This window comes from Mytilus trossulus, chromosome 6 (assembly GCF_036588685.1).
Source record: "Mytilus trossulus isolate FHL-02 chromosome 6, PNRI_Mtr1.1.1.hap1, whole genome shotgun sequence".
Classification (NCBI taxonomy): Eukaryota; Metazoa; Mollusca; class Bivalvia; order Mytilida; family Mytilidae; genus Mytilus; species Mytilus trossulus.
In genome coordinates, this window is record NC_086378.1 from 31,691,154 (window position 1) to 31,763,242 (window position 72,089).

A 72,089-nucleotide genomic window follows, 5' to 3' on the forward strand; every position below is an offset into this window, starting at 1 on the left:
GTCAAGTCATTAAAGATTGCATATTTTGGCGTTAATATTGAGTCACTGATAAGGTCTTTGCGTCGGAACTAAACACATTTATTCTAAAAACAGTTGTTGGCATGACACAGGTTATGTTCTTCTCATATATGTTATGATGGTATGATACTAAACCCCTAACGGGAAGGATTGTGCCTGATGTTCATATGATGAAATCATAATCTTTCAGTCAGTTTAATTGAAGTCTGGAGCTGGCATGTCAGTTAACTGCTAGTAGTCTGTTGTTATTTATGTATTATTGTCATTTTGTTTATTTTCTTTAGTTACATCTTCTGACATCAGACTCGGACTTCTCTTGAACTGAATTTTAATGTGCGTATTGTTATGCGTTTACTTTTCTACATTGGTTAGAGGTATAGGGGGAGGGTTGAGATCTCACAAACATGTTTAACCCCGCGGCATTTTTGCGCCTGTCCCAAGTCAGGAGCCTCTGGCCTTTGTTAGTCTTGTATTATTTTAATTTTAGTTTCTTGTGTACAATTTAGAAATTAGTATGGCGTTCATTATCACTGAACTAGTATATATTTGTTTAGGTGCCAGCTGAAGGACGCCTCCGGGTGCGGGAATTTCTCGCTACATTGAAGACCTGTTGGTGACCTTCTGCTGTTGTTTGTTTTTTATTTGGTCGGGTTGTTGTCTCTTTGACTCATTCCCCATTTCCATTCTCAATTTTATATATATATTAGTTATTAAAGACTACGCAGGATGTGGCAAATGTGTATGTAGAATTGATAGCATTTTATTATGCAGTTTATATCGATGGGTAAACAAAAAAATCATTTCACTTGTTTTATAAATAAAGTCAGAAGAACTACATATGAAGAAAAAACAAAATTTAATGTTTGCATTTTCGTAAAAATTCTTTTTCGAATTTCTTTTTCACGAATATTATGTTTACTTATTTGTTTTTGCAATCGAAATTTATGTTTTACTGAAGTTAAAGTGGGTTTATTCTTTTTTTTAGTTAAATTATTGAATCTTCTGCTTGTTTTCAATATTTTTGTGCAGCATTATCATTTGTAATATGCCAGTTCCAGGAAACGGTTTTCAGACGAATCTGTCATGTGATTTCCATCACCACATTACACAAATAAAATTGAGAATGGAAATGGGGAATGTATCAAAGAGACAACAACCCGACAATAGAATAAACAACAGCAGAAGGTCAACAACAGGTCTTCAATGAAACGAGAAATTCCCGCACCGGGAGGAGTCCTTGAGCTGGCCCCTCAACAAATATATACTAGTTCAGTGATAATGAACGCCATACTAATTTCCATAGTATACATAAGAAACTAAAATTAAAATAATGCAAGACTAACAAAGACAAGAGGCTCCTGACTTGGGACAGGCGCAATCATGCGGCGGGGTTAAACATGTTTATGAGATCTCAACCCTCCCCCTCTAGCTAATGTAGAAAAGTCAACGCATAACAATACGTACATACGTACGTAAATTCTATTCAAGAGAAATTCAACAATTGTTGAGCAAACGGGTGAAAAAGTTAAAAAAAAATAAGATTGTCACCCTCCCTCAGTTAATCAAGATAATATATTTACGGAACAAAAATTATTTCTATACCACTGTATAAAATGACGATTATGAAAGTGCTGGGGTCTTTAAATAGAGCAGGTATACAAGCGCGCCTTCTATCTGGTAAACTTCGTCTGCGATCGAATATTCAATTTCTTCTTTTTTGAAAGACTCAATTATTTTCGGGAGTTCTTTTGATGAAACACATTATAAGCTTAAAAAATCGGAATCAATGGAAAATTGCTACTTTGGTTTGAAAACTATTTTACCTGAAGAAGGCAACAGGTGCAATTTGCAGAGACATGGCCAACAACGAGAATGTCTCAGCTCAAACCCAAACAAAACAGAAAAATAGACCATTTAAAAAAAATCACCATATACCTCATCACTCACCATTGTGTATGAATAATAACATCATGAACGAAGTTGAGTCGCACAAGCATCTAGGGATTGTTATAAATGAAAAGGGTAGCTGGAATAATCATGTAAAATGTTTATTGATAAAGCTATTCGAAGATTAGCATTATTCCGAAAGGTAAAGTTTAAACTTAAAAGGAAAAATTTAGAAACTATTCATTTATCTTTTATACGCCGTCTTAGAGTATGGGGACATTGTCTGGGATAACACACCTGAATATCTAAAAACATCTCTGGTAAACTTACAACTAGAAGCAGCAAGAGTCGTTACAGGTGATACTAAGATAACATCGAGATAGTTGCTGCACGATGAACCGGTTGAGAATACTCACCAGTCTCGGCGGAATAAACATAAGTTATAAAAATTTCACCAAATCTTTCAGAGATTGTCCTGATTATCTTTCTGTATTACTTCAAAATCATAGGCTACATCTACACGACCACTTAACTAGGGGGTCTTCAAATTTACAAAATATATTATACATAACAAACTTTTACCAAAAATCATTTCTACCAGCCGTTCTAAACCCTTCGAATAATATTGTATTTTTACTTAGACTGTAGAAGAGAACAGCTATGTATAGCAAGACGCAGACTCCAGAGTAGTGAAATAAAGAAGGATACACAGTTTTGTGATGTTTCTGATGAAATAAAGTTCAGTAAAGCACTGATCTAGGTGGCAGATTGGTATAAGTATTGACATCATTGGTCTTTCAACATAGATGCTTTGAATTTGAATTCCACTTTTCCAAGTGAGTTCGGTCTTTATTGACCTCAAACTTCGAAACAGCGGTTACGTCCTCTTTACTACGCTACGTTGACTTTAATGATAGTTTAGCAAAGCAACGTCACCACTGTTTCGGTGTTTGTATTGACCTATGATTACCAGTTATGCCGAATGTCGATGGTTCTCTTCCGGGCTTTCTCGGCTAACAAAAACTGACCTCCGTGTTTTAACCGAGTGTGCTGAAAGAATTGTTTTAAAACTATTTGTCATTTCGTATTAGATTGGTCTTCTATTTTGATTATAATGGCACTGTGGTGAAGTCAAAACTAATGCTGACTTAATGACACATAAGTTCGACAAATAAGCAAATGCACTGCACTAGCAGCAACCATGCGACATAAATTTGTAAATGTTGACACATAAATTATTTTGATCTTTATTTCGTTTTGATAGTATATTAGTTATGCAAATGTTGAAATTTGAATAATAACACGCAGCTATGCGACTTTTAAAATAATTCATGATGATAAAAGACCCAAAATAACAATACCTGCATGCCAAAAAAAGGAACCTATCGTGTAGGGTCAATCTTAATGTTTCCTTTAGACTGAAATAATCACATAAACTAAACATTAAACTATGCAAACGTGTCATGATGTTTATAGACTATAACTGAGTCAGCGGAACCAATCACTTTCCAACAAATTATTGACTCCGCTAGATAACTGACATAAAATCAGGAAACAGAACGTTTCTGCGAAGAGAGACAAAATAAACAAATCATTTAAAAATGGTTTAAAGACTAAGACCTTTTATGAACATCAAAAAGAACATGTTGATTTTTGATTTTTTTTATGGATTATGAAAACAAATGTCATACATATTGAACTGCTTGAAGATACAAATTTGATTCGCTACTCTCTATACTCTCGTTTAACTCATGTTTATTTCCTTTCGTTGTCACTGATGAAAATTTGTCATTCAATTCGTCAATATATGTTTGAAATCTCTTGTCAGTGTGTTGATATGGTGGGTTGAATTGCTTTTTTTCTTCATCTTGTTTTCTGCTCCATATTGTTGTGTGTTGTTGTGGTAAGTTTGGTGCACTACTAGTTTTAGTTGTGTGATTGTGATTTATGACAGAACCGACCTGTCTTTGTAAACGTACAGATCCTTGAAATGGTAAATCAGGGGAGATAACTGGTTGACTTTTAACATGGTTACTGCCTAACGATTGTCTTTCTGGTTCCACAAAAGTAGGTGGAGATCGAGGTATTGTATTACTATGGAGATTGTGCATTAATGGATTCTGTGAGGTATGACTAAAGGATCCTTTGAAATCTCTTGCTAGATTTTCAAAACTTGGAAATCTTTGAGGCAATGAAAACTCTGTTTTTCCAATAGTTGACGAGTCGCTTTGGCGACGATAACTCGATGATCTCTTACCACTGCGTGTGTAAACGGTTGGACCTCTTGATAAGATAAATCCTGATGACTCGTCATGACTGTTAGAAGTATCTAATTGATTAGATAGAGTTGGTTGAAATGAGTGTTTATTTGTTGGTTGGTTTATGTTTTTAGAACGAAGAGGTATTTCAGGTCTTGGAGTGTCATAATCAGCTACTTCAGTATCTAGTTGCTTATCGAAAAGTGTATGGTCTATATCTAAGAAAGGATCCCTACAAAATTAAAGTTATTATTTTGATCAATGCATCTTTTAGAATTGAGAAAAAAATTTAGTAAAGCAAGAAACTTGATTGTTTGAGATATCAACTTATCTTTTCTAATAGCTACATACCTAAATAACTTTTATTTAATGTAAACAGTCTGAAATATCGTGTTATATATTATGAATTCTTGTAAGCGCAGTTTACTTCGCATATAAGTAATAATGCAATAGTAGGTGACAAGTTAAAGTTGAAAATGAGTATACTAACTAAAACATTGAGGCAAATTTAATTATATATTTGATTTTGATATATATTTTCCTTGTTTACCATGTATTAATTTATGGCGTCTTTTTATCAGAGTTTTAAATTATCAGAAACAAAATTGTAATCAAGTTATGAATATAAGAAGAATTGGAGTACACCAACCTCACAGCACAACAATATTACAAATAACCATTTTCATTTACTTACCCCATTTGGCGTGATATTATATTTTTAAGCCACAGGGCAGATGGTCTCTGTGTTCTATCCCGATCCCAACACTTAAGTAATATTCCATATAACCAATCAGGGCATAGTTTGGGTCTTGGTGGCACTGCTCCATTATATAAAACATCTAGAAGCTGGAATGAAAATTAAAAAAATGAAAATATTTGTAATCATGCTACTCTTACTAACAGAATGATTTGAATAATGTTATAACTAAATAAAAATTCTTTTGTTTTATGTTAATAATGATTCTTACTTTGATATTTATTTTATTACGAAGTGTATCATCTAAGCAGTAACATTACAAGAATTCTGAACTCAGAGGAATATTCAAAAAGGAAAGAGTATAATCAAATGGCACTAGCAAAAGCATAAACACATCAAACTAATGGAAAACAATTGTCCCTGTCTTGGAACATGCATTTTCTTATGTAGAAAATGGTAGATTAAACCTGGTTTTATAGCTAGCTTAACATCTCGCTTGTGGAACGGTTACATCCAAATTCATTATATTGAAAACGATGAGTGAACATAACAAACAGACACAATAGGTAAAAATGCCTAAAATAGGAAACAGTAGTCAACATTGGGTTATCCGCTAATTTATAGATAATAAATTATGTTTGAAATCTGTTTAGTTAAAAAAAAAAAAAAAAATTTTCAAGTAAAAATAGTAGATGTATTAAAAAAACGCCATAGATTAAATGACTATGCTTCTTAATTTAATTTTTTTACGACGTACAAAAACATGTATCTCTGATCTTTTCTGGAAATTATTAAGCCCACAGCGTTTCTATGTGTTGATAACATTTCGGGTTTTTTTTTCGCTTTTAAAATTTCCTGCACATTGAAGTATTGACAACCGTTAAATAGTTTGCTGCTGTATTGATGGTATTGTTTTATATATTATCATAAATATATCGCGTCCTTTTTATATGGGATAGATATGCGGAGAAAAATAGTATACTAACTAACATAATACATAATCAGTCCAGTTTGTGAGGGGAATGGACCTGTCAGTCATTTATATATTTAAGTATACAGTTATTTATCATCAACTGTTTTTTTGCTTCTCCAAGACTGTTTTTTCTTAATTGTACATCAGTTTTTACTGAGTTTATAATTCAATGTAACTTCAATCATAATTGATACTAGGCTTCCTGAATGTATTTGTAATATTTTTGATTTATCTTTTACTGACAGAAATATAAATCTAAATAAATGAATAGTTGTGTTTTATTCAACTATTTTTAGTAAAACTAACCACATCACTTTCAACGTAAGCAAATGGAGCACAGTTAAGTTGATCAGCCATCGGGTCCTGGCTATGTATATTTAATGCAGTGTAGAACTCATATACAGTCATAGCAAAACGATAGACATCACTTTCGTATGAATATTGTCCATGCTGAAGAACCTCAATTGGATTCCTATGCATCATAAATTACATTTCATCACATGATAGTTTAGCATATTATGGCATATCAATTGTTCAACATATGCAGACAACTAAATAATCGATTAAATGGTTAAGTTTGCATATTTTGCATAACAGAATCAAGTGCATATTTTCTGTGATTTACAAGTAAACTGGAAGATGTCTTAATAAGTTCAGGTAATTTCTCACGGTCTTAGATATAGACAATAGAATAATTATCTAATATGTCTGATTACGAAGTTTGTCCTATTCAACATTGCAAAATGTAACCAAGTGAGGATTTGCATGGAGGATGCTGCCTGCATAGCAGTTTACACAAACTGGAGGCTCGAAAGAGCCTGTGTCGCTCACCTTGGTCTATGTGAATATTAAACAAAGGACACAGATGGATTCATAACAAAATTGTGTTTTGGTTATAGTGATGTGTTTGTACATCTTACTTTACTGAACATTCTTGCTACTTACAATAATCTCTATCTATAATGAACTTGGCCCAGTAGTTTTAGTGGAAAATGTTAGTAAAAATTGAATATAAAGGACATTAACTCATTAGGGGGTCAATTGACCATTTTGGTCATGTTGACTTATTTCAAGGTCTTACTTAGCTGTACATTATTGTTGTATACAGTTTATCTCTATCAATAACAATATTGAAAAAAATAACAAAAAACGGCAAAATTTCCTTAAAATTACCAAATCAGGGGCAGCAACCCAACAACGGGTTGTCTGATCAATCTGAAAATAGCAGGGCAGATAAATCTTGACCTGATAAACAGTCAGTCAGATTTGCTCTAAATACTTTGGGTTTTGAGTTATAAGTCAAAAACTGCATTTTACCCCTATGTTCTATTTTTGAGATGATTATGGCCAAGTTTGGATTAATTTGGCCCTGTCGTTTCAGAGGAGAAGATTTTTGTAAAAGTTAACAGACGACGCCGGACGACGGACGCAAAGTGATGAGATAAGCTCACTTGGCCCTTCGGGCCAGGTGAGCTAAAAATGTAGTAGGTACACGAACCCGTTATCACTCGTTAAAGAGTTCATGCAATTTGAAAAATTTTGGTGTGTTGTCTTGTTTACTATCTTTTTGTCGATTTCTCATATTTGAACATCACAAAACTACTGTTGCCTCAAATTCATGATAAATGATTTTACAGTTATTGGTGAAAACACATATCTTTGAAGATATGATTTATTTTGTTTTGCTTTCTATGATATCCATGTAAATCTGATATTAAATATTTCAAAAATTAAAATATTTAAGAACAATATAATTTGGAATACACAGCAGAAATATAACCATATTTTTTCATATATTTAGAGTTCTAAATTATTAACTTCTTGATACGTTTTGCAATAATTGTTATTCAAATATGTACTAACTTATTTAAAAAGCTAACACATCACTCACCATCTTTTCCTGTCTTGATACATAGACCCAAGTAAACAATCCTCAATTCCATCGGATTCATCAAAATGTAATACTCTTCCAATCCTTGGCAAAAATACCTTTGATGATAAAGAAATAACTTATTATATACTTATGTTTTAAAACAAAATTTAGGTGATTTATTTTGATATTTTGATATATTGTCTGAATTGGGGCCTTGAACTGTTCACATTTTAATAGGCTTTTCTATTTAGTGCCGATATGGTCTGAAACAGCTCTTCAATTATGCAGGTATACGTATTCTTGAATTCTAATATTTGTGAGGAAAAATCATGAAAAACACTTCGTTATTTAAAAATGTTTTTTTTCATAGATATATGCACTTGAAAAATCAAATGAGATAACAAAAAGAGTAACACTAAACCAGCTATGAATATTGGTTCAACACCAACAAAACTCTTGCTATAAGTAGAATTAGTAAAGAAACTTTTTTTTGTTTCTGTCTTTTGCACCTTCCAAACAAATGAAAAAGTAAGATAACAAAACAAACGAACTCGGAGATAAATTTAGCACGGTAAGTCCTAAACCAAATGCCAAAACTAACCCTTCAATCCCATCAACCGAATGGATATCAACAATCAAATTCCTAACTTGGTACAAGCATTTCCTCATGTAGAAAACGGTGGATAAAACCTGGGCTTATAAGGAGATAAACATCTCACTTTTATACAGTTGTATAAAATTCCATTATATTGACAACGATGTATGAACCAAATAAACCGACATAGTAGGTAAACATTTCAGAAATAGTTGAACAACAGTCAACATTGTGTAATAATCTTAACCTTTATAGAATTAACAAAATATGTAACAAGGAACATAAAAAGGCATAAAGGCAAAACAAAATAGTTAAAATGAACATAAGAATTCAAAAATATACCATGGCACAATCACACAATGACGGGATGTATAAGTATGGAAACACGTCATATGTGACAAAGAAACACAAAAAGTCATATAGACGAAGCACATTAGCAAAAATGAAAGTCAAGAAAAACAAATTTATCATTGCACAAAATCTAAATCTACATCGGAAAATACGTATACAATGTAGTTACCTGTTTTGTGTCGTCAGAAACAAATAAATTTTCCGCACAAAGATCTCCTAAAATGAAATGTCGGCGATGCATTCCGGAAATAAAATGTGCAATTTTGACAACTATGTGAATGAAATCGTCTTTGGTTGATGCTGGATTTCCATGGCGATGTTTGAAAGGATGTGTAAACGCAAATTCTAATAGGTTACTTCCTCTGATTGTCCTGTATTTCTGCAAGATTCATGAGTAAATGTTATTATTTAAGACTTGCTCGTGAATACTCAGTAAAACCGCTACTGTTTTTGATAAACAGGTACGTACAATTACTTTTACATAACAATAAGTATATGTTTTTTTCGCAAAACTTATCTTCTTAAATTAAAACTATTTCATTTTCGATAAACTCATTGAAACATTAACATTTTCATAATGCTATTAGAACTGTTGCCCCATGGTTTGTTGTTTCTTTCTGTGTTTTAGAAAATTTGTTATCTATTTTTAAAACAAACTTAAGATTGACTATCTTTCCTAAATAAATAGTTATCACACAGATAAAAAAAAAAAAAAAAACGTAAAATAACTTACCAAATAAAATGGAAAATTCTGTTCCTGCATTCTCTGGCCTGTTTGTGATAAATGCCTTTCTGGAGAATCGTATAAACACATTACTTCTTTATATGTTTCCTCGTCAATATTTGGTAAAATTCGAAGAAATTTCAATGTAACTGGTTCTCGTATGTCTAGAAATCCAAACTAGAAGAAAGTAAAATATTGCCAGTTTATCATTTGCATCCAATCAGCATTTTTTCTCTCGAAAAATCGCTAATTTTATGCTTTACCACGCAAAATGAATGTATTGAAAGTCGGATTTGCATGTTGTATGTATATTTGTTAAGATTATAATCAAAACTTCAAACAAACTGCTATGTATTTATCCTTTTACTTATCATTTGCGTTTTGAATATAAAAGATAGGCTTCTACTGTCACTGTTCCTCTCCCTCCTCCGCTTCTTCCCACCCAAGTTATTTTCTTTTAATTAGTGTCTTGATTCTTTTTTATTATAACTACATTGTTTATTGATTATAAAAAATTTCAGAAAGAATTTGTACACCATTGTGACACCAAAAAGTCGGACAGCAGCACATATATTTACTAATAACTATTATTTTCTACTCACTAGGTAAGCAACGATATTTGGTTAAAATTAATTTTCGTTAAGACCTATAACATTTGATGCGACTGTCATACAAGTGAGAGGTTTAGCTATCTATAAAATCAGGTTCAATCCACCATTTCTACATAAGTAAATGCCTGTACCAAGTCAGGAATATGACAGTTGTTATCCTCTCGTTTAATGTGTTTGAACTTCTGATTTTGCCATTTGATTGGGGACTTTCCTTTTTGAATTTTCCTTGGAGTTCAGTATTTTTGTGGTTTTACTATTTATAACTGTTTTAAAATTATCACTAAATGTTAAATTCAATGTTTAAATTGTTAATACTGTCATTTACTGTAATTATAATGAAAAAACAAATATCATACATAACAAAAATTACCCTTTTGAGGATTCTAGGTTTATCTTGTGCTGTCAAATCGAGAGGACTGATAGCAAGGCTGTTACTATGCAATCTCTGACTAAGTCGGGTATTCACATACGTATGTCCTGATATTTTCGTAGCATCTAATATAAGGAAATTGAAAATGAAATTTGTTGAGAAATTATGTACATGGATTTCTCTATATGCAAAAAGGAGTATATAAACAAAAAAAAGCAATAAGGTAAAATTTTAGAGGGAGAAAACGGTTTATGTACAGTTAAAAAAATGTTTGATTAAATTGTTCAAATATTATCGTTCTTTTTTTGTACATAAGTTAGGCCGTTAGAATTCTCGTTTTAATTGTTTTAACTTTGTCATTTTGTGGTCTTCTTTTATAGCTCGGTATGGGCTTTTATCATTCTTGAAGGTCGTACGGTGACCAATAGTTGTTAATTTCTGTGTCATTTAGTTTCTTAATGAGAGTTATCTCATTGGCAATCATACCACATTTTCTTTTTATATATAATCTGTTGCAATCGGTTAGATGGGATACGTGTTGCCAAGGCTTTAGTTTTCTTAGTTGTGTATTTTATATAGTAACTGTTAGTTGTCTTTTGTGTTGTTTTTCTTTTTACAATGGCGTTGTCAGTACATTTTAGATTTGAGATTTTTAATGACCCTTTGGTATCATCCGCCTCTCTCTTGAAAGAGGATAAGCTCGAAAAGATCGACACAAGGCATAAAAAACAACTAAAATGAAGGCAATAGACACAAAGTACCGCTATAAGTGTTCTCGCAGTAATTGAAAGCTATTTCAAAGATAAAAAAACCCACGTGTATGAACATTTCACAAACTGTCCGACCGTGCAATACCCTCATGGATAGTCCAGATATTTAAAAACCACCATCATCAACAAACCGAAGATTTCATTTTATTTTCCGTTGGTCGCAATCGAGTTATTTATAAGTTTTTTTGATAAATAAAAGGTCTTGCTTTGCAGCAGTAATGATTTATGGATGACTTGGACAACTATTTCTATACTTACTAGTTGATCCACCGTGGATACCTTTTAGCTGATAAATCAGTTTTGGAACTTCCTAAGGAAAAAGATACCCTCTCTTAATTTGAGGTATTTGATGCAGCATAAATGTAATAATGTAACAGTAATACACGTACTAACAAGATACCATTGAGATGGGAGCCATCTCTGTGGGCCCCGCTGTCAATAACGTGGGGGTAAATAAGTTGTATGGATAATCTGATATGAAGCATTATTTGAAGTTATTACATAGTCTCATGTGTGATTTTATTCTAAGATTTTAAGTTAAAACTGATAAATATTCTCAACTTACTTTCATAGTATAATAGTGATATGACTGCCTGATGTGAACTCATTGTTGACTACTCTAAGGTGACTTCTGGATATATGGATTGATGTTTGAACAATATGTTTAAAGGTGCTGCCCAATTGATATTTGTCACATATTTTTAGAATTATGCCTTCAATATATTATGACCCACCAAAAAAGAATGCCAATTAAATGTTAAAAAAGAAAAATTGCTGAGGGGCTTCAACTTTTTGAAAAATATGGATTTTACTTTAAGAAAAATATAACACAAAGAGCGGACACGATCTTCACCACAGGACACGGGGTTGTCAACTGAAACCAAAGTTTTTTTTACCTTGACCTTTGACCTAGGAAGTTGTACATACATCATGACACGCCCTCTGGTGGTGGTTAAAATGGTTGTCAAGTATAAACTTTGAAATCATAACGGTTATTTAGATATGGAGCGGACACGATCTTCACCACAGGACACGGGGTTGTCAACTGAAACCAAAGTTTTTGACCTTGACCTTTGACCTAGGACGTTGAACATACATCATGACACACCCTCTGGTGTTGGTTAATAAATATGTTAAGTATTAAATATAAAATCATAACGGTTATCTAGATATGGAGCGGACTCGATCTTCACCACAGGACATGGGGTTGTCAACTGAAACCAAAGTGTTTGACCTTCACTTTTGACCTAGGAAGTTGTACATACATCATGACACACCCTCTGGTGTTGTTTAAAATGGATGTCAAGTATAAACTTTGAAATCATAACGGTTCTCGAGATATAGAGCGGACACGATCTTCACCACAGGACACAGGGTTGTCAACTGAAACCAAAGGTTTTTTTACTTGACCTTTGACCTAGGAAGTTGTACATACATCATGACACGCCCTCTGGTGGTGGTTAATAAACATGTAAAATATAAAGTATGAAATCATAATGGTTCTCTAGATATGGAGCCGACACAAAGTTAAAGTGTTACCGACGGACGGACGGACAGACTGATCACTATAGGGCGACCCGCGGGGCCCTAATAAAAAATGTTGTGAAAAATTTCCTATCAAACATATTATCTTAGCTGTATTTGGCAGACGTTACAAATGTAACAGAAGAACTTTCTACTATATTATAAAACATCGAAAAAGTATGTTCTATATATATATAATATAAAACAATATTGTTGAAATTGGATTATCTTGAAGGCTGAACACTTCATAAGTCGAAACCTGAAGCCATGACGTTGTTCATAACAGATATATATTTAAAATCAAACAAGTGCCACGTTGATATAATAGCAAATAAGATAACATGAGGTAAAAATCCGCTGATAAAATTTGACAGTAGCCAACATTTTTTCAAGAGAAGTTCCCATGTAGAACTTTTTAAAACCCCGAATCTACTATTTGCACTACAACATAAATCAATGATTTTAAATTCTTATGTTATATCCCAAATGAAGGTTTTATCTGTATTTATACAGTAATATCATGATAATGGCTATTCGACCTTTCAATACTTTTGATTCAATTTCTTTTCAGTCAAGTGCATCACAGACCAGAAATGTGCAAATAATGCAGACTATTTATCTATGTATCTTGTTAATTTATAAAATAGCTTAAGCTTTATTTTCATATCAATATTAGAAATGAAACAGTTTTTCACAGATTAATTATCTTACTATTAAAAACTTACAATTTCAGGATTTCCTTGATTCAAATCCAGTTGTGGCAATTCTTGACTTTGTTTTGTGTCGAGTGGAACACTGATTTTGGAACCTGAAGAATTGCATTGAGACTTAATAATAGTAGTCAACTACCGGTATTATTTATTTTGTGTTTAATTAAAATTAATGATATTATCCTCACCAGAAACTCGGAAAATTCGTAGTATGAACTAAAAGGCTTAAGGAGACTACACACATACAAGATCAACTTGTAGGAGTGAAAAAAAATATCATCTTTTACAAAAGAATTAAAATATAAAATATGAAACATAGAAGTACACTAAATTTGTATTACTAGTATACAAATACCTTAAACATGAGTAATAATTTGTTCCACATTGCAGAGGTATTGTAACTTTTGTCATATAGCGACGTGTTAGGCGCCTTTAAATTTGTACCACGAGTGTACCCTATGAATATTATTCCAGATACACATGTTTGTTTCATGCTATGTACCAAGTAGTTATTATACGTTTGTTGCACTCAACTTGTGAGCAAAGGCTAGTTCGGAAGAATTTTTCCTGCTACAACTACAAACCGATATCTTAAAGAGTTAGGGAATATAAATGAAAATAACACTTAATGGAATTCCTGCATCTGAATCAGCATGAACGCTTTTAAACCTTGGGATGTTTGATAACGTACATATATAAATGTAAGGAGCTGTAAGTGTACATATATGACCAAATTAGGCCTAAAATGAATAGCAAAATTCATTAAAGATAAACTTCGCCTGGTAGAATATTATTTAGAATAGCAGTCGAATCCCATCGCAACCTACAAAAGATAGTGCCATGTTTTAAAAAACAGACGTAAGCAGGTATATTGGATATCGGACATGGAGTCTTCACATGATTACAACCAGGCATCAGATACTTGAAAAACCAAACATAAGATGTTCTTAGAAGTAGCTTGCATATGATCTTACCTTGATCCTTGAATTTTTCGTCGTTCAAGAACAATCCAATTTTTGTTTTTATCGCTGAAATTTTCGATCTATCGCTTGGTTGTGTTTGTGTTAACCCTAGTATTGCATTGTGTACTTCGTTCGGGATACATGGCCACTTGTACAACTTCAGACGACTGAACAATATCTTTACATAAAAGAGGTTACATGTTACTTGTGCTATCATAATCTTGAAATACAATAGTATACCCAGAGCAACATATGATAGTTTTGTTTAGTGCTCATCTTCAAAATTAGATGTTTATGTTCATTTCAATTTTGTTCTGTCATTTTCTACATACATTTATCAATATTATCTTGTAAGCATCTATGGTTTGAACCCAAATCATCCCAAAATAAAGCCTCATATTTTCCGTGCACAATATGTTGAAAAATGTAATACTGAGATAATTTTGTATCGAATGGAATGTTAGTGTATTTGATGGTATTGTAATGTAGTTCCCTCGTTCGGCGCTTTACACTGCATTTCTTACCAATGTTTTATACCTCATGTTATTAGAATCATTAATAAAACATATATAACTTCTATGTAAATTACTATAAAAAGCGGATTTTGCATTGAATGTATGAGTAGAATCTTCTCATTCAGTCTTATTTTCTAACCAATGCGCTAAAATATTAAATTTTTTCAGAAAATTTAGAGCAAAACTATTTTTTTTCAAATACATATTTATATTTTATTACAAAAAAAAATATGAATATCATGTTATGCTTACGTATTCTAGTATTTGATCGGTTGGAGTATTATAAACCTCTGTGTAGGGATGACATCCACGAGTAAAAACTTCATACACGATATTACCAAGCATCCAAGCGTCCGTCCGTTTGTCAAATCTATCTTCTAAAATACTTTCTGGAGCTGACCAAAGGACTGGAATTCCTACAACTTCTACAGTATAAATTTATTCATTTTTATCTTTTTGAATTTTTAAAATTAGTCAGGTTGTTTTTAATCCATAATTAATTGTATTCTGGTGGTTACAGTAAGTAGAGATAACGATTGCTGAAGGTTTTTTTTTTATTAATACAAGTTGTTTTGTTATTGTTTAGACTATAGTTTTAATTATTGAGTTTTGCATACGCTTGTTTTATATTTTTTTGATCGTTTTTCATTTATTGCCATTGCATATATTCAGTTTGTTTTCGACTTACGAGTTTGTATACCTCCTTGGTATCTACCACCTGCTTTCTACCATACTCCGCTACATATTCGTGTGAATTTCCCAAGTAATTTACCATATTGTTCTGTATCATGATATCTTGACAATTTTCCGTATTTGAGTATCTGATAATGATTGAAGTTATTACATAGATCTATTTTTTACAACTTATTTATGGAACAATTTTATGAACTATCGGAGTGTTTTTTCTGAGTATTCTGATTCCAAATTTGAAGAAAAATATTTTGATCAGACATAAGGGGAGATATGAAGTCTAGTAATTGTCATTGAATTTAATTGAATTTAGAAATAAGCTTTTTTTTTATAATCAAAAAAATAATGAATAATGTGATGCTTGCGTGGTACAGAAAGAATTCAAGAAATATTGTTTTTAAAAGATTGTTTTTTCAACTAAGAGGTACTTTTTGTTATGTGTGTGGTTTGTACCGTGACGTCTAAAAAAATCCCCTTTTATTCCTACATATATTAGTTGATTTAACTACATGGATCATGTTTCTATAATGTCTTTATCACATTTTTATGCTTAAAAATTGTTTCTCTCGTTAAATTTATTTTTATGACTTTTACTGTCAATTGTCCGGTTGAACTCACAAGATAAATATTATATACATTACATGCACTTGTTGTTCAATTGTCTCAAATTTAACAACTGATTATTGATCGAAAGTTATTGAACATAATTCAAATACCCGTTTTTAGCTTTACCTTGAATTTTATTTCTTTTGCATACCGCAGAACGACATCACTATTACGAGCTTAACGTTCTATATCAAATTTGTTTATGAAAAAATGTCAAAGTTGAGTTTTCATTGGTTTAAACTTTGCTTTCTTGAAGTATTTTAACGATTAAGATAAAGAAGGAAATGAATATTTTGAAATAGTATTTTAAAATGAAGGTATGTTAAATGATTCTAGAATACAATTGTTATCAGTACTCATTATTTCATTAAAAAAATATATAATTTTCGGTGACTTTTTTCTTCTTTTTTTTGTAATAGCTGGTCAGCCATCAAAATTTGTGAATGTGTCTTCAACGACGTTAAACAAATAAAAAAGACATTATCTAAGTTATTTACCTGATATATTGCTAGTGTGACTTGTGGCAAGACTGAAGTCGTGTAAGAACACCGTTCTTCCCTGGTGTCGTATGCTAAATGCTGAGCAGGTTAAATTTCTATGAATGAATTTGTGTTCATGTAAGAATAGCACAGCTTCTATAATGTCTAAAACTAGTTCTAAAAGTCGATGCGTCTGTAATTGATTTTCAACATGTCTACTGTTCAATAAATAAGTTAATAGATCGGGGTCTTTTGACTTTTCAGTCACATAAAATAACGGAATTGGACGACACTGGAAAGCAAACAATTGAATTATGCACCGATGGGTTACCCCTTCATGCAACGAATGGAGAACTTGTAGTGCACTTGTGTGACGATCAGTTTCATACTTCTTTGATTTCCGTATATACTCATCCACGTCACCTTTCGAGAGTGCGTTGAGAGTCGGTAAAAGCATGTGCATAGTCACTATGGTAGAGTTGGCCAGTGTTGCTTCATAATCCACCCACTCAGGTTTAAAGTCTTCGCCTAGTTCAACACTACTAATTCTTATTTTAAAATTGATAGGGTGTAATTTTAAGCTTATTGTTTTGACAAACCTTTGTCTAATTTCATATGATTTTACATCATGTTTACGTAATAAATATATGATGTTGACAATAATTTGTTGGCTGCTACTTAATAACAAGGGTTCTATCATGATCAGTAACCTTTTACGTAGAGAAAGTCCAATTCTGTCATTGTCAAGGAAAAGATTCAAAATTTTTGCCAGTTTCCAACTCAATTGAGATGGTGTTCTTTGGAAGTCGATATCTGAAATAAATTTTATATTTTAGTAGTATGAATTCGTTTTTGTCAAGTAAAATTAAAGCCATTCTTCCAATGATATTGTTTTAAACCATTAATTTCTTCATAAAAGCCTTATACTTTTTTTCTGTCTACTTCTCTATTACAAACAAACGTCTTGAACAAAATTATAATCAAATTATTTGTGTTTCAAACAATATTCTGAGCAGTGGCACAAAACATGTTCTTGAGAAAGGGATACAGATATTATGTTTTTTGGTACCGGAATTTGTTTTGATATAATCCTTAATACATTTTTATCTTTCATTTACATCAAATGCAACTTTTCCTTTCAACGCTTACATTAAAACAGTCAAACATCATATAAACTTAATTATATCTTGAAGTCAATTCAAACATTTTTCAAACTCTTTTCACATGGATTAATATTATGTGAACAAAACATATATAACAATATAATCCTTACTGTCCTTTTTTTTTGACAAGGTTCACAGAATTTATCAATAAAAAAACGTTTTGGATAGTGGATGGAGGCCAAGGTTAATTATACCAAACACAATTCAAATTATGGAAAAAATTACCAAAATTGACAATACAAGGTAAATACTGTTTATATAATTGGTCATAGCTTGATACATTTTAAAGGAAGGTTTCAAAACAAATATGTTTTGTCTTGATAGTATTATCACAAGTATTTCTACGTAAAATTTGTAATTTTTTGGTCCGATTTTAAAAACATAAAAAAATTAGGACCAATTTCAATCGTTATCCTTATCCAATTGTTATACAATTTTTAAAGCAAACGTTCTTCATTAATCGATAACAGAAAATTAATGATAATAATCTTACCTATATCCTTTCCTAATCTTAATAGTACTGTTTTAGTTACAAGATGAAGGACTGAAAATAAGACATCATTCATCTTTTGTTTTCGTCTTGCTTTTCTCAAGAACTGGCGAATAAGCTGATCGAAAAATTCTATAATTTCCATGTCCATTGTTTTCATTACCTTAATAAAATACATCCAGACAGTCTTGAAAAAAAATCTGCTATTGATCAAAGGAAAATGGTAGTGCGTGCAGTCTCCAAAATATATATAAGAATTGGCAAAGTCATTGTATTGATATGGGAAACCCCAAAAATGTACAATAATACTTGATCTTAAATTGTAAAAGCAGGCGCACAGGTTTATCTGTGAAAGTGTTTTTAATTCTGTCGATTGATACGGTGCTTTTTGTCCGATAATTTGGCTTTTTGTTCAAAAGTTTTGCTTTTTGTCCGTTGCTTTCGGTCCGTGTTCCGTGTTGCTTTTTGTTCGATAATTTGGCTTTTCGTTCGACACTTTTGCTTTTTGACAGTTGCTTTCACTCTATTTTTTTTTCTTTTCGATGATTTCACTTTTTATTAGACCTATAAATGTGTAAAAGTTATATATTGATAGAACCATAGTTCTTCTGTCGCAAAACTGGCAACCCTAGTAAATCATAATTATAGTCGAGCACATAACTCACTATCTAGTGATACCTTGATAAACTACTTTCATCTCATAGCCACCCATGCCCTAAAATTTATACAAAAATGTGAAGATTTTTTAATGCTGTGTTTCTGTTGTGTCTTTGTTCTCCTCTTATATTAGATGCGTTTCCCACCGTTTTAGTTTGTAACCCGGATTTGTTTTTTTTCAATCGATTTATGAGTTTCGAACAGTGTTATACTACTGTTGTCTTTATTTAACCCCGACGCTTAGTATTATACATGCCGGTCAAAAGAAAGGGCTCTGCAATTAAACAGTTGTCGTTTGTCTGTCTATCGAATTTGTTTTGAATTTCGTCTATGAAGTACCCTCTGCATCATTTATTGTCTTTGTTTGTCTTTTTTAAAGAAGAATAATTAGTCTTAAATGACAATGTTTTCCTTTTTTTGAAAATCATTAGTTACATTTTTGTCAACTTACCAGATTTGCGACGAAAGCGAGGCATGTATACTGTTCGAGGAAGCACATGGTGTTTTGAAAGTCTCGTAGTATGCGAATTCTATTTTCCTGAATCATCAACGCATCTTTTAAGTTTCCAATTTTCAATGACGTTGAGATTCCAACTCTTGTTTTGAAATCTACAAGGATTACCAGAAGTGAATGTATCAATCCCGACAATGCATCTTTATTCCCTGATATATGATTGGCTACTAGGCTTCGCAGAGATTGTTCTGATTCTGCGCAGAATGATTCAATTTCACATTTTACTTTCTCATCAAGCATTGTTATAGTCAATGTTGACAAATACAGCATTGAAATAGTCTCCAGGACAACCGGTAACAGGTTTATCATGATATGAGAGTCTCCAAAATTAGCTTTCACTATTCCTATTAACCACTTTGCTGCTGTAAAGAGATCGTTCGCCCGTAAGCATCTGTTCATTATATTGTCTTCTAGTTGTAAATGATTTAAAGTTACTATGATATTTTCCTGGATGTTATAATCTGCAATCCCAAGTAATGTTATCAAGCCAAGATAATCCGAACTCATACGTAGCGACTTTAATGTGACATTCTGTATCTGCTTTATCAATTCTTTCTTTTCTTCTTCTCCAACAATGTAAAACCGTCTTTTTAGATTGTCTAAGGAATCAGTACGTACCAAAACTAATAAAGAAATATGTCAGCTATTGTAAGTAGTTTGTTTTTGATGTCTTGTTACGACAAAAGAAATTACTTCATTAATAACGTTTTAATATAATGTCTTAATGTAAAAACAGTTATCAGTATCTTTCGATCAGTTCTTATGTAGCAGAATACTAAAGTCAAACTCGTTTTTGATATGTCTCGTGTTGCTAAATATTTTATGTTCTCGGTTGTTTTGTAAATCAATGTTTAGATAATAAATGGTATTGTGCTGAGAAGTAGAACTCACATTGAATATTAAAATATATAAAAAGAAAACGCTTTGATTATTATTCTTCGTCTACATATTTATGTGTATTGTGCAATTTTTTATACATGTATGAACGGTTAATTATTTTCTCATTGGTATTTTAAAACCTTTTATGTTTTTTTTATTATTACAAAACATAAAGTTTTGGTAAAGAGACGTTTGCGGTCTTATTTTGAAGTGTGAATCATAGTAACATGTTTCTTTTCTTGATTATCCATATAGAAAAAAAAGCCTTTGGATAAAAATTGGATTCTTTAATATAATATTTTATACAATCACAGTAACAACAAAAATGCATTTTATATTCAATCAATTTGTTCAAATAAAGGAATAAGAAAGAACTCATACATGAACGATTTCGCTTTGTATCAGTTATTTGGAGATATTATTAGTTTCTAGTTTCGGATTACATCAAAAGTTCATTGAATACGGATACAAACACTTCCGTATATTTTTGCGTAATAAAAGACGATTTTTCATCACATATAAAAGTGATTTAAACACCTAAATTTCGATATGCAAGATTTATTTTTCATCTTCCTGGAAGAAAAAAGAAATATAATATAGAAACTAAATTTTAGAATATAAGATAAAGGTCACTGTATCTGTTTTCATCTAAAACTGGGTTCAAAATGTAAACAATTTGTACTATTGTGGTTAATAGGTTAATAAACATATATAAGTGAAAACCTATTTTTGACACTTACAGATCTTACTTGATAAGTTTCTTATTTGTTGGAAATTAATTTTTAAAATTTTAAACCGCAAGAAAAAAATGAAATGAAGATTACCCGTTCTTGGTTATTTTATTTCACAAAAACTCTGTATTTGTTCAATTTACAGAAATATTCGATACAATCAACTCCCCAAAAATGTAAATAATTTCACAAGGCTATCTACTCCTTTGACAAGACTAAAGCCTCTTTAATACAAGAATAATTCAATACTTGCACTGTTTTCAAAAATTGTATATAAATCTTTGAAAATAGAGTAAAAAAAGGGTTGTGCGTCAACGATATAGCAACACAAAAACACAAAAAAAGCTTATCCAAGAAACTAATGTATATAATCTTAGTTTATATTCTAAATGTTTTCTCTTACTAGTATTCTTAAAACATATAATAAGGGACAATAACAAATCCAAGATGATAGCTTCGATAGATGTTCATTAGTTGGCGGCTGAATTCATTTAACAGTGGCAATCAACTATAGGCTAAATGTAAAACTGACTAGAAAAAATATGAAGGGAAGGAAAGCTTGACTCCTGAACACTATATAAATACAGATTTAGTGAGCGTGCCTGTGTGGTAAAATTATACCTTTTTTATAATTCCATCACACGAGGTTTACATAGTTACTCTTACCAGACGGGAAGCAAGCTTTGGCCAAAAGGAAAGTCCCTCTATTATTCTCTCCTGGTTCTAATGTAGACGAATGAACGAACCCAAAATGTGAATGTTTGAAATGCTTTAGTTTCTTATAAGTTCCGCCAATACTGTTGACGTCATCATAATCTGATGAGTGTTGTTTGTAGATAAAATCTTCGTGTTCATCTCTCTTACCAGAAATAGTTGTTTTTACGTAAGATGCGATAGGTTCGGCATCAGTTATCTTAAACATTTTGAAATTGTGGAATATTTGCTTGGTTTGAAGTCCATGAAGATCACCAGAAATTATCACCTTATTACTTACATCCTGTAAGTATCTCTTGATTTTTCGAATGTTTTGTTGTAGATGTTTGCAGATAACAAGAATGATGAAATCTGATTGTTCGACTACTCTCGGCACTTCTACATTTAGAACGTCTGCTTCCACTACGAAGTCTGTAGTTGACAAATCATGTTGCTCGATAGACAAATGAAGGTTAGAAGCCCATGTACATCTGTCTAGCAGAAAACATCTCATAACACATACTTGATGAGAATCCGTATTTACGTAACTTGTGCTTTCCATTGTACTATCTAGGCATGGTGTAGGTCTAACCTCGTCAGATTGCCCATCTTAAAAGAAATATTTCACACTGAATATTCCACTATAAAAAAAACATATCCAAACCAATTTTGTTAACAAATAGAAAAATACATCTTACAATAATATCAATCCCAAGGTAAACTATAAGTCTATTGAATTAACAGTTCAAAAATATATAATTACACATTGCATGTAAAGCGTGAAGAATAGTTGAATAGGTAAGTATTGAATTGTTAAATGCTACGATTTGTTGTTAAGTTGTCAGATATAACCAGGAAGTCGTAGTTCGTGATTTCAAAGTATATAAAGAAATTAAATAGATATATACTTACATGTAATTCAAAATGGCCTTGGTTAGACTGTCCGTTATTTTAAAGTATATAAAGAAATCAAATAGAAAAATCATATAGATATATCCTTACATGTAAGTCACAATGGCCTAGGCTAGGAGATATTAAATATTGTAGTAATAATATTCAATGCATTGAATGCCACTATCGTTTTAAAACATAATGGAGGAAAATTTAATTTATATCTTTTTATAACTATGCAGTATTTCACCGAAGTATTTATTTACTCTTACGACATCCGTACATCACTCTCTCAAGCGAAGAAGCGAACTCTTTTCTAGGAAGTCGTTAACAATTAAATGGTTATATACATGGTCTGTGATGAGAAGGAGTACGGATTCGGGTCAGTGAATTAAAAAACTGAAAAGGATGTGTTTCGAGTTACTTTTTCTCGCAACATAGAATTGAGAATAGAAACTGAGGATGTTTCAAAAAACAACAACCCGTCCAAAGATCAGAAATCGTCCTATTATGACCACCAAAAGATCACAATTTGCTTACAAGACCTTTAAGAATATATTTTTGGAAGCAGAATGCTAATTGGGGAATAAACAATATTGCTCTGCATTACGGGAAACCAGTTTCAGTACTGTTTATAACGAAAGGTTGACCTGAATATGCATGAAATATTTGAACATTGACGTTAAGCAACCAACAATCAATCAGTTTAACAGGGAAAATAATATTCTTGTAATTAATAACTCTCGAATTTCACCTTAAGAGTTTTAAACAATTAATACATCACATATTTAGTACTGCTGATTCTTTATACCAATGTTCGCGACAGAGTATATGCATACCAGTGGCGTATACGTAATGGCGTAATACATTTGTGTTTGTTAGTTTATTGTGTCACTTTTATCATGCTTTAATTATTATTGATCTACCTTCAAAACCCACCGGCCTTCAAAGTGAAATCTCACATTTCTTGAAAATTAAGACAAGCATTCGAAATGGCAGAAATCCAAATTGCAAAGTTACAACGATAAGGATAGAAATAAAGTCTTGAAATAAATTTGCAATTACTTAAATATTGTCGAGTTTCCTCTTTTGTCAGTACAAACCTATTATCATATCGGAATCCAAAGAGCATTCTCCTGGAATATAGAGCATGTATTCCTTCTCAGCTTGGTCATCATCAACACTGATTACATCGGGTTCTGTTAACTCGTTTGTATTTGGATGTTTACACACACCACCAATAGATGGTACATTGTTTTCTTCAGTTTCGTTGTTTCCATTGTTTTTTGTAGAATTTTGTTTCTTCTCACGTCTGCGCGACGCTCCTTCATAATTGAAATTGGCATGGACATAACTTGCAAGACTGTCAACATCAGTAACCGGAAAATGTTTGAAATCTTCGGTATTTTCAATCGATGTCTCTTTGAAATTTCCAGCAATAACGGTTTTGTTGTTTTTCAAGCACTGTAGAATCATGTCCAACTTTGACTTCAAATGGTCACAGTACATCAAAACCACATAATCGGAACGTTTTGAAATTACCAAAAGGTCTTTGAAACTAACCTTGTCGATAATGTGTTCTGTTGGAACGAGATTAAAATTTTCAAAGATTGAGAAAACATTTGAAATAGGAATACAGGAATCTTTCTCCGGACATCTCAAAAATAATATACTGCCCTGATCTATCTTCGACATAGTCAAGTTTGATTAAAGTCTGAATGTAAAAGAAGAGCATATAGTTTGTAAACAAAATCATAATGTAATTATATGGTAAACTGATGTTCCCATATTTTGACTATTTTATTGATTGTGACTGTTTATTTAACGCATCATGTAAATGTAACGGAATTTGATGAGACTGTTATTAAAGTGAGAGGGTTAGCGCTATAGAACCAGGTTTAATCCACCATTTTCTACATTTGAAAATGCCTGTACCAAGTCAGGAATATGACAGTTCTTGTCCATTCGTTTTTGATGCGTTTTGTTTTTTGATTTTGCCATGTGATTATGGACTTTCCAAATTGATTTTCCTCTGAGTTCAGTATTTTTGTGATTTTACTTTTTTTTTTTATGGTGATATATATATATACAAATTATTTACAGCTATTTTACCAGTTTAGTCATTTGTATGCAATGCAAAACAAATGTATTTAATATTTAATACCTCAACGATAATTCAAGTATGTTTGATCTGTTTTTGCAAAATCCTATAATTATAACATTCAATTTGGTAATCATATAGTCAGGCTTATAGAAATCTTTTATGTGTTTTCAGCATTTAAAGTTCAGTCATTTTTTTTTTAAATAAAAAGAAGTAGATATATTGAATTCAATGTAGATAATAAATGATAATTACAAATTACAGGTAATTACAAGTGTTCAGATATCCTTTAAGCAGTAATATGAAACGAGTTTATTGTAATAATAACGTTAAGGAAATTATTAACACCAATGCGTTCAAATATATATTAAACTTAGTCATCAGTTCTGGTTTTCTTGTTACATTTATTACATTTATATCAAGCATAATTGACAAAAAAATTAAACGATTATTGATGATGGATAATTTGGCTGCAATTAGTTTTCGAGTATTCTACCTTTTACGATAACTAGTAGGCATGAGAGAACTCAGAAACACGAAATTTGAGTCACTTCGATTACAATGTAGACCAACTTTTAGTGGTGTTCATCGACCCTGACTCGAATGTTCCGAAAGAAGACCTGAAATCTGATATCATGTGTATAACAATGGGGGTAACATTATATGACAACATTACACGACAGAACTACAATACAAATAAATGGGAGAACATGCAGGACAGAGAAACACACAAATTAAAGTTATCAAAAGGTAACAGGCTACTATTTTTTTAATTGTTATTTGGATGGAGAGTTGTCTATTGGCACTCACACCCCATCTTCCTATATCTATTATAATTTAATATCACAGTATCAAGCATCAAAGAAAGGTAAAGACAAAGTCTGTATTTATATCACAGCATCAATACAAGTGTCAAAACCAAAGAATAAAAACGACAAACATACTATTACAGTGCGCTCAGTATTTAGTGCTCTAGAACCATTGTGATTTTTATGAGTTTCCCTGGGTGTTAGTTTATAACCCGGATTTGTTTTATGACATTTAAACATCTGTATATTACTGTTGCCTTTATTTATGACACAATTCCGTATAGATTGCAATACACAAATTATGGAATCATCTGAAATAGAATTGACCGTAGACGATTCTGCGCTGGTCGTCCTGTTGATGCCGCTCTGGTTTTGCCTCTGTTTGATTTTTTTTTTATGAAGGATTTTCCTTTTTGAATTTTCCTGTGAGTTCAGTGTTTTTGTGATTTTACTTTTTTGAACCATGTATGTATTTTTCTTTAAAGCGTTACGATTCCTTTCGTTTGTGATAAAGGTATTATCTAAAACGTGTCGATCGAACTGAACTTATATGTTTATTTTATTCATTGGTCTTCAATATAAACTAGAAGATGTGTTATGTGCCATTGAGACAACTCTCCATCCAAGTTACAATTTGTAAAAAGTAAATGAACCACATCATAAAAAGACAACCACTGAACAACAGGTGCATATTACATGTTTTGGCACCTCTCCGCCAAAAATACACGAACAAATTTTGCAAGTACAAAAAATATTTGTTTTTAAATATTTTACAGCAAATCAGTCGTTAAGAAATATAACATTTCATAAGGCTACCACTTACCTGCAGGTATAAAGAACTAAACAAATTGATTCCCAAAATTGATGCCCCAATGGAAGTACTAATTACACAAATATCAATGAAGTGTTGAAACATTGCGATGCAAACATGCGATATGTTTATATACTTATTATTGATAAATTGATATTTTAATTAATGTACAGTCAACTTTGTGACATTTATAGCTTACTTATAACACAGTTATTGTTTTACTTAGCGTTAAATACTTTATATTGATTACAATTAAGATACTTTAATAATTAATTATACATAAAAGGATTGTACGACTGTTTATAACAAAGGTTAGGTTAAAGTTTTCATACACAAATATCATGTACACTAGTGGGTTAACAACACTGCTGGTGGACTATAATTATAGTAATCCGGACTTAGGCCAGGCAAAAAAAAGCGGCTGGGTATAACATGTTTTGTGAGACCCCCCTCCTTGTTTGCCCCTGTACCTCTAGCTAATGTGGAATAAGCTCACACACTACAATACGTACAGTAAAACTAAGTTTTTAAAGAAGTCCGAATCCGATGTCAGAATAGGAAACAGGAAAAACTACTAGTTTGTAAAATGACAATGTTCACCATAATAAAAAAGGACTATTTGCAGTTACTGAAATGCAAGCGCTTAGCCTCGGACCGCAACTAATTTAATCGAAATATTGTCTTCATCATATAAAAATTACGCATACTCCCTCTCGTTAAGGATTAAAATTGGCATACCATCATAAAATATACGAGAAGAACAATACTTGCATCATGCGTTAGACAATTCAGTGCATCGTCCATGTAACTCCTGAAGAAATTTCAGGATGAATCGTGTATTTGTTATAAAAATATTTACAAGTTTTTTCTGTTTTAGTTTGGCGTTTATAATTAATACAATGCTCTTCAGAGACTCTAGGTCCAAAATTCCCTGTAGCTGAACAGGTCACGTTTATATGCATGTTCGTTGTATCTGCAGATACAGATACACAGTCGCTTGTCAGACGACATTTGTTCCTACAAAATAATGACCGACATCTTTTTATTTTAAGCAAGCCTTTATTTATTCTTACTCGTTTTTGTACTGTAACGTGTGTGCAATAATAGTGGGCGATTTTTGTTTATTAATATTGCCACTACACTGTTAAACAATAATATGTCTTCATATATGTTTATAACCAGCAAGTATGTAATGTCTTATGATGTCTAGTATCTATTCGATTCAAAAGGAAGCACATGTGTATACACTCCAGGCGATGTGTCAATACAATTCAAGTAAATAATGTTAAAGGCATTTCATTACGGTGACATAAAGCGTTTAATTTCTGTGCCATTTGATCTCTTGTGGAGAATTGTCTCATTGGCTATCACACCACATCTTCTTGTTATTTCATACAATATACATGTAGCCCTTAATGAAACCTATTCAAATGCACTTGAATAAATAACATATTTTGTAAGATCATTTCTTTTCTTAAATAATACAAATATACATATAAGCAAGATTAAGCTGATATCATAAAACATGATTGATGCTTGCATAAAAGCCGAGCTGATAATTAAAATCAAATAATAAGATTGTATCCCATAATGTATAAAGTAGTGTTAAAAGAATTCTACTTGTTAATTCACGATCCTATCATGTAACAACTTGTGAAGCTTCCTGTCCTAAAATATCCTGAAGTTTTATTTCAATTGTACTTCCCTGAAAACGTGGATTCTCAACTTTCCTACAACTTGGATCTACAGCTGATTTGATCTCAGACCCATTGATGGAGATGCAATAAGAAAATTGTGGTGTGCTGGATTCGTTTACCTTCCATTCGATTGAAGATTCTGTATCCTTCACTGCTTGAAAACTTATTGGAGGTATTTTTGGCTGACATAAGTTGGTATCCAAAGTCATTTGACCTCTAGTGTCATCGCATTTTGGTGCTGTTTTTCCTCCCGTTTGCATAATTAGCTGGTCACTGTCCACTGATTCGATACAGAAATTGTTATTCCACTTTTTACAAGCGTCTTCTTGGTTTACCAAATATTGGCAATTATTCAAACATTCCCAGCTTCCATCTTTGCTCCTTTTGAAGGTACCTTTGTACTTTGCTCCACGTTGATTTTCACCATTTCCATGCCAATCTTCAACAAAGCAAGCTACAGGACTTGTAAAATATATATCTGGTAATGGAAAAGCCATAGTTATCATTCGTATCCATTTTGATTTTGGTGTATCATAAACCCAGAGACCAAAGTGCGTGTGACCATTCTGGTCCCATCTTCGAACAACCAAAGTATACCATTGATCTGGTTCCCATCTGTGTTCAAAGTTCATATACTTTAACCCTTCTCCTTCTCCGCCAAAGCGTTCTGTAAACGAATTTCCCTCCGACTTGAAAATTGATTCTATCGACCTTTGTGTTCCCACTGGAGGATCCCATAAGGAACAGATGAAGCAATTCCCGTTCTCATGACATTGTATTCCACAGTATCCTCCTCCAACTCCACCCATATTCCAATTAAGACAACAATAATAAGTATATTTAGCGCAAAGATCTGTAGGTACGCATACATTTTGTACTAAGATATCCCCTTCGCCAGAATGGTTAAAATACGTAATCACCGATGGCGCTCTGTTTCCTGCCATCTGAAAAAGAGAGAAAATCTTTGAATATAATACAGCGAATAAAGCCTTTAATTATTCCTAGTGATTGAAAATACGGTAGAGTTTCGTACTTCTATTATGGACTTGCACATTGGTTATATAACTCTGACACATGAGATACTCATACATCTGGAAGTGACTGAAATTTCTTTTTGGTGTGGATCAAATTCTGAAATGTATTTCACGCGCAGTAACATTGGTACGTCTTGTTTTGTTTTGTTTGTTCTTGTATTTTACTTTACTTTATTTTGTTTTTGTTTTATTATTCTTTCAATACTTTTCTTTTTTCTTTTTTCCTGTTTTAGATTAATTTAGGTTCGTTCTCCATTATAAATTGTACCTTTCTGAATTCAGTTTTCGCCATATAGAATCAAATTGTAAATGACTGGAATGGTGACCCTTTTTCTAGTGAGGCAAAGGAAATGAATGCCTCAGCAAGGACCAAGATCACAATACTTCTCTAGAGGGAATGGTCCACAGACAAAATCAGCATAAAAAAATGTTTACATAATCTACATATTCAATAAGGTTATTTCTATATTCTCGTCACGTCCAGTGGCAAATAATTCATTCATACTCCAACAGGAAACAACAAATCAATAATCATGAAATCCAATAGATATATATACATGTCTTACAAAAAAAGACTGCAGATAGAGACGAGGGACGATAACTTGTACTGCAACTGGAATTAGATGATATGTTGGATATGGGTCGAAATGTTGTTACATTTATGAAGGCATCTAGCACATAAGTATAAGCCCGCATCATGTCAAGTAGGCGGCAACCCAAGGCAAGGATTCACTGACGGACAGCGGAAGTCAAAGTTACCAATATATATGTCTATACTGGCAGCTGAATTGTTTTTATACCGGATACAAATTTGTTAACTAGCTATTGTATTATTAAAGAATTTTTTTTTTGTGGTTGTCTATATAAATATTTCAAATCATGATGGCGTTTAATAAATCATGAAGGATCTTCATAGGAAGCCATAATTCAATATCACAAAAATCATTATAGAAAACAAGATGTGGCATATCGTATCAACTACATGTAGCTATATGTACTCCATATTGATAAGCCTATAACGAAAGAAAATGTTAATGTGAAAAGGGGGGGTGGGGTGGGGGGGGGGGGGTAAGGCTTTGGATTTTTTTTTTTGAAAAAAAAGTTTGTTTCCAGTTTTTGGAGACAAAAAAAAAAATTTGACCCTGAGAAAAAAAATTTTTTTTTTGATCCTGTGAATTTTTTTGTTGTTTCACCCTCAGTTTCCACTATAAATCTTTTTAAACTTTGAATTGATATAAGTGATACACGGACACAGTCTAGAGGCATGTTTACTAACACAATGTACGTAGTATGACGGTATGTCTCTTTTATATACAGCTAGTGTACCCTAGCCAATGTGAAACAAACAAACACAAAAAACTTTTTATACTGAGATGTATTCAGTTACTAGTATTAAGATTCTTTCAAGTTCAAAATTCAGAGGATTTAATCCTGAAGTGAAATGAACACAGCACACGATTTTTAGACTTTGGCCAGAACCAGGCATTGTAAGATGTTTAACCTTGAATAAGCCCAATCTTTACGGCCTGTTCTTTAATTCTGAACCATTAAGGCATTAACCTGATACAAAACATTTTTATGGTTAACAGTTTTTTGACGGGTCAGTTATAACCTTGTGGTTAAATGGTTAAAGAATATTTCAACCAGATGATGAAAAGCATGTTTGCTGAGATATTTTTAAAATGATTTTATAGCTTAAACATTTTCTTTAACCGTTGCGTTCTTTACCTCCCTGTTAACATGTTGGTGTAAGCTTTAACATGTTTCAGGTTGACCAGTAACTAACCGGCAAGTTTGAGTATAAAAAAAGGCCATTATGTCGTAGTAACCCTTTTTTTGTGTGACTCCTGCAAGCATATGATAGCCTAACACCTTTTTTCTGTTGGCCCTGTGTAAATTAAACATGGTAAACATTATGGTTTCAAAATGATATCGACTGGCCAATCATTAGCAATATAAAGGGTATACATAAAGATTTATTACGAAATCGTATCCGCACGGAAATTAACTTATTATTTCCGGCAACTGTTCCGGAGATTATAATTGTGTAATGAAAAGTTTGCGAACAGAAGAACAGTTTAAAAAAAAGAAAATAATCCATGGACATGCATAGATTATAAAAGAGTGTATGAAATGAAACTTCTAAATCAGATACTGACGTAATTGCGGTGGTAAGAGCATAATCATAATAGTCAAAATAAGTTTTCAACGTGACAAAATCTGACCGAGCTGGCGTGCAGACGACCAGGAAAGAGTTCCATCCACATAATATAATAGAAACTGATCTGTAAGGTTGTTGGTCCATATGGAACTCTCATCAAATTATGCAATTGTACTTACGTTTTGATATCTCTCTTAACTTTGGATTGTGTGACTAGACAGGTTTTCCCTTATCAAGTTATTGAGTGATTGGCCATGCAATATGTTTAATGATTTAACTAAAAACCACCACAACCATAAAAGTATATGAAACAGAAAATTACTTATAAAGTAGAAATGTCAGGTAGTTTTAATCTTGTAATTTATTCACAGTATGTGCATCAACACCATCAACTGATCAAAGCTTCCATGCATTCAAATGCTTCAGCATCATATAAATTGGTGATATTTAAATTAAATTGAGAATAGAAATGTGGAATGTAAGAGACAACAACCTGACCATAAAGCAGAAAACATCCAAAGGCCCCCAAATGGTCTTCAACATACCTGTCAACCTGTGACAATGAAAATGCAGGTCATGAACTGCATTGAAGAATGAAATCTCAGGTCATAACATGCAGACACTTTTTTGAGCTGAATTTCAGTAATATTAGGGAACATTTTTTTTTATAATTTAAATAAAAGTTTCCAAAACATGTTCACTTTATTAATCATTATTTCATTGCACTTTGAAATGCTTTTGATAACTTTGTGACACTTTCTCCTCATCTTTGGTTAATGTTATTATTGACATTTATACATTGTTCTATACATGTACATGTATGTATATTAGTTCACCCTCAAGTTGTGACTGGCTTTTTTTTTTTTTTTATTTCAGTCTTTACTTATCAGCTGGTCCATTTTACTTTCGTAATTAGAGTATATAGTAAAATTTAGTTAAACAGTTAAAGGATCGAAGTGTAGATGAAAAAAATAATTTTCAACTTTTTTTTTTATAATGGTATAAATTCATGAAATTTAAGGTATGAAATAAATGAAAAGTTATATTTCAATATGTATTTAAATTCTATTTGTAGTAGATTTGATCTTTTTTACCCCAAAAAACGTAAATTTAAGGAACAATTTCGAATGGTGACAAAAAAAGGGAAGTAACTCAGTTGAAAAATGTTTGTATAAAACATGACAACAGTGTAATTTATTTACGACCTAAAGCTAAGGTAATTGGTGTTAATTAACAGTGTGTTTGACACCAAATCTGTCAAGTGAAGCCATGCACTTGATGGGTCACTTAATTTGACAGTTTACACAGGAAGTGATGGAAAAATTACAAATTTGCCTGTATTTCAAAGAAAAATCACTTCTGAAATCATTCTCTAGGCTTATGAATCCAGATGAAAACGTGTCATTTTCGGAATTCCTAGGTTATTCAGTGACCTGGCGGGTGTCCCCGCTGATCCCTCAGAATTGTGAAAATCTTGGGTCATACCCGCAAAATACGGGTCAGTTGACAGGTATGGTCTTCAACACAGCCATATATATCTCGAAACCAAGAGGTGGGCTTCAGCTGGCCCTGAAATAATCTATACGTACTAGTTCAGAGAAAATGGACATCAAACATACTAAACTTCAAAACATATAAATAAACTGAAATAAAAAAAAAACATACAAGACTAACAAAAACCAGAGGCTAAGGATACATGTAGGTGCAAAAATGCACTAGTCCAATTTCAGAAAAGGTAAAAAAAACAAAAACAAGGCAAAATGACAATGATACATAAATTAGGAAGTATTACTGACATGTTACCAACTATGCTAATTGTTTTATCTGCGTTATGCTTTAAGTCACTGATACATTACCAGTTGCAATTTTACATGTATATAAAAAAATAAGGATATGAGGTATGATTCCCAATCATTTTGCCAATGAGACAGCTATCCTCCAAAGTTCAAATCAAGTAAACATGGTAAATGTAAGCAATCATGGCAATAATTTATACATTCCATATCATATGTAGCAATAAAAAAGACACAAAACAACAGGCCAGAGAGTACTGGTAGTTACATGTACTGACAGCTAGTTTAAAGTCAATAACAACTAAAAGAAAAAAAATCTTGTAACTAAGAAAAAATATCCTCAGCACACATTCAACATCCAATGGATTTAGCGTAAAGATGTAATTAACAGTCTGACATCTGTTATTTTTATGGCCATTTACAAATGTATAATAATTATGCTTTCTGTGTTACCAGAACAATTATCAGTTTGGTCAGTTAGGTCATCTGTTACCAATTTTGTTAATTGTTTCACTGGTTGTGTTATCTGTGTGGCAAGTGATGTCTGTGCTAAAATATATATGATTTGTGATATCAGTTAACAATTATGTTACTTATGTGGTAATTAGCATACCAAGGTTATGTGTTTTGCCAATTTTGTAGTGCCATTGCACAGTTATCTGCATGCCGCCATATAGTGAATTCGATATCTTTGTTGCCATTTATCTTTTAGCCAGTTATGAATTTGTTAATTCGTGTTACCACTAACATGAATAAGGTTCTCTGTGTTGCTTGTACACATTTTAATTGATACTTAACAAAAATTTACTGATATTTTAATTCTTGATTATGACCATGATGATTGAAATTTTGTTCTTCTAACAATTGACAATTGTTGACATTTATGTACCATCTTACATGTATATTTCAAATTTTACAATATTACTTTGAAACATATTTAGAATTATATAATATACTATAAGTCTGAATTGAAAAAAAATAAAAAAAATACCAAAAGAGTGAAAAAAAATTATTTTAACAAAACGCATTTGACTAACATAATAGATTTCAACAATTAATGTCTCTTCTGCTCTTCAGTGATGTATCGGATCAAAAAAGTATTTTGAAGGCCAATTAATTTACCTCAATTTAGGATAGACTCTTGAGTTTTAAAGAGTAAAAACTTGATGAATGTATTATACCATGTATATAAACAGGAGGGAAAGTATAATACAAGCTCAAAAGAAATTAAAATAAACAAGTCTAAATTGAAAACAACTTTTAAACCTATTATTGCATTGGATACAAACTGCAATTTTTATACCTGTGCATGTAACAATTTTCATTTTAGAAGGGTCTAAATACAGCACAAACAATATTTTCAAATAGACCAAAAGAGTGAAAAAAATTATTTAAAAAAACATATTTGACTAACAGGTTGAACAACTGATGTTCTTTATCCCTGCTGACTGTCATTGACGATGCTAAATAAATTGATCACAAGGTGTAACAAAATGTAACTTTATATTGATTTGATACCAAGCAGAAGCAATCAACTTGTGGGAAAGATGGTAAACCACAACATGAGGTGCTAAATTTTTACACCATATCCGGATTTTGACAATTAATGTCTCTTCATTGATGTTAGGGATCGAAAAGTAGTGGGAAGGCCATATACATGTACATTATGTATATAAAGCTAGTACGAAATGTACATTTACATGATTTATGTGTACCCATAAATGTTAAAACCATATTATTAAACAAGAAGGTAAATTATTATTTATTATCAGTCATGTTGGCATTATTAAAGTTTTTATTTTATTTTGAGTGCAATAATAGTCAGTACAAGATTTTTTTAATACCCGCAATGTTATCACTAATTTCATATTTTACCACTTGCACCATGCAATACACAATGATAAATTGATCACGTCCATTTGGTTGTAAACATAAAACAGGTACATGCATACATTTGTTGACTTAAATATTTCAGTTTTACTACATTTTGTATTTATGTATGTTAATTATTTTTTTGTAAATGTTTAACACATACTTTTGAAAAATAGTAGTAAAAAAAAAGAAAACTGCATTGAATATAAGCATGATAAGTGTCATCTATTTGTTGTAGGCTTCAAGCCTCCAAAAACTTTCTAGAAAAAAATTTAAAATGACAATTATTTTGAGACAGATAAGTCAAAATGGCTTACGGTAGTTAACCATCTTCAAATTATTTCTCCAATTATCACTGTTTTATTTATTTCAATGTAAAAAGTTTATTGAATTGACCGCTTGCATGAAAATGGAATAATTTTAGTCTTTGCCTATATGGTTATATAGGAAAATGCAAAGGATTCATTACAAAAGATTTCTTATCTTGGTAATCTACCATGAAAAACCTGTCTTGTTCAATTTTTACTACCTAAACATTGATATTTTATATTTTCAGAGGTGACAATCATATGGTGGAAAACAAGAAAGAAGTAGAAGACACTATAAATAATACTAACAGACTTGCTGCAGTAAAATGAGTGGGCAATCAATAACCATAATCCACTTCAATGATGTGTACAACATTGAACCACAGAAAGATGAGCCAAAAGGAGGGGCAGCAAGGATGGCATCGTATATTAAGTCTTGTCAAGAATTAAATCCTGTAGTCCTGTTTAGTGGGGATATACTCAATCCATCACTGAGTAAGTAATGGGTTTACAATAAGGAAGACATGGTAAAATTTATATGTGATTAAAAGGAGAATTTGGGTACTGGTATACATTTATAAGACAGAAACTCGCAAACGAAAAAATCAGAAAGGAAATATGAGGGTAAACATGGTCTTCAGCAAATGCCCATGAGGGCATGGAAAGAGGATATTCATTTATTTATTCTTTGTTTTTGTTCTCACTTTTCTTTATTCTTTATATTGAGTATCTGTCATGAAGATTAAATTCTTTAAAGGATTAACAACATGTCTTCTTACATGTCTTACAATGTTCTAGATTTCTTTTTTTTTCAAAGAACAAAACATGTAATATTCTGTAGACAGCACAGTTCTTGTGATGTGACAATTAGCACATGATTACGTCTCACAAAATCATCTACAAGAAGGGTGGATAATTATGCAACAGCTTCGTTGTTACTATAACAAACTTATCTACTGGCCTTAGTGAATGCATTTTGCCTGTTGTTTGATGTAAATAACATTTTTGATAACATTCAAACTTATTAGAATACTAATTCTGTGTTCAAACTTTGCTTTGCTTACAATAAACTAATAATTCTGTGTCCACACTTTGCTTTGCTTACAATAAACTAATAATTCTGTGTCCACACTTTGCTTTGCTTACAATAAACTTATAATTCTGTGTCCACACTTTGCTTTGCTTACAATAAACTAATAATTCTGTGTCCAAGCTTTGCTTTGCTTACAATAAACTAATAATTCTGTGTCCACACAGTTTTGCTTTGTTTACAATAAACTGACAACATTTCATTTATTGTAATGTTCATGACATATATATACATTTTTGTTTACAGTGAGTATTTTTATGAAAGGGGACCAGATGATACCTATTGTTAACAGTTTAAATGTCCAGTGTGCTGTATTTGGAAATCATGACTTTGGTAAGAAACAACACAGTTATCAAATACAATGTATTGTGGAAAAAATAGTTAACATTTGATTACATGTAAAGTTAATATTTATTAAATATGCTGTTAAATGTAAACAAAAAACTTTCAAATTTGGTATGTAGGAAGTGCTTTTCTAGAATTACCTTCATGAGGAATGCTCAAAACCCCAAAATTTGAAATTAAAGGATGTATAACACTGATATTTTTTTAACAGATTTTGGAGTAGACCATCTACAGGAATTTATGTCCAAGACAAAGGGTTGTGCCTGGTTATTAAGTAATGTGATAGACAATTTATCAGAGAAGCCATTAGCGAATGGAAAAACACAGCATATTATAAAAGCACATGGAATAAAGGTGAAACACATAGATTTTTTATTGAAAATTCTATTGCATGTTTTGTTAAATTATATTGTATGAGAACATTTGAAAATGGTCAGGCCTTATACAGTCAAATATATAGTGAAATCATTCATGTTAGAGTAAATTGCTAGAAAACGTGTGACTGCTAGTTGTAAACAACCTTCTCAACTGATATCTATTGAATATAAAACCAGACGTGAATACTGTGAGGAATAATGAAATGTGTTTGACATTTGGACATATTGTATTTTTTATGCCTCTGCCATAGTGAAGGGGGTAATAACTTTTATCCTTGTCCATCTGAACATCTGCCTGTATGTCACAAAGTTAGTTTCTGTTCTCTAACATTATATTGCCTCAAATGTTATGAAACTTATACACAATGCTTATTACTAAGAAACACAGATCAAGATTGAAAATTTTGGTGGAGTCACTTTTACCATTCTAGAGTTATGCCCCTTTACAAAGGAAAATAAGCTGAAATTTTTGTTTCCATTCTCCAACTTCAGTTGGACTCAACTAAATGTTATGAAACTTAAACACAATGCTTATAACAACAAAACTCATTCAAGCACAACTTTGGTTAGCATCACTTTTAAATTTCTGAGTTATGTCCCTTTATAACATTTAATGCAATCAGGGCATCATCTGTGTCCAATAGGCACATTCCCCATTTATTTACATCCTATATTAAGACTTTTCAAAACATAGACTAGCAATTAGTTATCAAATAAAACAATTAGAATGAACAATTATAACTTCCAAGAACTATTTGATTTTGTTTTTAGATTGGATTGATAGGTTTAGTGGAACATGAATGGATTGATACATTAGCAACTTTAGATCCAGAAGATGTCACATTTGAAGATTACATAGAAAGAGGGAATGAACTAACTAGATCATTAAAAGAACAGGTACATTTGATTTGCTAAGTATTTGTTAGAGTGCCAAGGATATAGCAGATATTACTGTTTTATGCAAATAAAAACTATTTATCAGAAGGAGAAACGTACATGGTATACATTTGATTTGCTTAGTATTTGTTCCAATGATAAAGCAGCTATTACTGTATGTTGTTAAAAGAATCATTTGTCAGAAGGACATTCATATAAAATACCACAGACATTTAAGGAAACTACAAAATTAAATCTCCATGAAATCTTATAGAGAGAAAAAAACCACGAAATTAATGTTTCTACGGTATAAATCGCAACATAACACTAGCCCCAATCCCTAAATCATTACCTTAACTTATCATAACAGAATTCTAACCCAAGATGTAACTCTAACCCTAAATTGAGTGAAGGTACATGTAGATGGTCTAATGACAGAAGTTGTACGGAATAAATTATGTGATAGCTTTTAAGACCTAATTATACACTATTTATATTTGTTTATAGGGAGTAGATGTAATAATAGCTCTAACCCACATGAGAACACCCAATGACAGAAGTTGTAATGTATAAATATTGTGACCCCATACATGACCTAATGATACACTATTTATATTTGTTATGTAGGGAGTAGATGTAATAATAGCTCTAACCCACATGAGAACACCCAATGACAGAAGTTGTAATGTATAAATAATGTGACCCCATACATGACCTAATGATACACTATTTATATTTGTTATGTAGGGAGTAGATGTAATAATAGCTCTAACACACATGAGAACACCCAATGACAGAAGATTAGCAGAGAATGTAGACGATATAGATTTGATTCTTGGAGGACATGATCATGATTATAGTTTAGAAGTGGTATAAATATTTAAGATTTGTAATATAAAACTATAATTTCAGAAAAATTGTAGACAATTGCTGTCCAATCATTATACAAATCAAATTTTTGTTAATGCCACATGCATATATGCTGTTTGTCTACTCTTAGGTATCACCTTTTTTTTTAACGTGGTCAAAATCAATATTTCAAAAGTTATTTCAACTAATTTTTTTTTAATGGAGTTACATGGGAAAGTTAGCATGAAATATAATCAGATAATAAATGGCCTTCAACCCATTTCCAAAAATAAAATGTTTTCCTTCACTTAATGATTTCAATAGAAATTATACTTTTAAGCAATTTGAATGAATTATATAAACAAGACAAGCACACATGTATTATCAAATTTTGTAATGTACTATTTTTAGCTCACCTGGCCCGAAGGGCCAAGTGAGCTTTTCTCACCACTTGGCATCCATCGTCGTCGTCCGTCGTCGTTGTCCGTTGTCGTCGTTAACTTTTTACATTTTGAACTTCTTTTAGAGAACCACTGAATGGAATAAAACCAAACATGGCATGAATGTTCCTTATGAAGTGTTGTTACTTTGTAGCCGATCCATCATCCAAGATGGCCGCCAGCGGGGGACTGAGTTTAATATAGGACCCTATGGGAAATGCATACAAATGACTTCTTTTATAGAACCACTGAATGGAATAAAACTAAACATGGCATGAATGTTCCTTATGAGGTGCAGACCAAGTGTTGTTACTTTGTAGCCGATCCATCATCCAAGATGGCCGCAAGCAGGGGATTAGTTTAACATAGGACCCTATGGGAAATGCATACAAATGACATCTTTTAGAGAACCACTGAATTGAATGAAATCAAACATGGCATGAATGTTCTTAATGTGGTGCTGACCAAGTGTTGTTACTTTGTAGCCGATCCATTATCCAAGATGGCTGCCAGCGGGGGACTTAAGTTTAACATAGGACCCTATGGGAAATGCATACAAATGACTTCTTTTTATAGAACCTGGAATAAAACCAAACATGGCATGAATGTTCCTTATGAGGTACTGAACAAGTGTTGTTACTTTTTAGCCGATCCATCATCCAAGATGGCCGCTAGCAGGAGACTTAGTTTAACATAGGACCCTATGGGAAATGCATACAAATGACTTCTTTTAGAGAACCACTGAATGGAATGAAACCATACATGGCATGAATGTTCCTTATAAGGTGCTGACCAAGTGTTGTTACTTTGTAGCCAATCCATCATCTAAGATGGCCGCCAGTAGGGACTTTTGAATGTAATTAAACATAGCCTGAATGTTCCTTTCCTTATTAGCTCACCCGGCCCGAAGGGCCAAGTGAGCTTTTCCCATCGCTCTGGTCCGGCTTCTGTCGTCGTCCTGCGTCAGTCGTCGTTAACTTTTACAAAAATCTTCTCCTCTGAAACTACTGAATCAATTCAAACCAAACTTCATCTGATTGATTCCTAGGGTATCTTGAATAAAGTTTGTGTTTTAATTTCCATTTCATCAAAAAACATCGCTGCCATGGCTAAAAATAGAACATAGGGGTAAAATGCAGTTTTTGGCTTATAACTCAAAAACCAAAGCATTTAGAGCAAATCTGACATGGGGTCAAATTGTTTATCTGGTCAAGATCTATTGGCCCTGTAAATTTAAGATGAATGGGACAACCTGTTGTTGGGTTGCTGCCCCTGAATTGGTAATTTTAAGGAAATTTTGCTGTTTTTGGATATTATCTTGAATATTATTATGGATAGAGATAAACTGTAAACAGCAAAAATGTTCAGCAAAGTAAGATTTACAAATAAGTCAACAGAACCAAAATGGTCAGTTGACCCCTATAGGAGTTATTGCCCTTTATAGTAAATTTTTAACCATTTTTCGTAAATCTTAGTTAAGTTTTACAAAAATCTTCTCCTCTGAAACTACTGGGTCAAATTTTACCAAACATAGCCAGAATCATTATTAGGCTATCTAGTTTAAAATTTGTGTTTTGTGACCGGGCAAACCAACCAAGATGGCTGCTACGGCTAAAAATAGAACATAGGGGTAAAATGCAGTTTTTGGCTTATAACTCAAAAACCAAAGCATTTAGAACAAATCTGACAAAAATTGTGTATCTGGTCAATATCTATCTGCCCTGAAATTTTTAGATGAATCGGACAACTCGTTGTTAGATTGCTGCCCCTATAATTGGTAATTTTAAGGAAATTTTGCTGTTTTGGGTTATTATCTTGAATATTATTATAGATAGAGATAAACTGTAAGCAGCAATAATGTACAGCAATTTCAGACTAAAAAATAAGTCAAAATGACCAAAATGGTCAATTGACCCCTTAAGAAGTAATTGTCCTTTATAATCAATTTTTGGCGATATTCCCCAATATTCATGCAATAACCCTTTTATTGTATAGCAATATGATATTTGACAGTAAAAATATGTTTAAACTAAGATTTAAACGTTGATTACGTCATGAATTTTGAAGACTTATTGGACTAGTGCAATATTAGAATTTATTGCACGCTCCCTTAAGAAGTAATTGTCCTTAATAATCAATTTTTAACAATTTTGGTAAATTTTTACTAACATTTTCCACTGAAACTACACGGACAAGTTCATTATAGATAGAGATTATTGTAAGCAGCAAGAATGTTCAGTAAAGTAAGATGTACAAACACATCACAATCACCTAAACACAATTTTGTCATGAACTGTCTGCTTCCTTTGTTTAATTCACATATACCAAGGTGAGCGACACCGGCTCTTTAGAGCCTCTAGTTAGGTTGTGTTGTCACTTTTAGCCAAATTTCATATTTTTTTTATATGATTTCAAAAACCCAAGAAGAATCAGGTTAGCGATACAGGCTCTTGAGAGCCTCTAGTTTGTGTATTCTTAGGTTTCCGACACATGGATGTACAAAGGAAAATTGTATTTATAATAGTAACTTTACTTAGTACTAATGGTTCTGTTAGGGTATATACATTTAAAATAGAATTGTCTCTTTATTTACAGGTAAATGGTAAGAATATCGTCAAAAGTGGAACAGATTTTCGGAATCTGAGTAAAATAACATTAACTTTTACCTCTAGTGGTTTGAAAGTAGATGTAGAAAGAGTAGATTTAGACTCCAGTATACCAGAAGATCCACAGATACAGAAGATTGTTGCACATTTAAATGGTTGGTAAACATTTTTCTATCTTCAAAAACATGCTTGAGGAGCATGTGACAAAAGTTGTTGAAGCATGACATATCAATCATATATTATGTCATTAGCATAATCACTATTTAGTTTAAGTCTTTTTTGAAGTTCAACTTTTTTGAATATCTTTGTGAACATTTAAAATAAGCTTTTTCATATACAAAAGACTGCATCCATAGGAAAACTTGATACTGTTTTTTTTTCATTACCGGATATTCAATATTTTACAGAAAAACTTGACTTAGCTATTTTGCAGTTTTCTTATTTAAAAACAGTCTGGAGTGTTTTCAGCCATCTTCAACTTTGATAAACCTTTTTTTGCAGAAAACTTTACAATTTGTTTTTAGTATTACACATCTGTTTTTAATATACATTTTGTGTTTTACTAAAATTGTAATAAAAATATTGTTTTTGTGTTTATCATGTTTATAGAAGAGATAAGTGAAAAAATGGATGAACATTTGGGTTTTACACATGTGGATATGGATGGGAGATTTAAAATTATCAGAAAAATGGAGACAAATTTAGGTAAGATTACAGTATGATTGGTGATTTGATTTTATCTATATTAATAATAAAATTGTAGAGAAAAAACATTATTGTTCAATATCTGTATGACCCAATCATCACAAATATTAGCCATAATATAAAAGCAAAACTAGTAATGCATTGTAGGGCTGACCTGGTTTACAATCTTCTTTTTAAAGTGAGGTAACTCTGAGAGAGGCAGGTTGTGTGTTAAACCTCCAGTTGATGTCAAATCTGAAAATTTTAGAATCAGTATTAAGCAGTTTCAAATTGACCTGTGCATTGTATTGTCAAAAACAGCCCATATTCATGTATTTTGGGGTCAAAAAGCGGTCTTACTGAACCTACTCCTTTAATTAAATAACATTAAACTTAAAACACAAAATCATTATCATTACATAATTTTTAGAAAAGAACATAATTGTAGTAGTTGTGAATGATAACATTGTATATATATATATGCAGATTTGATTGTAAATGTTTTACTTTATTCTTTTCAGGGAATTTTGTTACAGATATAATGTTAGAAATATCAAAAGCAGACTGTGCCTTATTGAACTCAGGGACCTTTAGATCTGACAGAATTCATCCAAAAGGACAATTTAAGCTGAGGGATCTATTAACCATTCTACCTCTCGTTGACAATTTAGTTGTTATTGAATGTACAGGTATGATGAATATTTTTATTTTATTGATTAATTGTGACTTTAAAATATTTTAATATAAGTATGATCAAAATTACTGGGTATAACTTATTTAATAGCATATATTATAGGCTATAAGTTATAAAAGCTGAACTACAATAGGGTCAGTAGTTATATAATTTTAAAAGCATTGTTTGAAAAAAATTGGAGAAATTTGAATTACAGTTAACAGTATTAAATTTTGATTGGACATATTTGTTTTATAAATCAATGAGCACATTTTTCTGTTGAGTAACATTTTCTTTTTAAATGTCTAAGTGATTTTTTCATTGGTCTGTTGTCTCATTATTGTGTGCACAGAATCTCCCTTTATTAATTTTTATTGAGATCATTATGAGACATAATTATATGTTGTGTTGATAATATTGATTAAAAAAGTCATATTTCTTCAAATTAAATATACTTTAATATATATAGGGTAATCTTGGGGCCCTTTAAAGCATGCTGCTGTTTGGTTTGAGCCAAGAATCTGTGTTTAAGTCTGTACTTTGGCCAATAATTTTTTTTAAATTTTATCCACATTGATTTGAGTGGAGTGTCTCATTGGCACTCATACCACATCTTCTTATATCTAATTATAGGTGCTGAGGTTGTAGAAGCTTTAGAAAATGGTGTATCAAAATATCCAGCCTTAGAAGGTAGATTTCCACAAGTAGCAGGAATAAATTATGGTTTTGATCCAACAAAGCCTCCGGGGGAGAGAGTTGATCCAGAGCTGGTACAAATCCAAAATCAATATATCCACATGAATAAGGTAAGGGAAGCCATAAGATATTTCTCTTTTTTTTGGTGGTTTATAATTTTCTTATACAAGGAAGGCAAAAATTAATTTACTTTCACTGTCAAGTTTATACCCATTGATACAAAGTGTAATATTATAAACAAAGATAAGCTATTTTTATGCCCCACTTACATGTAGGGGAATTATGTTTTCGGTCCGTAAGCTGTCTGTCCTGTTTCAGGTTAAATTTTTTGATCAATAAAATTAAGAATGGAAATGGGGAATGTGTCAAAGAGACAACAACCCAACCATACAAAAAAACAACAGCAGAAGGTCACCAACAGGTCTTCAATGTAGCGAGAAATTCCTGCACCCGGAGACGTCCTTCAGCTGGCCCCTAAACAAATGTATACTAGTTCAGTGATAATGAACGCAATGTCAGTTTTATACCCATTTTAATAAAGGAGTAGGGGCATTAAGACTTAGTTTTGGCCCAAGAAAATAAAACGTCTGATAACTATTTCAAATTTGCACATAATGTTTAGAAATGCATAGGGTCAAGAAATATAAATGAAAAACATAAGGATTTTTTTCTGATGACGTCACAATTACATCATTATGTGTACTATTTTCACAAAATCGAAGAAAAATACAGAATTTATGCAGTTTTCTATCTCTATTTCCGATGTGAAAACATCGTGCGCAGCAGAGAAACAAAAAAATAATTTAACAGAAGCTTTATTACAACTATTGGCAAAATCTCACCAATTATAAAGTTGTTTCTTGGGTGCGCACATACTTTTTCAAACTAAAATATGCTTAAAATTTGATGAAAAAACAGGGAAAATCACGAAATTTAACAAAATATGCAAATTAAGTCATGATTTGTTGCCATGTTAACCTGTTCGACGTCAAATTTGTTTTGTTTTTCTTATAACCTTATACCTTAGTCAAGTTTTCAGTTATTTAAAAATATGTCTGATAACTTTGAAATTTGCAGTAATTTTTGGGCCAAATAAGGGCCTTATTGCCCCTACCCCTTTGTAATTAAAAATAAGATAAGCAATCACATGGCAGTAAACTTTTAAGCTAAGCTATTTTATGTCCCACTTAAGGGCATTACGGTTTCGGTCTGTACGTCTGTCTCGCATCCTGTTATCAAAAAATTATCAAGGTACTTTTTGACAAAGTTGAAGTTCAATCAACTTGAAATTTTTCTAATTGTGAAGCCAAATATTCTTTTTTTTTTACATGTAGTCTGAAAAAGGCATTATGTTGAGTTCAGTTGAATTGCAATGTATTATTCATCAAATTCATTTTAAACATTTGTATTTAAAGAGGTAAAATCCTTTCATAAAATGTAAATTTTAAAAAAAATTCTGCTAAAAGAGACTGGTAAGTTTTAACCTGAAAAGGATTGTCTAAGTGTTATTTATACACCTAAATAACTGAGGTGACTTCATTGAGGAACCATTACCTTGATATTGGTATTATCTAAACAATACCTTTGCAGGTAAATTTTCCATTTATAAATTGTGTAACTGTTTTAAAAATAAAGGTTCAATCCCATTAAGAAATTGTCTTCAGAAAGTTGTGCGGTTTTATTCAGGTCATCTTAGTTTACTTTTACACAATAATTTAATATTTTCCTTTTACAACCTTTTAATTTCAAATGTCCATGTTGAACGTAATTCAGAAACCATACTTTTTTTTATGTGTTTCTATTTTTAGAAATACCTACTGTGTACAAAAGAATACATAGCAGATGGGAAAGATGGATATGAGGTGTTCAAAAACTGTCCTGTAGCTGTAAGTAATTTGTACAATTAAGTTAAGGTTGTGCATAACACTACAGGGAGATAACTCTGTAAAAATCATCAGCTGAAGGGTTTGATCACCTTTAATTTGTTTACCATGTTATTCTAATGTAAATATGTTCACACTTTTATTGTTTGTTAAAAAATGTTGTACTAACATACCCCATGTGGGGGCTTTAGTGAAATAAATATATCTTATGTCACATTCTTTTGTCAAATAAATATTCAGTTTCTCAATGATCAAAATAAGTGTTTGTCAAACTGCTATAAAGTCAACGAAATTTTTCAGATGAAGTGTGTGGTTTAAGTTTTTTGAAACTTTCTATTTTTGTCAAAGGGTTTAAGTAAATATTTTGTCAAAATCTCATGAAAATTAAACCACCAAGATTAGTTTATAGTCACTGTGTTTGGTACCACCTTAATGGTTTCTTCGATTGACTATACCTTTGAAAATGTTTAGATACCACATAACTTCTTCTGGGTTTTAGATGAGAAAGCAAAAAATGAAAATAACTTTTTTTCAATCTGGGTGGTGGGATAAAAAAGTATGAAAGATAAAAGATTGTTGATTATATTTGAATATTAAAATTTCAAGTATGATTTTTATTCCTTTTTTCCCATAATTTACAATATAGTTTGTTTTATTTTGTTTTTAATATTTTAATTTAATTTGTTCCTTTACAGATTGACTCAGAAAAGCTAATGACATTGAGTACAGCTGTAAGAAACCACTTTGAGTCAGTACAAATTTTGCAAGGTGCTAAAAAGTGCAAATCAGGGCATAGGCAGAGCTTAATCAGTCTTGTAAGGTAACTTTCTTTCACTATGAGAAGGCTTAAACTTAATAAAGTACTAGGTCATAAGCTGGTTAAACCTGAGTAGGCCTCTAGTTGATTTTAGCATATAATATGAAAAAGAAAACAATGAGACAACTCTAGCAAGAGATTAAATGACACAGAAAATAACATCTATAGATCATCATTCAGCTTAAAAAAAAGTATGTCAAGTATTAATTTATAACTTATCTATAATGTTTTGCTTATTGTTGAAGCTTATTGATGAATAATTTAATGTTGGATGTAACGCTTCTTCTGTTTTGCTGATGTTATTTTGTTATTAGCCCATAGACATAATTTAGCCATGTGATTGTGAGTTATCAACGTTTGTTCATGGTTTTCTACGGTTTAAAATGGAATTTAGAACTAAATTATAAGAAATGACTCTAATATTTTTCTGTCTATTGGAAATAACATAAACAATTTGGTGCTCACTGTTAAATAACCCACTACGCTCATTATTCAGTGTGCACCAAATTTTTTATGTTATTTTTTCATAGACAGAAAAAGTATTACAGTCATTCCTTAACTAGTAGGGGTTAAAATGTCAAGATTCACATTCTTTTAAGTTAACTACTTGTAAAACATTGAAGTTGATGATGATTCATGTTTTGTTCTTGATCTAGGTTTTAATATTATGGTTGTTATTCTTAAAAAATTTTGATGCATTGGGTAATCAACACTACAAAACCAATCAATCATACCCCAAAAAAATATATCTCGATTGATAACAGCAGTTAATCATTATTTTAAGAAAAGAAAAAAATGTATCCAGGTTTACTAAAAATAACTTAAAATATGTCGTCTTGTGTATTACAGACGAGAAAGTTTGGTGAAACAAGCTAGTTTAGAATGGCACATACCACACCAGCTTGTACGACAGATGAGTGTTCATGATGTAGAATGTGAGAAAAGTCACCTTTGTCCCAAAGTTGAAGGTCGTATCTTTATGTATGATGATCAGGTATGGGATTGTAATATATTTAAACCATTTTGAAAATTATTTTACTTCCTACCATTTTTTTTCACACCATATCACATATAAGTTTGTTCATTTTGATGCCTATAACCTTTAGTTTGAATTAGATATTATTTTCTTTAAGTTATCTAAGTAAAATCAAAATTTTATTATTAGAGAATTATAGGAATATTATGCCTTTGTTCCTGAATCTTGTGTCCAATAAGCTATACTTATATAATTATATCAAGTCTAAATGCTCTTATAGTTATAAACCTGTGTAATCTGTTTTTATTAGTTATTAAATGAAGCTAATGAACAAGGTTTTCAATCAATGTTATGGAGTACAAAAATGTAGCTATTAATCTGATTCTGCAGCTGTTGAATAATTGCAAATCTAAATTTGCTGTAATGAACGGGGTGACTGATGCTGCAATGAATGGGGTAAATGATGGTGGTAAGTGTTAGCACGGGAATGAGGTGTCTAGTTATAAATGTATGTGCTTAAAATATTCTATCCAAGATAATATGTCATACCTTTAATTCCTATGTGTTGTACCTAATATTCCTATGTGTTTTGCCTTTGTTCCTGAATCTTGTGTCCAATATTTGATCCTATGTGTTGTGTTTCATTCTTATGTTTTGTGCCTTTTATTTCCGATGTGTAATGCCTTTTATTCCTATGTGTTGTAACTTTAAATTCCAATGTGTTGTGTCTTTTATTCCTTTATGTAGTAACTGTTATGCATATGTGTTGTGTATTTTACTGCCAATGTGTTGTGTGTTTTAGGTCTCTGTTTAGGGCCTTTTATTCTTTCTACGTGTTGTATCCCTTGTGTATACATTTAGTGATGTTGTGAACTATTGAGGTACATTTCCATAGGATTAGAAATCTTCATCTATTTCTCTAATCATTGCACATTCTGGAACAAAATTCAGAACACTACTACCGGCAGACATCAAAGGTTTTTGCAGACATGTAAAAAAGAATGATAATTACATTTCTCAAACTGACATGGTTATAAGTTCACTTTTAGCTTCATTTGATCCTTTTCAAATTCAAAGGATTCCATTATTCAAAAATTTGCATAAGATTAATTATCAGAAAAACCTTAAGTTAGGAACTAATTTGGGGGGAGATGGACTTTGTCTTTTACCTTCATGTATTTTAAAGACTATAAACCAAGGAACATATTACAAAAAAAACAAGGGAGAACCTCTCTTTTTGTTTGAAAGTTTTGTTTTTGAGGGGGCCGGATTTAAAACATGAAATGTTAATCTTAAGCAAGCCACATAGTACAATTAAACAGATCTTCAATATATGAACATGTCATAAACACATTTTTTCTTGAATTATTTCAAGACTTCATTTCAAAATTGACTTGGAATGGAGGGGGTAGATTTTAAGGTAAAATCAATATATGTTTTTTTTTTTGTATCGTATACCCTTAAAACAGTTTCTTTTGTAAAGGTTAAATGTCAAGAGTCTAGTTGAAATTATGTTATTTAGGACGTATAAATATATATTATACAAATACAGCCTTTGTATGAGGTCGATACAAGGATATATTGACCTGAAAGAAGTATATTGACTGAGGACGAAGTCCGAGGTCGATATACTTCTTTGGGTCGATATATCCTGTATTGACCTCACACAAAGGCTATATTTGTTATATTATTAATTTCCGACCATATTTGTATCAAACTCTTCATTTAGGTTTGTTGGAATTTTAAAGATATTACATTGTCTCCTTGACAATAGCAACATATTAGTTGTTATTTCATTTCCTTTTTTTTTTTTTTTTACATCTTATGTATTTGAAGATTTTTTTCGTCAAATAATCGATTACATGCGTTTCAAAACGTTAAACAATATCCTAAAATTCATTACATGACGTCACAAATTATATCGGTTTTTAGATATTCTAAAAATAACCGTGCGATATGCTTTTTGCCGGTCAATATGCTTTTTGCTATCCGCCGTTTTCTCTCTACCTTCGAAAATATAGTTTAACATGTGACTATCCCTAAACGAATCAAATTTGTTAAAATATACGAATTAATAATATTAAATTATATTATCTACTAACAAAAAAAAGATATGTCTGTTTTGCACATGCACCCTCCAGATTTATGACACAATATATATATATATGGAAGCTAATTTGAATATACAAAAAAGTTTTAATTTTGTTGAAGGAAAAAGCTAGGATTACTGTTAGCTCTCTTTATTGTATTTTTCATTACAATAAGTGTGAATCAGGATGGATAGATTTAATGATTTATATTCTTTCCAATTTTCAATTAATGTTGATATTAATTTACCTTTATATTGAAATTGCAGAGTGCAGTTCTAATAATTCTTATCTTACATTTTCAAGAACAATTTGGATATGTTTTACTGATTTTGTTTTCAATGATTTAGAACAATAAGCACTTATTTATGAACAAAATATAGGCTATGCAAATGATTGAAGTTGCATGTAAGGACATCAACTGAAAGTGGAAGGTTAAGAAACTTTTGACAAATTTAACTTTATTCTGGAAATTTTGTCCTGCATGAAAGCCTCACTAAATGTTCTGCAGCATTTATTTGTATTGCATGTGTATCATGTCAACCAATTATTATACTCCACGCAAGGAAGTTCCAGAAGGTATAATATTTTAGACCTGTTCAATTGTCGGTCTGTCTGTCCGACTGTTAGTTCGTCAATCATGTTTCTTGTCATCACATCTCCTCTGAAACCACACAACAGAATTTCATAAAACCTTTTTAGATAAAAAGGACATACTATGTAGATGTGCATATCGACAGGAAATTACAATTCAATTTTTTTTCAACGAGTTACACCCCTTTGAACTTATTTGCTTCAATATACTACTGTAACAGTTTGTCATCCCAACTCCTCTGAAACCACACAACAGAATTTCATGAAACATTTTTTGATAATAAAGACATACCACGTAGATGTGCATATCAACAGGAAATTATGATTCAATTTTAATTATGATTCAATTTTTTTTCTTATGCAATTATTTTTTCATACAGTTATTTTATTTCTCCAGTATCAATTTGGGGACATGGGGTATGTGAGCATGCATACTAAGGTTCTTTAATTCAAAATGTTTTCATGAGAATTTCTTAAATTTGAATTCTGTTTCATGGATAAAAGCGCTAAAAAATGTATTTCATGCAAGCATTGAATATGAATTATGTTAACCTGTGTAGCAAATCTTTTGTAAAGTGAAAATTTATTGTTACTTGTTGTTTAAAGAAAAGATTTCTACTGTGTATCAGTTATTTGAATTTTATATTTCCGAAAAAGGAGATAATTATATTTTACATTTCAGAAAAGGGAGATAACTTTAATTATACATTGCAGGAAAGGAGAAATCTATGATAATACATTGCAGAAAAGGGAGATTATAACAGTTATACATTTTTAAAAAGGGAGATAATTATGATTATACATTTTTTAGCCTGGGGTCCTGGCTAATCTTGTCAGTATACCTTACAACGTGCAGCTAGATTGGGCCAGATCCCAGGCTATACATTTTTAAAAAGGGAGATAATTATAATTATACACTTAAAAAAAGGGAGATAATTAAACATTTCAAAAAAGAGATAGTTTTAATTATACATTTTTATAAAGGGAGATAATTATAATTATACAATTCAAAAAAGGATGATAACTATGATTTTTCATTTCAGAAAAGGGAGATAATGAAGATGACGAAAGTTGAAATCCCAATGAGTTTTAGTGATGAAATAATCCCAGAGGAAGAGGAAGAAGATGGCAAGGAAAAAGACAACGGTGGGGAAGAAAGTAGACCGAAAGTCCAGACAAAGATAGAATATGTTGACATACACACACTATGATCATGTCTGTGTATTTAAAAATATCAAATGTTTGTTTAATCCAAAGGCATTAACAGTAAGATTTTAACTTATGATAAAGTTTGCCATTAATGAATGAAAAAGACTGTGAAAAAAATGTTTAATATTGAAAATTACATTCCAGTTTGAATTTTCATAAGTTCTAATTGTAATTGTTTCATTCATCAATTTTAATTCTGTATACTCCAGATATAATGCATTTCCATTTCTGTTTTTTAATATTTCATGTTCTAAAAATTAAAAAAAGAATCTCTTTTTCAAGATGTATCAAGTATGTAACTCTTACTAAGTTAATAAAATTATTTTTTAAATTACTAAATTCAGTAGATGTTTACTAAAAACAAATGTTCATCATAATTAGAATCATTTGCATAAAATTTGCATACACCATTATGCATTGCATTCTTTATCAATGCTGGCTATATATAGTGATGGTGGTAACAGTTTGTATTTTTTGTGACATCGAATGGGCTTCCTGTATATGATTTTTCTGAACCCTGCCGCATTGTGCCATATGCCATACTTGACTTTTTACTTATTTTCTGTTTAAATGTTGTTTATGATGTCAAAAAACATTATTAGTTAAAATGACACCAAATTTCTTGTCCAATAAAATTTTCAGTAGTGCCTTATTTTACTTGTTATTAACATTTTAAGTGATTTTGTTAATGTTAAAAAAAAAAAAGCTAATGGCTGGTAAAAGAAGATTTTAGTATTAAATTGTTTAACTCTTTCTTGATCTAGCACTAGAAAGGAAACAATTGATATTTCTTTTAACTGTTATTTTAAGTTTATAAATTAAATAGTTTGGAAATAAAAATACAGTTATCAGTTGTTTGGAAATTATTCAAATTTCTTATTCAATGACAGATAAAACAAACTTGTTTTTTTTAGGAGTGGATAGAAGGGGTCCTGATCCTGAAATCCGGGCTTAAAAAAATGAAATCCTGAGGTCACAAATTTAAAGAATTTCAAATCCTGATACCTAAAATTCATAAAAAAGAATCACAGACATCCCGAAATGGATGAATCTGAAATTGGAGCTTAAACACACCCGATCCCAGAGTCTGATAAAGGTCTTATCCCCCTCATTTATGGAAAGTTCAGAAACTGGTGTATCTTTTGAAGTACAATTAATTTATATGAGACACCAGTGCAAAATAATGTAACATAGTTTTTCACCCATTGGCTGGTTAAGATTTTTTTTTATTATGATTGGATATAACCACACATATTACAGATGTTTCTCATTCAAAAAAAATAACTGTAATAATGTGATTGATACTGCCAAAATATCAAAAAAGAGCCTTTGCCTATCAGAGTCACTGCCCTGTATTGAAAATATGTCATCATTTTCCATCACAGAGTTGTTATCTGTACCAATGATGTAATGGTCCAAGACCACAATTAATTCGTAGTGCATTTCTTTTAGAACATAAATTAAAATTTAAAATATCCCACCTGCGCTTTCTCAATGAAATTTTTACAGTGTGTTGTACTACTTTTGGGACAAATTATATCAAAATTATAGAAAATTTTGTGTTTAGGCTGTCTTGAAATCTTTTGACAGCTTCCGAAGTGCTAATTTTTAACCTTTTTCAGCTGGACCAAATCACTACTTCCCTGAAAAATTCTGGACCCAAATTTTTTTACAGTGTAATTTCACCCCCCTACTTACAATTTGAGGCATTAAACATGGAGAAACAAATTTGGAAGGGGTATAAAAATTAATGGCAAGTAACCCACTGTTAACACTAGGGACTATATTGGTGAACAACGAAAATCAAGGGATGACAATTGTGGTCTCGGACCTAATGCTTTCACTCATCATAATCATACTGTAAACCTTTTAAATTTTTTTTCAAATTAACAAAATTTTTGTTACCATACTTATTGTCAGGGTTAACATTCATATCCATTATAGATGAAAAACATCCAGAATGAGGAACTAACCTGTTAAATTTGTGTATAATGCTTCACTTTTTATTTTTTTTTAAACGTTCCCACATAGTTGTATTTATGAATATATAAAGGTTAGATACAAAATATATACATTTATTCATATGAAATTAAACCTACCAAACCTGACTATTAATGTCAAGATATCCTTTATTGCCTTCTTATTTTTATATATATTTTTAAAGATAGTTCCTAGATATGGCTAGTGAGGAGAGAATATGTTGAATCAGATATGAAACAATTTGATATGGAAGTTGCACAATAATTTCTATTGTGCTTGTTCTGTGTTACATCCTCATAACCTTAAATTCTTTTCAGTATGCAACACCAGTGAACACAGCCAACCTTTGTTATTAATTTGTTTATTTAACTTGCACACAAGTTAAGAATTTAAATAAGTATTTAAGCCTGTTTTGTTTGTTGAAATACGTTTGTCTTTATGTTTTGCACTATTTGTTTTCTGTCTCATTAATATATACCCTGCATTACCTTGTATTCATATGTGAAGGCAATTATTTAATCAGTTAACCAGTAAGCTTTGTTTATATGACTTTGCATATTATTATTATTTATTTTTACATTTTTTAAATCTGAATTTTACATACCATATCATATTTTTTATTACCAAAGATTAATTGTGTCAGTATGAACTACAAAGTATTAAAGGTGCAGACTGTTAAAAAATATTTTTTTTGATAAAAAAAAATCACCAAAAGTGTTTTCATGAAGATTTGCAATATTTCTGTGAATTAGAAAAATGTTTTACGGGAGTAATGAAATGAAAGTCCATTAAGTTTGGTTTATAGTAATATCAATATAAGTTTAAATATTTTTTGTGAGAGATTTTGACAAAAAGGATTCAACTACTGTAAATTCAGAAATTATTGCGTGCATTTATTATTGCTATTTTGTAATTTTAGACTACTATGGGATGTAAATATTTTGTGATATTGAGAAAAATCCTGTTTAACTCAGATAAAATATTTGAATATTGAAAATATTGTGTTACAACTCTGTCGCATATTTCGCAATAATAAAAACCTCGTCATAATTTCTGAATTTACAGTATCAAAAATACATTTAACCATTGATAATACTCAAGCATGTATAAACTGTTATAACCATGAGTTGCATTTGCATTGCATTTCCAGTTTTAATTTATATTTCACTTTTTATTACAAATTTTAATTCTTGTTAATTTTTTATATTATTCACAATGTTAACTATTAAAAGTTGGAACCAGTTATTTATCTTTGTTTCATTTTATATGAAAACTGACACCAAGAGACAACCTGCTGAAACAAGTCGCTTTTGGTCTAGTTTTCATTCAGCCAAATAAACTGAATTTAAAAAGTTATCAATATCATTCATCATATACTGGTTAGCTAGAAGTAAGATTCAAGTAGCAGATTCCGCTTAGTATTATACATGCTTGAAGCATAGACTGGTTAGCTAGGAGTCAAATTGATATAACAGATTCCACTAAGTACCGTATCATATATGCTTGAAGCACAGACCGGTTAGGTAGGAGTCAAATTGATATAGCAGATCCCACTTAGTATTATACATGCTTGAGTCACAGACCAGTTAGCTAGGAGTCAAATTGATATAGTAGATTCCACTTAGTATTATACATGCTTGAGGCACAGACCGGTTAGCTAGGAGTCAAATTGATATAGTAGATTCCACTTAGTATTAAAAAAATGTATATATGCTTGAAGCACAAACCGGTTTATAGCTAGGGGTCAGATTGATATAGCAGATTCCACTTAGTATTATACATGCTTGAGGCACAGACCGGTTAGCTAGGAGTCAAATTGATATAGTACATTCCACTTAGTATTATATATGCTTGAAGCACAGACCGGTTAGCTAGGAGTCGAATTGATATAGTAGATTGCACTTAGTATTATATATGCTTGAAGCACAGACCAGTTAGCTAGGAGTCAAATTGATATAGTAGATTGCACTTAGTATTATATATGCTTGAAGCACAGACCGGTTAGCTAGGAGTCAAATTGATATAGTAGATTGCACTTAGTATTATATATGCTTGAGGCACAGACCAGTTAGCTAGGAGTCAAATTGATATAGTAGATTGCACTTAGTATTATATATGCTTGAAGCACAGACCAGTTAGCTAGGAGTCAAATTGATATAGTACATTCCACTTAGTATTATATATGCTTGAAGCACAGACCGGTTAGCTAGGAGTCAAATTGATATAGTAGATTGCACTTAGTATTATATATGCTTGAGGCACAGACCAGTTAGCTAGGAGTCAAATTGATATAGTACATTCCACTTAGTATTATATATGCTTGAAGCACAGACCAGTTAGCTAGGAGTCAAATTGATATAGTAGATTGCACTTAGTATTATATATGCTTGAGGCACAGACCAGTTAGCTAGGAGTCAAATTGATATAGTAGATTGCACTTAGTATTATATATGCTTGAAGCACAGACCGGTTAGCTAGGAGTCAAATTGATATAGTAGATTGCACTTAGTATTATATATGCTTGAGGCACAGACCAGTTAGCTAGGAGTCAAATTGATATAGTACATTCCTCTTAGTATTATATATGCTTGAAGCACAGACCAGTTAGCTAGGAGTCAAATTGATATAGTAGATTGCACTTAGTATTATATATGCTTGAGGCACAGACCAGTTAGCTAGGAGTCAAATTGATATAGTAGATTGCACTTAGTATTATATATGCTTGAAGCACAGACCAGTTAGCTAGGAGTCAAATTGATATAGTAGATTGCACTTAGTATTATATATGCTTGAGGCACAGACCAGTTAGCTAGGAGTCAAATTGATATAGTACATTCCACTTAGTATTATATATGCTTGAAGCACAGACCAGTTAGCTAGGAGTCAAATTGATATAGTAGATTGCACTTAGTATTATATATGCTTGAGGCACAGACCAGTTAGCTAGGAGTCAAATTGATATAGTAGATTGCACTTAGTATTATATATGCTTGAAGCACAGACCGGTTAGCTAGGAGTCAAATTGATATAGTAGATTGCACTTAGTATTATATATGCTTGAGGCACAGACCAGTTAGCTAGGAGTCAAATTGATATAGTACATTCCTCTTAGTATTATATATGCTTGAAGCACAGACCAGTTAGCTAGGAGTCAAATTGATATAGTAGATTGCACTTAGTATTATATATGCTTGAGGCACAGACCAGTTAGCTAGGAGTCAAATTGATATAGTAGATTGCACTTAGTATTATATATGCTTGAAGCACAGACCAGTTAGCTAGGAGTCAAATTGATATAGTAGATTGCACTTAGTATTATATATGCTTGAAGCACAGACCGGTTAGCTAGGAGTCAAATTGATATACTGTAAACCAACTTATTTTCGCGAGCCATTTATTTTCGCGACTTCTGCGAGTAGAAAAATAACGCCAATATAAATCGTCGGGAATATGTAAATTTTTTATCTTTCCTTAATAAACTTTATCAAGTAAATCAGATAATCGCGAAATTAAATAGCCGCGAAGTGTTTAAGAAAGGGTTAAACGCGTAATAAAGTATCCGCGAAAATAAGTTGGTTTACAGTAGTAGATTCCACTTAGTATTATATATGCTTGAAGCACAGACCGGTTAGCTAGGAGTCAAATTGATATAGTAGATTCCACTTAGTATTATATATGCTTGAAGCACAGACCGGTTAGCTAGGAGTCAAATTGATATAGTAGATTCCACTTAGTATTATATATGCTTGAGGCACAGACCGGTTAGATAGGAGTGAAATTGATATAGCAGATTCCACTAAGTATTATATATGCTTGAAGCACAGACTGGTTAGCTAGGAGTGAAATTGATATAGCAGGTTTCACTTAGTATTATACGTGCTTGAACACAAACCAGTTAGCCAGGTGTCAGTTTCACTGAGTTTGATATAGCAGATCCCCACTAGTATGCTTTATGCTTAAATCATAAACTTGTTTGCTATCAGTCAGAATGATGTAGCTGATTCTTCTAAGTTTGCTTAATACTTAAAGCATAGACTTGTTTGCTAGGACTCAAATTTGTGTAATGGATTCCGCTATGTATGCTAAACACTTGAAGCATACACTGGTTTGCAAGGATTCATATTTATGTAGCAGATTAGTATGCCACATGCTTGAAGTTGACTGGTTTGCTAGGATTCATATTGCTGTGGCAGTTTGGGCTAATAGATATAAAAAGATGCGGTATGAGTGCCAATGAGACAACTGTCCATCAAAGTCACAATTTATAAAAGTAAACCAAATAAATGTCAAAGTAGGCTCTTCAACACAGATCCTTGGCTTACACCAAACAGCAAGCTACAAAAGGACCCAAACATTACTAGTGGTAAATAAACTTGTCATCGATACCAGGACTAAATTTTATATATACGTCAGACGCGCGTTTCGTTTCCAAAAGACTCATCAGTTAAGCTCGAATCAAAAAAAGTTTAAAAAAAAAGAAAAAAAAAGCCAAATAAAGTACGAAGTTGAAGAGCACTGATCTCCAAAATTCCTAGAAGTGTTTCCGAATACAGCTAACCATTCAGTTGGGAAAACCAATGGTCTTATCTACTTAGTATATAAAAAAAACTAGAAACACTTATGAACCACATCAGCAAACGACAACTGATGAACATTAGATTCCAGACTTAGCATAGGTGCAAACAACTTTATTTCAATTATTCATTCAGTTTTGTATATATGTCCGTCTGTCATTCATTTCGGATGTGATTTACTAGTAGATAAAAAAAGAAACATACATACAAGGCCAAATCATTATAATAAATATGCATAGGAATAATGGAATAATTGAAGTGCAATTATACATAAATTAAGACTGATTTGTGCATCAGAAAAGTATAGAATTTAACAAGAAAATAGATATAGTATATAGTCATATTAAAATTGAAAGATAAAAAATAATGTCATACAATTGTGAAACCTCCAAGTCAAATAGACAAAATGATCTTTCTGCTTTAAAATGAATTATTAATAAGGAAACATTTTTTTTAAATCTCAGAATATGATCAAGATTCTTTGATAGAAAGTCATTGAATTTTCATTTCAATATAATGAAGTATTTTTAAGATGCTTGGGTAGCAATTTGAATAGAGAGAACATAATTTTATTAATGAAACATCTTCATTCTATACATTTATTGCCAAAGGGTAGCTTGTTTGAATGTAACCTACTTTACACAGTTCTCAAACGAGAGCTTACTTTGGAAGTATATTTATATTCGGTTATAGCTATATAAGCAGGGTTGATTTTTTTCTTAGGTATAACCTCAATTTACTCAATTTTCTTTGTAATATATAAATACTAGTAGTAACTTGGATATCGTTTTTGGGGACCTTATAGTTTGTTGTTTAGTGTGAGCCAATGCTCCGTGTTGGAGACCGTAATTCGGCCTATGATGGTTTACTTTTACGAATAGTGACTTAGATGGAGAGTTTTCTTATTGGCACTCATACCACATCTTCTTATATTATTATGCTCATTATTAGTCATTGATATGATCTAATTATTCAAGTAGTTTACTTTGCAATTACTACAAAGGTGATAAATTTTATTATATCCAGCCTCCTCCATTAATAACTACTGTTTCCTTTGAATCTTAAATAAGAAATAAGATAAAACAAATGTTTGCGTTATATCGCAAAGGTTTGCGTTATAACGCAAACATAGGAAGAAAAATAAAAAAAAAAAATGTGTGGCGCTAATACGCTTCCGTAGATTAGTGCAAGGTTATTATTCCGGAATAATTCGTCGTTTTTTACATTTTAACAGGATTATACGTACAGTGCATTATATTATTCATATTGATATACAATGTATTTAATTCAGAATATGTACGCACCAGGTAATATTTTTTATATTATTCTAAATAAAATGCCAGGTCACTTCTTTTCCATATTTTAATATATACCTTAACCTTACGTGACTGATAATAATATTGAAACCTAAAGATAACCACTACTTATAGAGATACAGACCATTTGTGTTATTTACAAAATCATGGCAATGTGTCTAATATTTGCAGCATGTGTATTGATTTTGACAGTTCTTTGGATATATATTGGAAAAGACTGGTCATTTAGCTTTCTTGCAAATGCTATGTTTTTTCCAACACTACTTCTTCCATTGTTTGTGGAAAACTACGTCGAGTTTATCATTACCATTACAGGAATAAATGAGGTAAAAATATTCTATACATTATCATGGTATACATTAAAATGAGGAACGAAATCATGGAATGGATGATCGTAAGTAACACACTGGCTAGAATAAACTTTGATATATTTAGATATCGATTGACCAGCATGAGTTAGATCAATCTGCTCTGTTGTATTTTAGTGAAACTAGGTCATATATAAAGATATACAGAGATAAAGTTTAATTAGATTCGATCAATGAATATACATAGTTACGTGAAAGTAAACACGTTTTAAGCATTAAAGCTTGTGATCTCTAGATTTAATCTTCATTCAAGAAACCAATCATAATAGGTATCCGAATATGTTTTGCATTATCATTTTGCATTATTCACATTTGTATACATATAGACGCGTTACATTGTTTCCATATTGACGAGACAATGTTGTCATGGAATTAAAGTTCCCTTATTGAATTAGTCCCAAATATTGGTTCCAATGGAAGAAACATTGCAGTTTTTGTTCCTGACTAAAATGAGATATAAACTATTTGTCAGTCAAAAGCACCGAACAGCTGTTTTAAAAGATCAGATTTGAACTATTTGGCACTAATTTTTTTAAACACTAAACATTTAAGTGACAGGTATTATTTTCTAATTAAAACACTATATTTACATTGGCTGAAATAAAATGAATTTATTTGAACAATTGCTAAACGAAACGGAAAAATTTCGACAAGCATGAGTTTCCATCCCGTTTTCTAAAGCTTGCCTTATTGTTTTTATATTTCCCTACATTACATATATATTTAAATTAAAGAAAATATATATTTCTAAATTTCTGAAAGGGCCACACATGCATGAGCTGTCATCTACAACCTGACTTTCGTTTCGTTTGAAACCTAACTTTCAAAAACCTGCAATGATTGTAAATTACGTATACTGAATCACTTGTGATTTCGCTATGCATGATCCACACTTGAAGTATACACTGATTTGATAGTATTCATATTTATGTAGCAGATAAGTATGCTACATTCTTGAAGTTGACTATTTTGCTAGGATTCATAATGATGTGGCAGTTTTGGCTAATAGATATTAAAAGATGTGGTATGAGTGCCAATGAGACAACTCCCCATCTAAGTCACAATTGATAAAAGTAAAACATTAAATGTCAAAGTATGGTCTTCAACACGGAGCCTTGGCTCACACCAAATAGCAAGCTATAAAGGCTTGTGGATAAAGACTTCGTATATCTATTTGACAAAAATTGAAACAAATACAAAAAAGGTCTATAAACAAATTAGATATTATCATTCCTTTATTATTTTTCAGATACAAAAGTCACTGTTGTATTCCTTTGTTGCTATTATAGCTGTGTATGTATTGGTATATGGGTGTGTTGCTTTGGGTACATTGCTGTCATGGGCAACTAAAGGTAAATCATTGAAAAAAGAGGAACTATCTTGTTTGTATATTGCCTTTTCGTTTTTTAATATCATACCTACTAGATCCAAAACGTATACTTGTGTTATTTTCTTTTGTTTTGGGCTATTATATTTTGAGTAGAACACTTGGGGTTAAGTAGCAAAAGCATGATAATCGGATGAAGAGCTAAATATATATATATATAGTAAATATGCACAATTTATTTGTAAATGTACCATAAATTTCATTCGTAGAGGATAAAATTTAGTGGGAAAAAAATATAATGAATTTCATGCAGGACTTAAAAAAAATACTAAATAGATTAAAAGAGGAACGTCCTTGAAAACTGACAATAAAACGTTTGTTACCAAAGAAACGAGTGGAAAACAGCTGTCATATGCTTGACTGAGTTGATACAGGCATTTTAAGTAAATAATTGATTCAACCTGGTTTTATAGCTACATCTAGCTAAACCTTGTTCCACTTGTACATGTTGTATTGTAGTTGTTAATAGCTCCGTTATAATTTCAATAATTGTACCCTTAGACTTGAAAAACATGATGTTTTGTTAGTTGTTGTCGTCGTTGAACAGCTTTCAGTAGTAGTAAAACTAGGGGAATCATTTAAGGTTTAAAAACAAACAAAAAATGTTTTGTTTATCGAAAAATATAGACAAATTTGCTTTGAAGTTATTTTTTATTTTGTTGCAGTAGATATGCCTACTCAGGGCGGCAATGCAATCCATGAACATAATTCTGATATAATAAAAGGTTTTATAAGAGCAGCCGGTGAGGAGATTGGATGGAGATGTTACCTTCTTCCCTGTCTACTTTCCATTTATTCACCAACTTTAGCATTGTTGATTAGGTAGTTATATATTATTATGTATTTCAAAAAGTTAGCATACGTGATAAACATTAACAATAAATTAGTTTTGCTAAATAATTGGTCGTAACGAGGGGCCTGGTATCTTTGATAAATTTTTCACAACCACTGGGTCGATGCCACTGCTGATGGAGATTTATTTACCCGAGGGTATCACAAGCCCAGTAGTCAGCACTTGTTTTGCTGACATTAATTGTCATTGATATGCTTATATTTACAAATTAACCGTTTACAAATTTTTGAACTTTTTTGAAATACTAAAGCGTTTCTTCCTCATGCATAGATTACCTTAGTTGTATTTGGCAAAATTTTTAGGATTTTTGGTCCTCAATGCTCTTCAACTTCGTACTTTATTTGGCCTTTTAAACTTTTTGGGATTCGAGCGCCACTGATGAGTCTTTTCTAGACGAAACGCGCGTTTGGCGTATAGTATATACTAAATTTAGTACTTGTATCTATGATGAGTTTATTAACAACCACTGGGTCGATGCCACTGCTGGTGAAGATCTATTTCCCCGAGGGTATCACAAGCCCAGTAGTCAGCACTTGTTTTGCTGACATGAATTGTCATTGATATGGTTATATTTATAAATTTACTGTTTGCTAATTTTTGAATTTTTTGAAATACTAAGGCTTTTTTACCTCATGCATAGATTACCTTAGCTGTATTTGGCAAAATTTTTAGGAATTTTGGTCCTCAATGCTCTTCAACTTCGTACTTTATTTGGCCTTTTTAACTTTTTGGGATTCCGGAGCGCCACTGATGGGTCTTTTGTAGATGAAACGCGCGTCTGGCGTCTATATTAAATTTAGTCCTGGTATCTATGATGAGTTTATTTTCAGCTCAGTTGTTTGTACTGACATGATTTAACAAACTTTTGTAAAATTATCCGTTTATAAATTTTGAGATTATTAAAAAACTAAGGTTTCAACTCCCTCAGGCAAAGTTGACTTAAGATATATGTGGCTATTTATTTTAGGTAATTTTTTTTCTTTAACTGGTTCGGTACTTATACATCTTCGGATTTCAAATGTTTGGCATTGAGCGGTCCTGATGAATGTAAATCCAGAAATTAAAGCGTTTCGGACGCATGAAATTATTAAACGTGTTGTTTTCCATTTTTTTTGGTTCAAAAATAAATAAGACAATGAAGCATTTAAAATCGACAGTAAACATAAAATGGGTATGTTATTATATGTACTTTTATAATAGTTTTATTTAATTTGTATCATTTGTTAACTTTTAATACTATATGTGTAATAGTTACATTTCAGTGGTATTATTTGGGGCCTATTTCATGTGCCAGTCATGATACTGCTGACCTACAAGTTAAAAGTACCAAGACCATACTTAACAATATTTGTACAATCTCTGTCGTGTGTTCTTATGGCTTATCTTATTGGATGGATAGCAGTTAAGTCAAAGTGAGTAATGGATCGAATATGCTGTGATTATATAATATTATATGAATATAAAAAGGGATATTTTATTAATAATAAAACACCACACAATTGGAACACAAGCAGTTGAATCTATCGGTTACATATTTACACGGGTTTTTTTTTTATTAAAATTCGTTACATTTTTTTCTTTCTCAATTATGTACTTTCAATCTCTTTCAGATAAAACACAATAGTAATACAACTTTAGATATATTTTCTCTTATTAATAGCATGAAATATATGTCAATACTCCTAAGAACACTCTCTCCCCAAAAGACATCACATATAACGTCCTTATTTTGACTGGCCGTGATTGACAACAGAAACGCAGAACTGCAACTAAAACAAACGCTAACATACATAGAAATATGAACCGTAGGCACCAATGAATACGTGATATTTGGAACATAATTATGATGTTTTTGACACAGTCATTAGATTTTATTTTCTACTTTTATCAGATTTTCCTTATGGGCTTGTTCTATCTTGCATTGTGTCTGGAACAGAGTAAATCCTAGTATACTGGGAAGTATATATACGCAAACATCAGGAGAATATAAAGGAGAACAGTGGAAAATCAACGGCGAAGGACTTGCTGGATGCCTTGTATTTTTGCCCGTAGCATTATTGTGTGTGTATGATCTTGATTTTACCATCCTATGAGTTTGTATGACACATTAGCATTAACGATAACTATTGTGATTCCAGTATCTTTTAATTCCATTGTACATCCTTTATTTCTGTGTTGATTTTTCTTATTATCACCTTTTTATCTCAAATGGATCATGAAGATACACTAAAATATAAACAGAAGAATGCAGTTACGACATAAGTATATGAGTTTGTTTGGTTTAGGTGTTACTATTAGAGGTCGGTCATTTACAAACGTATCAACCGTATCGTATACGTTGACGTATCCGCTTCTGCAGATATATCCCAAAGTATTATGTGATCCCGAGCTTATTAATAAGACCATGCTTCATTTAAAAAAAAAATTTGGAATCTCTTCGAAACAATCAAACATACACTTTCAATATTTGTGATAGTGGTGTTTTTTAAAGAAAATAAGGAGTTCTATCAACTTCTTTTACATGCCCTTAAAAAGGAGCCAATGTAGGGCAGGTACACGAATATCGTACACAATCCTTTGATAATCTAGTTAAAAAAATATTTCAAGATCTTATATGAATATCCTCAAAAATAATTCAAATGTACTACATGTACTTATATACATGTAAGGCACTTTGCAGAGTGTTCATTTTCGATTTTATCATAAAAGGTAATAGAAAAGTACTGAGTATCACTCTATTTGTCAATTAACAATTTGGTTATACGTGAGAACAAGTTCATACATGAACTGGCAACCGATTTTACCGTATTCACTCCTATCATGCATGTAAACTGTTCCATCTATCCGGAATATCTTTAAAAGTCGGATTACATATTCCATAAAATCTCGATATTTCATAATTGTTTTGTAAATTTCTGCATTAGAAATTATTCAGTCGCCCATTTGCATTATTGAAAGTACATAAAATTAAAGCTCGGGATCATATACTGTTTTTTGGTATATCTGCAGATGCGGATACGTCAACGTATATGATACGGTTGATACGTCTTTAAATGACCGACCTCTACTTTGAGGTCGGTCATTTAAAGACGTATCAACCGTATCATATACTTTGATGTATCCGCATCTGCAGATATATCCTCGAAAAACAGCTCAATACTTAGAACATTCATTAACAAAACGTAGACAACACTTATATTTAAATAATTAACATGTATATATAATTCCTGATGACAATCTGCATTAATACTATAGTATCTATTTGAAGTGACTTATAAGTCCATTGGGCCGGGTGTAATTTAATTGAAATATTTCAATATTGTACATAACTTGTTATACACAATGTCACTACAATAAACATATTTGTATTGTATTGTATTGTATACCAAAAAACAGTATTTGATCCCGAAAATTGAATTTTATGTACTTTCAATAATGCAAATGAGCGACTGATTAGTTTCTGACACGTCTTATAGTAATGCGAATTCACATTCAGTAAAACAGTCACAATCTGGAATAAGTCACGTTTGGAAATTAAAAGATGAGACGACATAATGACAAACCACAATCTACCATGTGGTAAAAATGTCCTTAGCTAGTTTGGTTAAAGACACATCGTATAGATCCACCAATTCGTGATGGTGTCCACAAAATTTACGGAGTGTCAATTTTAATCTGTTCTCCTCATAACTTTGTTGGAGCAGTTTCTGCGTAAGAAGCACACTCCTGTATATGAAGTCCGTATAGTGTGAACAAGCACGTGAATAACGTATCAATTGTGATATGTAAACACCATACAAAGGGGCAGAGGGTATGTTACTGCTGAGAAATGGGAAATTGATAATTGGGAAGTTGAAATCGTCCCGTTTATCACAGATTTTCGTGTGAAGTCGTCCATCTACGTCAATATTGAGGAAAAGATCAAGGTATGAAGCAGTCCTTCTAGTATCTGTAGTATCCTTAATTTCAAGTTCACTGGGATATATGAGATGTAAGTATTGGCTGAAGTATGGGTTATTGAATGATAGAACATCATCAATATATCGGAAAGTAAAATTAAAGAATTTCGCAAGGTGCTTTTTCTTTTTGTCTTTTAGAAGGTCCTGAATGAATTCTGCTTCAAATTAGAAGGTTCTGAATGAATTCTGCCTTAATTTAGAAAGAGGTTTCGTTGAACACTTGGAAGAACCAGCAATATACCGTTGTTTGTAAGGACACTTGTGTAGTTTAGGTATCCAATACAGTGATGGAAGATCCAGTTCTTCATCTTTGGTTGAAATTCCAAAGGAACATAAACAGACCTATGATTATCCAGGATATCCTCTTTGGTAAGTGTCGTGAGGGTATATGTTGAGTTTCCAAGTGAATTGTCAATACCTAATTCGTTTGTCAAGCAGTTTATGTAAGGACTTTTACACACAAAAACGATGTTATTAGGGGCTTTATCTGCGGGGACAACCACATATTTGTCATGGAGGTCAGATAAGTGTTTTGCAACATTTGGGGTTTTAAAGATTGACGTAGCATGGGCATTGATGGACCCATTCAGTTTCTTAATTCTGATTTGTATCAACGACCTCACTGCCTTAGTCCATTCGGAAAGAGTGTCTACGTCTTCCTTCTCGCGCTTAGTCCTCGACATAATCCTCGACTGAATCCATCAAATTTTAAAGTTGTATTTCCAATTGATGGATTTAGGCTCACGATATTTCGGACCTTTCGATAACACATTTCGTAGAGAAGTGTTCTTAACAATGTTAAGGTCACCGGTAATAACGTGGCCAGCAAGATAATATGTGAATTGGGACTAGCACAAGTGCAATCAGGAGGTTTAGACTTGAAGTCGTCAATATCGAGATCCTGCAAAACGCGTTTGTAATTGAAAATTTTAGTTGCAATAGGTTTTGTATAGGTATAAGGAATAATTGATACAGACTGGTCTTTGAAATAAGGAGGTATTTTCGATTGAACTAATTTATGATGAAGGATATTGCATAAGTTGACGCCATCGAGACCTTTGTTGGCAATGGAAAGTTTAAGAAAATATATTTTCTCTTTTTTATCTTTTCCAATGCGAACTGGCTTGAAAAGTCTGTGACTTGCAATATCCGAAATTATAGCTTCAATATAAAAAAAGAAGATGTGGTATGATTGCCAATGAGACAACTATCCACAAAAGACCAAAATGACACAAACATTAACAACTATAGGTCACCGTACGGCCTTCAACAATGAGCAAAGCCCATTTCGCATAGTCAGCTATAAAAGGCCCCGATAAGACAATGTAAAACAATTCAAACGAGAAAACTAACGGCCTTATTTATGTTAAAAATTTAACGAAAAACAAATATGTAACACATAAACAAACGACAACCACTGCATTACAGGCTCCTGACTTGGGACAGACACATGCATCAATAATGTGGCGGGGTCAAACATGTTAGCGGGATCCCAACCCTCCCCCTAACCTGGGACAGTGGTATAACAGTACAACATAAGAAACGAACTATACAAATCAGTTGAAAAAGGCTTAACTCATCATATAGACAAAAATAAAAGTGGACGTGGCCGGGTACATATACATCCCGACGCAAAAAGACACAATGAACAGATATGAGAGTACATGTACTCGCAGTTATCTGACAGCTAGTTCAAAGCCACTAACAACTAATAAAAAATCATGCCTCTAAGACTAAACACTTAATCCGTACACATCCAACATACAATGGATTTAGTGTAAAGACGTCATAAACAGCCAGAGAAAAACATGACCTTGTGGAATGCCAAGTTACAGGTATCGACAGATTGTAGATCCATGAAAATGTATATGTATATAACATTCGATCAAGTTTGTATTGGTTTGAATGAGGGTTCCAAACATAAATTAAACAGAAAATGAAGTTTTGAAAGGGGTAATGAATAAAGTTTCGTGCGAATGTGATGAATACCTAACGGTTTTTGTATGAACGGCAGCAAGTCATTAATAGAGACATCATGCAGAGAAGGTAATGTATAATGACGATGACCATGATCGACTGCGTCTACGTCGATGAGTCGAGTTGAAAATATTCATCACATTCACCGAGTTACACGAAGGACTAGATAGAATACCTATACCATCAATTTTGTCATTGCAGCCATAAGGTGTTGCAGTTCCCAATTGTCTAATCCAGTAGTCTTCTTTTTGTCTACGGAAAGTCGTTGACAGATAAGGATTGTTAGAGCTATGGTATATCTTTTCGATAATGTGAACTGTCATAGAAACGATGGAATGATCGGGCTGATTGAAACGCTGGTATAGAATGTCGTTAGCATTAAGGTTAATGTCTGATCTATGACCGCACATACGTTTGTTTAGCCTTCCTTTCGTTTCACCGACGTATACCAATCCGCAAAGGTTGTACTCTAATCCGTAGACGACATTAATTGATTTACAATTCAGATCATCATAACTTCTGGTATGACTTCTTGGTCAAATTGCTAGTGAATTCAGCATCTGTTATTAAAATAGCACTTAGTCTCACATTTTGAAATGTGTCATCAAAAAACCAAAATGTCTTTAAGGAGAACTGAACATGGCTGTATACGTGTAATATTGCTATTGTCACTAGGACGATGATCTAAATGAGTCGTATTAGAGATATGTGTCATGTCTAGTGATGAGGAGACACCTGCCGTATCAGACGACACCGTTTTTTTATATACTTGGCGACGTCCGAGCCTGTTTCCTTTCTTCGTTATTTCATGTAATTGTAGTTTTGATACTGGGCGGATAATGTCCTCGGGGACAAAATGTCCACCAGCAGAGACTTCGACCCAGTGATAATAAAAGAATGACGAAAGATACCAAAAGGAGAGTCAAACTCATAAATCTAAAACAAACTGACAACGTCATGGCTAAAAATGAAAAAGACAAACAGAAAAACAATAGTGCACATGACACAACATAGAAAACTAAAGAATAAACAACACGAACCCTATCAAAAACCAGGGGTTATCGCAGGTGCCCCGGAAGGGAAATCAGATCCTGCTCCACATGTGGCACCCGTCGTGTTGCTTATGTGATTACAAATCCGGTAAATAGTCTAATTCGGTAGGTCAGATTCATGAAAGGGAAGGAGATTGTAGTTACGACGTAAGGAACATAATTATCCGTAATACATTCTGGAAATAAAATTGGAAGGTGTATGAACAAAGTGTTACACACTGTCCACATTAGGTACTATATATATATATATATATATATATATATTCGTCTGTGTCTTGGACCTATTAAAAGGCAAATGCAGGAAAATATCAGAACTCTTTGTAAAACTATAGAAGGGGAAGGATAAAGACATTAAAAAAACGAATATGTAGACGGGCAAGACGGCTCTCTCACAAGCAAAAAACCTTAACTGTAAAAATATAAGGGCACACACTACAGAGACGGGGACAAATTCTACTGCACCCACTCAGCACGAGTAACAAATCCTACAGTACATATATAAAAAGAGGATGTGGTATGATTGCCAATGAGACAACTCATCGCAAGAGACCAAATGGCACAAATATTGTTCAGTCTGCTACTAACACCAAAAGAAGGCGATACACTTAGTTCTGAAGAACCCTTATGAATTTTTCTTACAAGACTTTAAACATAGGTTCAAATTACAGTGTATCGTGTAGAAAAGGGATACACGTACAATTCAGAATATACCTGATTTTATCTAGTTGAACTAAAGGAAAAGCCATTAAGACGGCTGTGATTATTGAAAAATTTGTTTGAATAGATAGGGATTTTGAAATATTGGTCTTGCATCTCATAATCATTTGGCTGACTCATGCTAAAGCTGCTTAAACAAGAGGGACGAAAGATACCAAACGGACAATCAAACTCGGAGATTGTAAATAACCTGACAACGCCATGGCTCAAAATAAAAAGATAAATAGACACATAATAGTACACAAGACACGGCATAGAAATCCACAGACTAAACAACGCGAACCCCAGGTGCTCCGGAGCATGCGTGATTGAATGTATTTTGTATAGGTCCGAATCAGGAGAAATAGTATTTACATTCCGTCGTCGCGGGTTGACCATCGAAGTTGTCAATGTGCTGTGCGATGCAGAATTTCAAACGGAAACGGATAGTTAGGGTCACTGTTTACGGAAAATATCTTTTAAAATAAATTCCGCAAATACCTGTTTTTATAGTACAACTTGGCTATAACCATTGATACATAAACAAGATGAGTATCATATTACTTAAATCTTTAAAAAAAAATCTTTTAAGCAATATATCAATGCATGGATGACAATTGTTCATTATAGGCGTTGTTCAGGAAGTAAAACAATATTCGACATTTTACTAATGAATATGGGACTAATAAATGTTTTTTTGCTAACTGCACCGTGTTTAATTGAGTTTGGTCTATCTTGTGGTATGATTACAGATGTATGGATACAGGAAAGAGAATATCATCTAGGCATATGGCGATTTTGTAACGATACAAAAGATGACATAAGCTGTCACAAAGTTGCGGATATACTGCCAGATCTCAAAGGTAATCATAAAATAAGCAATATAAAGAAAGACTAAGTCTATGATAATTTAAGTTAACTTTAAAATCCATGGTTGTTTTGGGAATCTGTGTCAACTAAACTATCAAATTAGACAGAAATTGAGGTTTTTCAAACCGGAAGTAACAACTTATCTTCCTTATTTCAAACAAAAATGTGTTAAAAGCATATATTTTTATATTCAACGTACGATAAGTTATCAATTGACACCGAAAATAACATTTCTAACAGAGTTTTAGTACTTTTAACATTACAATATATCGTATGGGTGAATAGACCTTCTTTTTTATTTGATTTTCAAATATTTTATTTCGCTTAATCTTTTTCTTGTGCTGTAGTTTTGTTTCAATAGATGTCCCTAAAGACTGTTTTTCTTCTTATGAGATATCCTTAAGGTATGACGTTACGCCATGAGTTATCGTTCCTGACGTTATCAAGTAACGTTCACACATACAAGTAAATGCAGCAAGTTCTGCAATCACAAAGTGGTTAAGGTGGTATGGGAGTCTATAATAAAAATGATAGAATTTGTTCATACTTTGCCAAAATGTAGTATCTATTGATACATGTTAAAAAATATTATAAAAATGATAGGTCACCGTGCATTTTTTCAAGCTACGGGTCGTGACAAAATGACAAATTTTGTATGGATTATACAGGAAAAAACACCATTTTGTAAATAGAAACTAAACGAAATGATAGAATTGTAAAATAAATTAGGAAAATATAGCTTTCAAACAATGCTTTGATAATATCAAAAGAAAGGATAGGGTCACCGTCCGTTTTTTCCGGCTAAAATACAAAGTAGGAAAATTCCATGAACAATCCAACAGAAAATGCACTGTTTTAGAGTTACCTCCCCTTAAAATGACAATTTTAAAATATTTAAAAACCACCAAAAATAATCTACACTTGTACATATATTTATGTTTATAAGTTATATTCTTATAAATTTGATCTTTTAAATGTAAAAACACATGAAATATCTGCATTCTTGCATCAAATTTTGCTAATTTGATAGAAAATATGGACCTTAGATTCTCTGCTTTTTACAATCCAAGATGGCGAAAGACACCCATACCGCCTTAAGGATGTATTCTTCTGACATTTCAGTCTCGTTCAGTCTCGTTGAAATCTCGTTCTTGAATTATGTCTGAAACATGTGGTACAAGTGGAAAATATGAATGAATTTAAAAAATGTTATAATCAAACTCAACTATGTGAAAAAATTGGGTATTTCCAACGAGTAGTTTTTGAGTTATCAATTTTTCAAATTTTATTACCAATCAAGTCAGTATTTTTAGCCAAAATTTCGAAAAAATGGGTGAGGGATACAATAAATTATTTTACCAGAAACATGTACATCTCACATCCCTTTTTTCTTTTCAAATTTCTTAGATATGTATGTTTTCAAACATTAATAACAAAGAAGTTGAAAAAATATGCAATTTGTACTTAAAACGGGGAAAAATCTCAAATTTACAAAATTGACAACATGGTAAATTTGGCACAAAAAAGCATCAAAATATGATAAAACTTTCTTATATTAACACCTACCTATAGTGTTTGTAATTCAAATTTATTCAGATTGGTCCCCCTTATCTTTATTGAAAGTATGACAAAAAGTTT

The 72,089-nt window shown here is 31.8% G+C and overlaps 4 protein-coding genes across 5 annotated transcripts; 2 read left to right on the top strand and 2 right to left on the bottom strand.

The window, feature by feature from the left end:
* Positions 1-3,570: 3,570 nt before the first annotated feature.
* Positions 3,571-22,407, bottom strand: LOC134721119 (uncharacterized). Its single transcript, XM_063583875.1, has 15 exons — positions 21,714-22,407; positions 19,375-20,060; positions 18,270-18,429; positions 16,632-17,426; positions 15,091-15,263; positions 14,336-14,501; positions 13,377-13,459; positions 11,386-11,437; positions 10,358-10,482; positions 9,386-9,553; positions 8,822-9,031; positions 7,725-7,822; positions 6,140-6,305; positions 4,858-5,009; positions 3,571-4,395 (listed from the first exon to the last, which is right to left on the bottom strand). The coding sequence occupies exons 1-15, from the start codon at positions 22,300-22,302 to the stop codon at positions 3,591-3,593; spliced, it is 4,428 nt and encodes a 1,475-aa protein (XP_063439945.1). The 5' UTR covers positions 22,303-22,407; the 3' UTR covers positions 3,571-3,590.
* Positions 22,408-27,866: 5,459 nt separating this feature from the next.
* On the bottom strand, positions 27,867-31,519 carry LOC134721121 (uncharacterized). The gene is made up of 2 exons (XM_063583878.1): positions 31,424-31,519; positions 27,867-28,993 (listed from the first exon to the last, which is right to left on the bottom strand). The coding sequence occupies exon 2, from the start codon at positions 28,991-28,993 to the stop codon at positions 27,992-27,994; it is 1,002 nt and encodes a 333-aa protein (XP_063439948.1). The 5' UTR covers positions 31,424-31,519; the 3' UTR covers positions 27,867-27,991.
* Positions 31,116-54,644, top strand: LOC134721120 (trifunctional nucleotide phosphoesterase protein YfkN-like). Of its 2 annotated transcripts, XM_063583877.1 has the most exons (15): positions 31,116-31,254; positions 35,466-35,712; positions 36,554-36,640; positions 36,864-37,006; positions 37,801-37,926; positions 38,653-38,775; positions 41,790-41,955; positions 42,410-42,505; positions 43,006-43,173; positions 43,791-43,963; positions 45,662-45,739; positions 46,432-46,556; positions 47,403-47,547; positions 47,920-47,998; positions 51,254-51,466. In XM_063583877.1, exons 2-15 carry the CDS (start codon positions 35,544-35,546, stop codon positions 51,283-51,285), a joined length of 1,710 nt encoding a protein of 569 aa, XP_063439947.1. In that variant the 5' UTR covers positions 31,116-31,254; positions 35,466-35,543; the 3' UTR covers positions 51,286-51,466. The 2 variants fall into 2 exon arrangements, with proteins under 2 accessions (XP_063439947.1, XP_063439946.1); XM_063583876.1 differs by lacking the exon at positions 47,920-47,998 and having other exon boundaries at positions 51,254-54,644.
* A 4,755-nt stretch (positions 54,645-59,399) lies between these two features.
* On the top strand, positions 59,400-63,990 carry LOC134722488 (uncharacterized). The gene is made up of 5 exons (XM_063586110.1): positions 59,400-59,615; positions 60,907-61,009; positions 61,710-61,866; positions 63,160-63,309; positions 63,789-63,990. Exons 1-5 carry the CDS (start codon positions 59,436-59,438, stop codon positions 63,988-63,990), a joined length of 792 nt encoding a protein of 263 aa, XP_063442180.1. The 5' UTR covers positions 59,400-59,435.
* The last annotated feature ends 8,099 nt before the right edge of the window (positions 63,991-72,089 follow it).

Coding starts and splice junctions, on each gene's coding strand:
- LOC134721119 (XM_063583875.1), bottom strand. CDS start 22,302: ATGGAAAGCACAAGTTACGTAAATACGGATTCTCATCAAGTATGTGTT. Junction 14,502..15,090: donor CCGATCAAATACTAGAATAC/GTAAGCATAACA, acceptor TTTTATGTAAAG/ATATTGTTCAGTCGTCTGAA. Junction 13,460..14,335: donor CGAAAAATTCAAGGATCAAG/GTAAGATCATAT, acceptor GCAATTCTTCAG/GTTCCAAAATCAGTGTTCCA.
- LOC134721121 (XM_063583878.1), bottom strand. CDS start 28,993: ATGGCAGGAAACAGAGCGCCATCGGTGATTACGTATTTTAACCATTCT.
- LOC134721120 (XM_063583876.1), top strand. CDS start 35,544: ATGAGTGGGCAATCAATAACCATAATCCACTTCAATGATGTGTACAAC. Junction 42,506..43,005: donor AAAAATGGAGACAAATTTAG/GTAAGATTACAG, acceptor TATTCTTTTCAG/GGAATTTTGTTACAGATATA. Junction 45,740..46,431: donor TCAAAAACTGTCCTGTAGCT/GTAAGTAATTTG, acceptor GTTCCTTTACAG/ATTGACTCAGAAAAGCTAAT.
- LOC134722488 (XM_063586110.1), top strand. CDS start 59,436: ATGGCAATGTGTCTAATATTTGCAGCATGTGTATTGATTTTGACAGTT. Junction 61,010..61,709: donor GCTGTCATGGGCAACTAAAG/GTAAATCATTGA, acceptor ATTTTGTTGCAG/TAGATATGCCTACTCAGGGC. Junction 61,867..63,159: donor ACTTTAGCATTGTTGATTAG/GTAGTTATATAT, acceptor GTTACATTTCAG/TGGTATTATTTGGGGCCTAT.